The sequence below is a fragment of the Vulpes vulpes genome, chromosome 6, assembly GCF_048418805.1.
Source record: "Vulpes vulpes isolate BD-2025 chromosome 6, VulVul3, whole genome shotgun sequence".
NCBI classification, from domain to species: Eukaryota; Metazoa; Chordata; class Mammalia; order Carnivora; family Canidae; genus Vulpes; species Vulpes vulpes.
This window is the reverse complement of record NC_132785.1, coordinates 23,859,774-23,931,862: the sequence shown is the minus strand read 5'-3', so window position 1 is coordinate 23,931,862 and position 72,089 is coordinate 23,859,774.

The window sequence follows — 72,089 nt, the reverse complement described above, 5'->3', positions numbered from 1 at the left end:
CTGAACATTTTACCAGAGACAAGACAATGGCTTGTGTAGGGAGAAATCCAGTGCACACATAGGCTACTGTGGTGATGAGTCTTTTGAGGTTTACATCAAGTTATCAGGCTTCAGATTGCAGGGCTGGGATTTTTTAGAGGCAAGTAAACAGAGAAGTCATCTGAGAATCTTATGAGAGTCATGAGGAAAAATGAAGAGTATTTATCTTGGAATATGCAATGATAAAATAATCCTTGAGGGTGGCTATTTCTCTGAAACATGAAAGGGTAGTGAAGGGGAGAGTTTGGAAAACAAAAGTGTGGAGTGACTTAACCTACCACTGTTTTTTAGGACCCTAGAGCTCAGGCAGTAACTAAGACCCTACACTTACCTTCCCAGATATTAAGTAATTAAAATATATGCTTAAAAATACTTGAATACAAATATTTATAACTGCTTTATTTTTAGTAGCCATCAACATGTGAAAGAATTTACAAATTGTGGTATAATCATGGAATAGAATGAAGGGGACCTTAGAATCAATCTGCAACAAGATGGATTAATATCCAAACTTTAAACAGGGAAGATGAAAATAGAAAAATAATAGTGTATATTGTATGATTCCATTTATATGAATCCCTAGAACAAATCTAATCAATAGTGATGAATAGTGATAGCAGATTGGTGGTTGTCTGCTGAGAAGATTAAATGCAAAAATGCACAAGGGAATGTTCTGGGGTGATGGAATTTATTAGATTACCCTGTGTGTGTATTTTTTTCTATGTATATAGAGAGTAATATATAATTAAATGGTTACATATCACTCTATGTATATATGCCATAAAACTATAGACAAACTATGTGTATTTTTAATGAAAATTACATCTAACTAATATTGATTTTAAAAGCATATTTGAGAAAACTAGCATATTTTATTGTATTCTAAAATAATTAAAATGCCTGGGGAGAAAAAGTTTGATTTGAATTTAAATACTGACAAAAAAAATAATTCCCTTGGTTATTCTCCTATAACCATCTTTCCTTTCATACAACGTATTTTTCAATAAACATTGATACATATTATACTGGAATGTAAGGAGGCCATTTGCGAAGCAGTAAGGAGTAGAGCTTTAGAGTGAGATTGCCTTCATCCAAATCCTATTTCCACTACTAACTAGCTATAGGACTGAGGAAATCTCTCAAATTCTCTGTAAATGGCAATGATAATAGTAGAATCTATCATATATTACTAAGGTTAAATGTTTTAATATGTGAAGAGCACTTGCTTATATACTCAGAATATACTGTTATATTTGTGTTATCTATTTTTCTTGTCTCTTCTTTTTCTTCTTTTATAATTATTGAAAGTGGTAAAAAGAAAAAAAAACACACAACTCTATCACTGCATTAAATACGTGGGCTATATAAAGAAAAAAAATAGTACAAAGACTTTCTCCATAAGCATCTTAGAACAACTATTAGAAAAAAAAAACATAATGAGGTAGAACCTAAGCTAATAGAGGCAAAATACTCAATTAATTCAACAGAAGTCATTTGATCCAGCAAAATTACACTCCTAGGTATTTGCCCAAGAGAAATGAAAACATATGTCCACAAAAACATTGGAGGTAAGCCAAATGTCCATCAACAGATTTTGTATAAACAAATCTTGGCATATGTATATAATCCATTACTAACCAGCAATAAAACAGAAACATATTAATGATACTGACTTAACAAAATGATTAACCTCAAACATCTTTTGCTGGACGAATAAAGCCAGAAATTAAATATGCAAATTGTATTATTTCATTTATATGAAGTCCTCGAACAAGTTAAACAAAATCATGTTACAAATCAGATCATTGTAGACTGGAGATTGGAGTGAGGAAAGTTTGACTGCAAGTGGATATGAGGGAATATTTTTCTGTGGTGACTATATTTTATATTTTGTTTCAGGTATTGGTTATATAGGTGCATACATTTGTTAAAACTCACTGAACTATTCATATAATATGTTCATTTTCTTCTGTGTATCATATAGAGAATTTGTTAAAACATCAGGAGACACATCTTATAAAAATTAGATTGTTTCACTAGTGTATGTAAGAGATGATAAAGTCAGAGTCATGGATGATATGACTTACATTTTACTGTCTAATGAATAGATAATAATTATACTGAATTTGACTCCTATGGGACATTGAAGGTACAAGATTAAAGAGCAACCTGTGAACAAGATTCAATAGAAGCAATGGATATAATGGAAAACCAAGAAAATTGGTGTCAAAATGAAAAAAAAAGATAAAATTTTATTAAAAGTAGGTGTTGCATCTTTTACATATTGCAGAGATGTCTGCGTTTATAGTATTGCTCACTTAAATCATTGGTTGTTGTGACTAGGTTATTAATTTAATGTTGCATCAAGATTGCAGATTGTTTTGGCTTGAAGTATGAATTAAAGGCTTAAATGAGAAGATAGTGAAGACATATTTTTAATAACAAAAAATAGTTGTGTAACTAGAGAGCTTGTGCAACTAGAGAGTTATAGACAACTGAGTATATTTATATGCTCAGTGGAAGGACTCAATAAACGGTATTAAGCTAAGATACAGGAGAAAGGGGTGAATGGCTAAGCAATTGATCTACTATTTAGGGATAATATCTAGGTCAAAATAGGAAGAGTTAATATCAAATCACAGGTGTGACAATTTATTAGATGTGATATAAAGAAATAAAGTTGTCAAGGCAAAATCTTTTCATGTATCTTTATGTATATAAGACATATATGGAGAAATTTTCCATCTGTTCTCTTAAGTTTATTTTTACTTCAATAATTTCTGAAGTAAAAAGCTCAAATATACAGGGAACTATATTTTGTGTTCACTGAAGGTAATGATTTCTTTAGTATCTTACACTCTTCATGTTATTAACCAGAAAATGCATAATTTAATAAATTTCAATGTCCTTAATATTCATAAGAAAATTGGTAACACAGTTGTCGCCTGCACAAATACATACTGTTAATGCTAAATTGGGACTAGTGCCAATAAATAAGGGGAGGTTTGCCTCAGTGGAGGAACTGGAAGTTTACTCCTAAATAAGAATTAAAAAAGATTTTGTGGAAATAAATTATGTTGTTAAAGATACATAAGATGTGGAAAGGCAGAAGAAATGGGAGAGAGGAAGGGAGGGAAGGATCAGGAGAGAGAGAGAGAGAGAGAGAGAGAGAGATGAATGTGTTCCAAGGTCAACAATGTGGAGACAGAAAACACAGGCATATAAGAATAATAACAGAAAATCAGTGAGTGTTTTATTTAAGACAAAACCTGATATGAATCCTATCAGTATATGTCTTTGAACAAATTACCTACCTACCGCTTTTTTCTTCTAGATGAAGAAATTTTGTCTGGATGAAAATTCAAATTTCCTGCCAGATGAACAGAATAGAAAACCCAGAAATGGATCCACAATTAACATTATGGTTATTGTTATGGTGAGTGCTGAGTGTTCTATATAAGTGATGAATTACTAAATTCTACTTCTGAAACTAATATTACATTATATGTTAACTAATTAAATTTTAAATAAAAACATGAAACATTAAAAAATAAAATGCACACACAAAATCATAAACACATCCTCATAAAAATTAAATGTTAATTGTTATATGGTGAACTAATCTTCGACAAATCAGGAAAGAATATCCAATGGAAAAAAGTCTCTTTAACAAATGGTCTTGGGAAAATTGGACAGCAACATGCAGAAGAATGAAACTGGACCACTTTCTTACACTATCTATACACAAAGATAAATTCAAATTGGATGAAAGACCTAAATGTGAGGCAGGAAACCATCAAAACCCTAGAGGAAGACACAGGCAGCAACCTCTTTGACATAAGCCATAGCAGCTTCTTACTAGATACATCTCAGATACCTCTCCAGAGATAGGGGAAACAAAAGCAAAAGTGAACTATTAGGATATCATCAAGATAAAAGGCTTATTCACAGCAAAAGAAATAATCAACAAAACTAAAATCTAAACTTCAGAATGGAAGAAGATATTTGCAAATAATATATCTGATAAAGGGTTAGTATCTTAAATCTATAAAGATCTTATCAAACTCAACACCCAAAAAACAATCCAGTTAAGAAATGGATAGAAGACATGAATAGACATTTTTCCAAAGAAGACATACATGTGGCTAACAGACATAAGAAAAGATGATGCTCAACATGATTCATCTTCAGGGAAATACAAATAAAAACTACAGTGAGATGCCACTTCACACCTGTCAAAATGGCTAAAGTTAATTACCCAGGAAACAACAGATTGTTGATGAGGATGTGGAGAAAAGGGAACTCTCTTACACTGTTGATGGGAATGCAAACTGGTGTAGCTGCTCTGGAAAACCGTATGGAGACTCCTTAAAAGTTAAGTGTAGAACTACCCTATGACCCAGCAATTGCATAGCTAGATATTTACCCAAAGGATATACAAATACTGATTCAAAGGGTCAGATGCACTATGATAGTAGCATTGTCAACAATAGCTGAATAAAGAGCCCAAGTGTCCATCAACAGATGAATGAATAAAAGAAGAGATTATATATATATATGTATATATATATGTATATATATATACATATATATATATACTGAAATATTACTCATCTATTAGAAAGAATAAAATCTTGCCATTTGCAATGATGTAGATGGAAATATAGAGTATTATGCCAAGCAAAGTAAGTTAGAGAAAGAAAAATACCATATAATTTCACTCATATGTGGATTTTAAGAAACAAAACAGGTGAACATAGGAGAAAGGGAAAAAAAGAGAGGAAAGCAAACAATAAATGAGACTCTAATCTACAGAGAACAATTTTTTTGAAGATTTTATTTATTCATTCATGAGAGAGGCAGAGAGAGAAGCAGAGACATAGACAGAAGGAGAAGCAGTCCTCACAGGGAGCCTGATGTGGGACTTGATCCCAGGACCCCGGATCATGCCCTGAGCTGAAGGCAGACACTCAACCACTGAGCTACCCACGTGTCCCTATAGAGAACAAATTGAAGATTGCTGGAGGGCAGGTGGACTGCAGGATGGGATAAATGGATGATGGATATTAAGGAGGGCACTTGTTATGGTGAGTGCTGAGTGTTCTATGTAAGTGATGAATCACTAAATTCTACTTCTGAAGCTAATATTACATTATATGTTAACTAATTAAATTTTAAATAAAACCATGAAACATTAAAAAATAATAAAATGCACACACAAAATCATAAACACATCCTCATAAAAATTAATTAAATGTTAAGAAAGCAATCTGATTAAAAGAGAGACCAAACACCTTACAAATACCTTGCCAAAGAAGATAACTATCAGAAAAGATGGTCCATATCGTATGTCATCAGAGAAATGCAAATTAAAAACAATGAGATACCACTACACACCTATTAGAATGGCCAAAATCTGGAATACCAAAACTGCTGAGGATATGGAGTAACAGGAACCCTCATTCATTGCTGATGGGAAGCCACTTTGAAAGACAGTTTGGCAGTTTCTTACCAAACTAAACATACTCTTAACAAGTGACCCAGCAACTGTACTCCTTGGTATTTACCCAAAGGAGTTAGAAACCTGTCTACACAAAAAGCTGCACACAGATGTTTATGGGAGCTTTTCTTATCATTGCCAAACTTAGAAGCAATCAAGATATCCTTCAATAATGAAGAGACAATGGGACGCCTGGGTGGCTCAGTAGTGGAGCATCTGCCTTTGGCTTAGGGCCTGATCCTGGGGTTCTGGGATCAAGTTCTGCATCAGGCTCCCCCCTCCACAGGGTGCCTGCTTCTCCCTCTGCCCATGTCTCTGCCTCTCTGTGTCTCTCATGAATAAATAAATAAAAATATTTTTAAAGTAAAATAAAAAGAAATAAGCTAGCCATGAAAACACATGGCGGAAACTTAAATGCATATTCTTAGATGAAAAAAAAACAATCAGGCTACATACTATACGATTCCAACTATATTACATTTTAGAAAAGGTAAAACTATGAATACAGTAAAAGTATCAGTGGCTGCCAGGATTTGACAGGGCAAGAGGTGGGGAAGAAAGATTGATTAGATATAGCACAAAGGATTTTCTTTCACTTAAGAATATGGCAGATACATGTCATTATACATTTGTCAAAGCCTGTAGAATGTACAACATTAAGAGTGAACCCCAATGTAAACTATGAACTTTGGGTGATAATGACATATCAGTGTAAGTTCGTCAATCAAAAAAGGTACCATTCAGTTGGGGGAAGTATATAATGGGGAGACAATGCATTTGTGGGGCCAAGGGTTATATGAGAAATCTCTATACTTACACCTAAAACTCTTCTAAAAATATAAGTTATATTTTTAAAAAGTTTATACTTCAATAGTTAAGAAATATGTTTTAGAAAATATTTCAGAATACTAAAATCTGGCTTGCTTTTACTTAAGAAGTTTCTAAAAGCATTTCCCAGTGTTTCAATGGCATACATTTGCAAAAAAAAAAAAAAAAAAAACAAAAACGTTTTATTGATCCTAGACCCCCTCACAAAGTCATTTTTGTGGAGGTAAATAAGTTTATTTTTAAAAATAATAATAACAACTTTCATTTACATTTTTACTTGTGCTTAACAGGGAGGAAAATGATAGTTACTCCATGCAACTCTCTTCCTTAATGTAAAGTTATGTAGCATACTTATTCTCCAGGATAATTGTAACTATATCAATCAGCCTATTCCTAACAGCTGGAATGAATTGCTGCAAGTTGATTTAAACACCTCCTTTAAAAATAATAATAATAAAAAAATAAACACCTCCTTTTAAGTCTTTAGTAAGTTTTTGTGCAAATAATATGGAATGAGAATATTGTATTAAAATAACAAGAATAAATTAAATGTTACATTCAAATATCCCAAAATCTTTTAAGAACTATTAATCTTCACTGTATTGAACATAATAATGATTGAATGACTTTTGAATCCCAAAGCTATATGTCAAAATGAGAGGAAAACCTCTTGATTTTATTTGTTTTATCATGGAATTCTTTTGATATATGTTAATATTCTGTATTACATATATTAATATTTGCCTTCTTAACTGCTTCATAATAAGTATTTCCAATAATACTCAGAATCTTTGAGACTCTACTTGTAGTTTTAGCTGGCATGCAGTAATATGATTAATATAAAGAAAATTTAGTAAAAATCTAATTAGCATTTATGACCAGAAACAGTATTCAATCATCCAAACATATGATGGAAATTGATTATATTATATTTGGGGGAAGTAGTTGGAAGAATTTAATCACCGTATAACAGTTACCTCAAAGAGATTAACACCATTTTTGAGCTGGAGTAATAAACATGTCTGCCCTACATTTATTTTGATTGTTAGCATATCCAGCTAATGAAAATATGAATTCTGTAGAAATGTTTTCACTAGTGCCTTAACATTTTGAACAATTTATATAATAAATAAATTTAGTTATTGGGCTTACCCTGAGTGATAGTATAGGAATTTTTTTTTTAAGGAATTCTTAGACTCCACTTTTTGATACCAAAAGCTTCAGTTTGATATCCCCAGTGAAAAATATTCACCGTATAAGTAACTGAGGCTTTTAGCCTGTCAGAAATAACACTGCATTTTCTTATGACTTTTATGGGCTTGTAGTTTATCACTTCATAGTTTGCCTGCTTTATATATATATATATATATATATATATATATATATATATATATATATACTACCTTAAGAGATTAAGAGGATGAAAAATGATGTACTTTTGTTGTTGCCATGTAAGGGAGTCATTATGTGTCTTACTTTAATATGCGTTAGGATGTTTTATATACTTCTTTTACTTTAATACCTCTACAAATGCAGAGGATACATCTGATAACAAACTTCATCTTTGTCAGAGATAGAAGGAATATAAAAGATTTTCCTTTTATAGAAAAAGGTGCTTACAGTTAAGGCACTTGAATATTACATTTAATATCCTGGAAATGTAAAAAAAATACTTTAATATAAATGTTAATATTCAATGCAAGAAGAATCTACATTACACAAGAAAGAACAATAGAGATAGATGTGCACTCCATCAGATTCTCTCCTGTTTCACCACACATCTCTCTTAAGTTCCCTTACAGTCATCATTGTTGAAATTATGTTTATTACTGATACTGTTCTTACATTGCAGACATCTGAAATTTAGCTTTTCAAAACTTATATTCCTCTTGACCAAGACTCAATGCCAAGTACCTTCCTTATAACATTGGATTAAGCAGGCCAACTTCTCCTGCATTCTAGACCCTGTCTGACTCATGACCAGAATCTAAGAGCATACTCTTAATAAATACTTTATGGACTGATTTGCCCAGCTGCTTAATAGTAAAAACATTGGTTCTTTATCAGACTTTGTCATTCACCGTTTTGGGGTAAATAACAAGAAGAAAAAAGGTGCAAACTTATATGTGCACACATATACACATTTGTGTGTGAGTAAGGAACTATAAGTACATTTGGAGATTTTGTACTTATATGTAATTACATACAAACATATAAGTATATATTTATAATTTATATACATATGGATTCTATATTTATCTTATGGAAATACACAGAATCTGTGTGACTTCTTTGGTTTGGGTCTTGGTATTACTAATAAAGGAACATGCTAATTTACTTTAATGTTATGTTAATTATTAACATTATTAATGTTGGTTATTTATTAATTGGTTACTTAAACACCTACTACCTTTTACTACTTAAGGATGGGGAAAAAGTAATATATAAACTATTTAGGAAGAAATAGCATTCATTAAAATAATATTTTATAAAGTACATTTATGGTTTTATTTTTATTAGGGCCTAGAATTTTACCTTAACTGCTGTGTAGTTCTCAAAATCTACCCTGTTATCTTCCTATAACAAAATCTAAAGGATTTTTTAATAGTACTTTTATTAGAATAAAACACCGTTTTTGCTGAGACTGAATAAATTTGTTCATTTAAAATGAGTGCTAATGTAAGTATATTTTTCTAATATGTTTAAAACGGATTCAGAGATAAAAAGGAGGATTGCATTAAAAATTACCAGTTCCTCCTCATGCTGAGAAATAAACAGCATTCCTTAGCTATTGAGAATTTGAGACTAGACTCTGTTCTGTTCAAGTCAGGATTCCACTATAAAATTCTAAATTTGGTTTGTCCAAATGTAGTTGACTTCTTTCGCCTGCCCTGTGGTATTTTCCAACCTTGCCATCTGTGCTGGGATTATTTACATTAAATTAGAACACTTAGGTTTATTCCCTGCCTGTAATCTGGCTCAAACTTCACTTTGTATGTTGTCACCATCAATAGATTTCTACTGAGATTTTCTTCCTTCAGTATCACCTGTAAAAAAGTTAGTGTATTCTTTCCTCCATCATTGGGATTTTCCCCCCTTTTCTTGTCCCTTCAGCTCCACTTATAGTTTGAGTGTTTTGTATTTTGTGTTTGTTTTTCCCCATAATGCCCCTTTAGTGTACGGATAGTTCTTGTCTGTTAATACTAACAACACTCTTGAGGCTGCATTTGTTCCTATACAACAGTTTCTATCATTAGATCTCTATTCACACAAGTAAAAAATACAGGCTTTTAGAAATAGAAGAACAATTCACCCCACACTTTTAGCCCAGAAAAAAAAATAAGTTTTTTTAAATTTTTGCTCATTTCACAGAATATTCGGAAAAGGGGGAAAAAAGGAGGAAGCTGGAACAAAGGGAAAACTGACAGCAGCAAGAAATATGAGCTGACAAAAAGTGATATTAAAGGGTGGCAGATATTTCCAAAGTCATATAAATATAAAATATTTCCAAGTCATATAAAAATGTGGCCACTTGGTATAGCCCATGTGATATTCAGAAGGTTCAAAGAACACCATTGAGTTAATGCACAGCAGTTGATGTTCTTAGTATACATATCGAACTGTCATATTTTTTTAAAGTAGGTTCCATGCCCAACATGGCCTGAAACCTACAACCCTGAGATCAAGACTTGAGAGCCAAGATGAAGAGTCAAATGATCAACCGACTGAGCCACCCAAGTCTCTAAACTGACATAATTTTTTAAGATTTCCATTCGTTCTTTGAGAATGCAGAATAGGATAAAACATATCAGACAGAGTTAAAATTCTTTTTAAAATTTTATGTTCAGGGAAATTTAACCTTGAGCTTGAAGGAAGTCTTTTTACCAAAACTGACACATTCTCTAAGACACAGGTAATCTTTTTACTGGATATAGTTGGTAGTGTATTATCATTAACATGTTTACATTCTCTGGTTTTTGGCTATAATTTCTCTACATACTATTCTCCATTCTTCAAAATCAAGGTTGTATTTTATTTATTTTTGCACTTTCTTATGTGAGCTTCCCTCATAAATACTTTGAAATGGTACATGTTACCATACAAAATTTCTAGTTATTTTCTAAAACTAAAGCAATAAAGCAGAAAAGGATAGTATATACATTTGGACAGTAGTTGAAAAGAGATAAAATTGGAAGATCATTAAATAACTTTCTTTTTACAAGTATTATCTTCAAATAATTGGAAGCCAAAAGAATAAAATGTCTAAAATAGTTTGCATCATGCACTCATTTGTGACTTAAAGTAGTGTAATGATAGGATCATTTGGTTATCCTTGTATTAATATTTTTGTCTGTGATGATTCATTTTTTTCCTCACTATCCAAGAAAAATATGGATGCCTTATATTAGTGATTTTCAGTGCTGCATACATCAGCCCACATAAAAATATATATTTATCAAGCACTTACATTAGCAGCTTTTAATAGTCTACATCTAGATTAACACTATGGAGAATTAGTCACTGAAAACTGAAAATATACAACTTATTTCTGGCTTCATGACATTCATTATATTTCTTACATTTGATTTATCAGAGTATATGCTTAAACTGTGCTGACCCAAGGCAAATTAAAGTAAGTATAATACCATTAAAAATATAATCTCTAGGAAATAATTTCACATAAATGATGTTTACTGATATTTTGTCTCACTTAGAAAACAAAAATATCTCTATTTTTAAAGTTTGTATTTTTAGGACATTGAAAACACTAAAGCAATTCTTTTACAGGACAGGATATAGGCCACTTCAGGTCATTTTGACATCTTAAAACTTTTTTCTCTTTACTGATAATACTATTTCAATGTCAGAATCTTTCAGTAGTATCAAAGTAACTGGTAAGAGTAAAATCGTCATTTTTTAAATATTGCTTATTTAGGGAAAGTCTGCCCCAAATAAAAATGGACAAGCAACAGTGGAAAGAAAATGAAAACATTTGTCGCTTCACTCTCTGAGGAATTGCTGATAGAAAAAATGATTATCCCTTACTTTACTAAATACACGTGGCAAAAGATAGATTTATTTTTTCTCTCTCAAAAAACAGGCAATACCTGGTGGCTCAGCGGTTCAGTGCCTGCCTTTCGCCCAAGATGTGATCCTGGAGTCCCAGGATCTAGTCCCCCCAGGATGAAGTCCCACATCAGGCTCCCTGCATGGAGTCTGCTTCTCCCTCTGCCTATATCTCTGCCTCTCTCTCTGTGTCTCTCATGAATAAATAAATAAAGTCTTTAAAAAAACAGGCAATATAGAAATTTACTTATGATATGGAATTATTCCTCCTTCTCCTCCTGCCCCTCCTCTTTCTCTCCCTCCTCCTCCTCTTTGCAATTACCTTCTTGTTCTTCTTTGCTTCCAAACATGGGTATACTCTTTAGTCATTAATTCAATTGAAGAATTTCTAATGTGTTCCTTCTATATGCCAAACATTATCCCAGCATCAGAAATCAGCAGTCAAGGAAATATGGTCACCAAATATAATTCTTAATCAAGAGAATTCCCACTGAAATATTTTAAAACTGGTAAATGGTTTGACTTATGAAACTATAGAATGGGAACTATAAGTAAATTAAAATAAATTTATGAATCTAATATTTTATTCAAGCATGTAAAACAACTAGCAGGATACTTTGAAAATGGCTTGAGTTTGGATATTATAAATTAAAACAAATCATTAACTTGTGTATTAGAGCTTCACCTAAACCATAAATGAATTTGTTAATTCCTCTTTTCTACTGCCTTTTGAGATATATAGTGAAGGCCATTAGGACTGCTTATCTACTCTTCTAAGTGAATGCCCTAATGTATTAAGGTGGTAGCCAACTATGATAGTGGTTTTGGTCACTGAAGTGTCTTGGAAATACAGTCTGCCAGCAGCTAAGCTTTTATTCACAACAAAACCTGCCAAGAGAAATGACCTTGCTGCATATTTATAATTTTCAAAGGAAATTTCAGAGAACTACTTCCATTTTTATCCAACGAAATTGGACTAGCCAAACAAGATGAATGAAGTCTTGACTGAATGATTTTGGCAGTGAATAAATCAAAGTTTAGAAGTTGCTGTTAAGTGATTTTAGCTGCTAAAATGCCTCTAAGGTTTTATACAAGAAGGGCAAGCTGCTATTCAGTCATCCTGCAGTACAACAAGCTATTAAATGTGAACATGCCTCTAGGGTTTGGTAGAAACAAAATCAATGAAACAATGAAATGATCAGAGTCTCATTGTATGCAAGTATCTTATGACATACCCAACTTGCTGCATAGTGTCTCTATATAATTAAATTTACATATATGTAACAATATCAATGAAATTAAAGGGTTTGGAAAATTTTACACTAAGTGTAACAGTAAATTCAGATGGTAGGCTTAAATGAATTCAGTAAAATATTAAGAAGGAAATATCTTTTTATTAAAATTCTTCCTTTTAGGGTGCCTGGCTGGCTCAGTGAGTAAAGTGTGTGACTTGATCTCTGCATTATGAGTTCAAGCCCCACATTGGATGTAGAGATGACTTAAATATAAAATTCTTAAAAAATAAAAATAAAGAAAAAAGTCTTCCTTTTTCCAATTTCCTAATATTTTTGAGATTAAAAATAAAACACAAACAGCAATACCAGCAAAATCTGTAAAGAGTACTCAGAATTCTAGATAATTTTGGGGGGTCTGCTTTTTCTTTGTAATGAAATAGTCCAATATTAATATAATTAAATGACTCTTCAGTCATATAAACTGTTGAATTTTCCTGTTGAAAGCAATCCAGAAACTGACATTTTTTCCTGTTTTCTACAGAACTCTTAGATTTCCTCAGTAGACAGTCCACATTCACTCATACTGGGAACTTCTCAGTAAGCAAACCACTGGCTACCATTCTTCCAATACTTAATTTTTGAGTAACTTTTTAATATTTATTCTGCTTGAATTACTCCCTCAGTTAATTATGTTTTCAGAGAATTCCTTTTGATCTCATCCTTCAGTGCTTTCAAAAATAAGAATCAATTTCTCATGAAAGGTTGCACCATGAGAAGAGCGGTAGCTATGGTTAAATACGGATTGGTACCAATTATCTTCTAATCTTACATTAAAAAATTAAGTATTTTGCTCTTTATTAATTTGGGGATTTATACCTAACCATCTGAAGGACAGTAGCAGAGTCCAGTGTGTGGAATTAACACTTGTGATTGGTATTGGATTATCGTCTGTAAATGAGAATCATACTTACCATGTTCATCATAATAACAACCATGTTTTCTTTCAGTGTTGTAAGGATCAATGGAGCTATAACAGACAGGGAACCATAATATATAAATTCAAACACAATTTACCTTGGTTAAAAGAGAGGTTTGCAAAGACTGCTGCTGGTTACCTTTCTTTGCTTATTGTGTGAATCAAATACCTGATTTTAATAATAACTATAATTATCCATCTCCTAGCCTGGCTAGACATCTACATAGAACTCTCTTTGGAGAATTTATTTGACTCGAGAAATTACAAATAACAAAGTATAAACTTTTTGAAAATAAATGGATGTATAAACTATGCTAAGAATTGTAAGAAATCACTCACTGTACCTTCTTAGAGTGATCAAAAATGATATATACTAGGTTTGGATATAAGTCTCTACTTTTCCTTACTAAGTAAGCAGTGAGAAATCTGAACCAGTTAGACTAAGAGAGTATTTGTCAAAAATTCTTCACATTTTATGTGAGAAACAAAATAGTTTCAAGGCTATATACTGCATGTGGCATTCTTGGTATAACATACATTGTAAATTGTTGTACTTTCCATAGCCTCCAAAATGCAGATGTGAATGTTGAACCCTAAGGAGTTATGGCATGTGATGTATCCCTGGGACCTAGCCATTCTTAAGGGGAAGACATCAATAATTCACTCTGAAATGTGAAATTAGATGTACATATAATAGTAGGTTTACTTATACTTACATATGTATTTGGTAAAAGGCCAATATCATATTAAGGAAAATCTTTCTAATTTTAGTTTGGTGAGAATGTTTTGTTTGTTTCTTTTATTCATATAAGAGTATTGAATTATGTTCAGTGATTTATTTTACATCTACTTAGAATTATATTATTTTTATTATTTATTTCTGTGAAAAACAGGTTACTCATAGAAAAATCTCTTAACAAAATTCAATATCCATACATGGTTTCCTTTGTATTTATCTATCTTGTGGTTTGCTGGCCTCTTAAAGTTGTAAACTAATGTTTTTTCCCAAAAAAAACTTGTGAAATGTTTGGCATTTTCTTTATTTTTCTGCTTTAGATCTCCCTCTGCTTTCCTTCAAAGAGTTCAGTTTTAACAAGGTTTGATACTGTCCCACAGGTCACTGCAGCTCCATTCATTTTTCAATTTTTTTCCAGTGTTCTTTTTTTTGCATAATTTCTATTAATCAGTTTTTACATTCATTAAGAATTTCTTTTTTTTTAATTTTTATTTATTTATGATAGGAACACAGTGAGGGAGAGAGGCAGAGACATAGGCAGAGGGAGAAGCAGGCTCCATGCACCAGGAGCCCGACGTGGGATTCGATCCCGGATCTCCAGGATCGCGCCCTGGGCCAAAGGCAGGCGCCAAACCGCTGCGCCACCCAGGGATCCCTCATTAAGAATTTCTTCTGTCATCCCCAGTTTCCTCTTCAGATCATACAGGAATTCTTCATTTAAATTATTGAACTTTTCTATTGAACTTGGCCTATTTTATTGTTTTTACTTCTCTGCTGGATTCTTTTTCTCTTCATTCATTATTTTCTGCTTTAAATAAAATAAACATTCTATTTTCTGCTTTAAGCATATTTAAAGGAACTTCTTTAGTATCTTTGTCTGCTAAGTCCAACATAGGTGCTTGCTCATCACCGACATGCTTTAGGGATTGGCTACCCATCCCTGCAACAACCAAGCATTTTTATAGGATAATTCTGCTTACTCCTCAGGTGCCTGATTGCTCACAGAAATTGTGAAATAAAAATTGACCACCACAACAGAGCACCCATGATAGCCACCCCAGGAAAAGTCTGAGGCACCATGATCTATACTCATTCCATACTAATGCTGCATTTTGCTTGGGTCTGCTGACACATCTGTCTTTATTTGTACCTGATAAAAAATGACTATTAAGGCTTTGGTGATTCCTTTTCTATGCCTTCAGATTGTAATAGTCTCTACCTAGAATCATGGAAATGTATTACTCTAAAGTCCCCTCTTTAGCCAGGGATCTTAGCGGATTCATGGGGCTAGGAGGGGTTACTTCAATTTTGTTTATTTCATTAAACATTAACTGTGAGTCTTAAATACCTAAGAAAAGCATTACTCATTTGAGAAATACAAAATGTGCTATAAGTTTCATCTTTGGAGTAGGAAATTAGTCATACACATTTTACCACCCCTTGATAGCTGATGACTCTCTATGGTTCATTAACCTGACTACTTCGACATTTGGAAAAGTGTTTATACACCCAAGTTGTTAGAAATAGAGTCTTCTTGAAACTACAAATATTATAATTTATAAAATACTATCACCAAATAATTCTAAATAGCAATATTTATGGTCCCTACTGCTGAATTATATTTTACCTTTAATGAGTAGGTCCATAAAATCTTTATAAGCCATTAAAAAATAATGAATGCAAATACATATTTCTATCACCATATTTTCTTACTGTACTATTTATAGCTTAGGAAAAGAGGATTGTTCATAGTAGCCTTATGATTCTTCGTATTTCTGCAATGTCAGTTGTAATGTCTCCCCTTTCATTTCTGATTTCATTTATTTCAATCTTCTGTGTTTCTTAGTCTAGCTAAAAGGTTTGCTGATTTTGTTTAAACAGAGCTCTTAATTTTGTGATTTGCTATCACCTTTTAGTCTCTATTTCTGCTGGTTTTTGTTATTTCCTCTCCTGCTAGCTTTGGCCTTAATTTATTCTTCTATTTCTAGTTTCTTGAGGGGTAAAGTGAGGTTGTTTGAGGGTTTTGTTTCTTAATGTAGGCATTTGTAACTATAAATTTCCCTCTTAGAACTGCTTTTTCAAGATCAAATAAGTTTCAGTATGATGTGTTTCCATTTTTGTTTATTTCAAATAGGTATTTTTTTTATATCCCCTTTGACCCACTGGTTGTTCAGGAGCGTGCTAATTTCCAAATTTTATGAATTCTCCATTTTTACTTTCGTTACTGATGTCTAGTTTAATTTCCTTAAATGAGAAGAGATATTGGATATGACTTAAGTCTTCTTAAATTTGTTAAGACATGTTTTGTTATCTAACATACAGTCTATCCTAGAGAGTGTTCCTTGTACTAAACAGAAAATAGTTTTTATTTATTTATTTTTTTAGGCAGCTAACAATGTATATGTTTCTTCTAAGAATGAAAATATTTTATACACTGTAAAAACACATTGCACAATCAGTAGTCGCCTCCTATCTATGGGGGTATGTTCCAAGACTCCCAGTGGATGCCTGAAACCAGAGATAGTATTGAATCCTACATACTATGTTTTTTTTTATATATATATACATACCTATGATAAAGTTTAATTTATAAATTTGGTATAGTAGTTAACAATGATAACTAATGGTAAAATAGAACAATTATAATAATATACTGTAATATAATTTTGTGAATATGGTCTGTCTTCCCCTTTCAGAATATCTTTTTGTGTTTTAGTCACCCTTGTAATGATGTGAAATGATAAAATGCCTATGTGATGGGATGAAGTGCAGTGAATGACATAGGCATTTTGATGTAGCACTGGGATACTATTGACCTTCTGACTATATGCCAGAAGGAAAATCATCTGCTTCCACACCATGGTTAACTGTGGGTAATCAGAACCTTAGAAAATGAAACCAAAGATAAGGGGGGACTGCTGACTGCTGTATGTGTACAAACACAAATATTTTATGATTGCATTTTAAGATACTATGATGACTTGGTGGGCAGAAGGTAATTTAGATTAGGTAGTTAGTGAAACCTTATCAAAAGAAGTTATATTTGAAATTAAATTTTAAAAATGTAAAAAAGTAATCATTGAGTCTAGAGATTTTTTATAAGGGTATACATTCCAAAGTTACTGAGACTAGAAATGGTGTGTTGTGTTATAAGTTATTATGACTGAGGCACAAAATGGTGATGTTTCCAGATGAGAATATAAGTAAACTGCAGCTGAAAGCGATATATGTACTATACCATTATTTTGAGAATTGTATGTTTGGGTGAAAATAATTAGAATTTCTTGGTTGCAGGAAATCTAGTCCTAATGTTTTGGTAAGTTTAAATATATATAAAACTAGATTTTTATATATTTTTTAAAATCTAAAATAACTTATATGTTATGTTTTATGGTATTTATGGAAAGATATCTAAATTAATGAAAATAATTGTTCCCCAAAGTCAACATGTCTTTTAATTTTAGTAGATGTTTTAATCACTTAAAAGGGTAACATAATACTGTTTTGTCATGGCCTCCAAATGCTTTTTCCTCACTTTCTTTTAACAATTTTGCTTTTGTCAAAAATTAAAAGTATCTGATAACCATTGAAGTATTTGTATTTTTACTTTATATAGTGTTCAGTGGTTATTCTCAAATCACAGTATTGTTTCATGATTTTGAAAAACAAATCAACATACCAAAATATCATTCCTGAAAAACAACATGATTATCAAAATATATGTCAATATAAGGAGATATTTCATTTTTTTTAATTAATTTTTATTGGTGTTCATTTACCAACATACAGAAAAACACCCAGTGCTCATCCCGTCAAGTGTCCACCTCAGTGCCCATCACCCATTCCCCTCCAACACCCGCCCTCCTCCCCTTCTACCACCCCTAGTTCGTTTCCCCGAGTTAGGAGTCTTTATGTTCTGTCTCCCTTCCTGATATTTCCCAACATTTCTTTTCCCTTCCTTTATATTCCCTTTCACTATTATTCATATTCCCCAAATGAATGAGAACATACACTGTTTGTCCTTCTCTGATTGACTTATTTCACTCAGCATAATACCCTCCAGTTCCATCCACGTTGAAGCAAATGGTGGGTATTTGTCATTTCTAATTGCTGAGTAATATTCCATTGTATACATAAACCACATCTTCTTTATCCATTCATCTTTCGATGGACACCGAGGCTCCTTCCACAGTTTGGCTATTGTGGCCATTGCTGATAGAAACATCGGGGTGCAGGTGTCCCGACGTTTCATTGCATCTGAATCTTTGGGGTAAATCCCCAACAGTGCAATTGCTGGGTCGTAGGGCAGGTCTATTTTTAACTCTTTGAGGAACCTCCACACAGTTTTCCAGAGTGGCTGCACCAGTTCACATTCCCACCAACAGTGTAAGAGGGTTCCATAAGGAGATATTTCAAACTTATGTTTTATCTACTTACTTCTCTTGATCTGCTGAGCAAAAATTATGTAAATATATTTCCTATAAAGACAACATAGAGAGCACTCATTCAATAAAAAATATATAACTTTTAAAACTAGCATGCATTGCCAAAAAATCTCGCTTTTTATTATTTAGTTAAATTAAAATGAACATGGAAATTTAGCAATAGATTTAACCAAAATTCTAGATAATGATAATATCAGAGATGTGGTCATGGATGAATAAGATGGAAATAGAAAAAGTCATGGTCCTGAGAAGACAGCTTGCTGACCACCTAATTTATAAGACAATTACCATCTCTCAGGATGATGTCAGGTCTTAGAGTGAATATAATGATTTAACCTCCAGATGCTAAAATCTTCAGTTAATCATGGATAGTTATCAGGATTGGAAAGGATGTATAGAAAATTATACAAACATGATGAACTCTAAAAGTCTGATAAAACTTTCCACTCAAACTTTCCATCCAGAACTATTAGGTAAACAATGAAATCAAAGCTATATCTTATTAAACAGAATTCTGGCTAAAACTTCCATTACTTCTGTTGTTTTTTTTTTTTTTTTTTTAATTTTTTTTTTTTTATTTATTTATGATAGTCACAGAGAGAGAGAGAGAGGCAGAGACACAGGCGGAAGGAGAAGCAGGCTCCATGCACCGGGAGCCTGATGTGGGATTCGATCCCGGGTCTCCAGGATCGCGCCCTGGGCCAAAGGCAGGCGCCAAACCGCTGCGCCACCCAGGGATCCCTACTTCTGTTGTTAAAATAACTTAAATATCTTAGATTGTAAATATAGCTTGAAGAAGTCTGAGACTGGTAGTATACCAAAGTGCCAAGCAGATTAATACTAGAATAATCTGAGGGAAAGCACCTAAATTTTGGACCATATTACTCAGCCATTACAAACAACAAATACCCACCATTTGCTTCGACGTGGATGGAACTGGAGGGTATTATGCTGAGTGAAGTAAGTCAATCAGAAAAGGAAAAACATTATATGGTCTCGTTCATTTGGGGAATATAAAAAATAGTGAAAGGGAATAAAGGGGAAAGGAGAAAAAATTAGTGGGAAATGTCAGAAAGGGAGACAGAACATGAGAGACTCCTAACTCTGGGAAAAGAACAAAGGGTGGTGGAAAGGGAGGTGGGCAGGGGGTGGGGGTGACTGGGTGATGGGCACTGAGGGGGGCACTTGATGGGATGAGCACTGAGTATGCTATATGTTGGCAAATTGAACTCCAATAAAAAAAAAATAAAAAAATTTTGGACCATAAATTATTTCTGCAAATAATTTTCAAATGAAAGTAATCGACTCAGTTTAAAAATAAAACAAAATAATCAAATATAGACAGAAATAATGTATCATAGACAAGAAGTAATACAAGATGGATATCAGAAATAGACTAGCAAAGACTTTAAGTTCAGAAATATCACACACTGATTACAAAACACATGCTCTTTTTCTACTTTGTTCATAAAAAGGAATAACAAATTAGAAAATGTTTGAATGAAAAGATATAAAACTCAAGCATATTTAACAATCAAATAGAGTTTACTGATTGCAAAATACAATAATTGATAAAATGTGGAGGATGAATCAAAGGTGGATTAGAAAAGGCGAAAGAGATCAACTATAAATTAGAAGACTGGTAGAAATAAGTAATCTGTAGAACATCTGAGAAGAGTGAGGCAAAAGTAAAGAGAAGTTGGAATGAGGAAAAGAAGCAGTCTCAAAATTATATTTATATAATCAGATTGGAAAATGAAAGGCAAAATAAAATTGGTTAAAAACTATAATATTTTTTTTTTAATTTTTATTTATTTATGATAGGAACACAGTGAGAGAGAGAGGCAGAGACACAGGCAGAGGGAGAAGCAGGCTCCATGCACCGGGAGCCTGACGTGGGATTCGATCCCGGATCTCCAGGATCGCGCCCTGGGCCAAAGGCAGGCGCCAAACCGCTGCGCCACCCAGGGATCCCTAAAAACTATAATATGTTTTAAGAAATAATACCTGATAACATTTTCTAGTTATTTATAATCAGCAATCCACATGTTGAAAATGCTCAAGGAAAGTCAAGTGAGATAAATAAAAAGATACAACTAAGAGAAATAAGTCAGAGAAAGACAAAAACTATATGATTTCAATTATATGTGGAATCTAAAAAACAAAACAAAAACAGAATTACACTCAAAAACAGAGAACTAGTGGTTTCCAGAAAGGGGGAGAAGGAGAAAAAGAAAGTGAAATAGGTGAAGAAGATTAAGAAGAAACTTCGAGTTATAAAATAAACAAGCCATGGAGATGAAACGTGAACCATAGAGAATATATTCAATAATGTTGTAAGAATATTGTATCGTGACAGATGGTAACTACATTTATCATGGTGGGCATTATCGTTATTATTATTTTTTTTTTTTTTTTAGAGAGAGAGAGAGCACTAGCAGAGCGGGGAGAGCAGAAGGGGAGCAAGAGAGAGAATCCCAAGAATCCACTGGATGTGGAGCCAATCAGGGGCTCAATCCTGTGACCCCAAAATCACAACCTGAGGTGAAATCAAGAGTCAGACACTGAACTGAGTCACCCATGTGCCCCTGAGCATTAAGTAATTTATAGAATTGTAAAATCACTATGTTGTACAACTGAAACTAAAGTAATATTGTGTATCAACTATTTTTCAAAAATAAAAATATACGTATATATACATAAAAGATATAGTATGTAGTTCAGATATACCAAAGGATAAATGCTGAAATCAATGAAAAGAAAAGATCTTAAACACAACATGAGAAAGAAAAAAAAGGCAAATAATATCAAAATAGTTTTAGGTTAAGGGGCAATCCCTGGGTGGCTCAGCAGCTTAGCACCTGCCTTCGGCCCAGGGCGTGATCCTGGAGTCCCAGGATGGAGTCCCACATCAGGCTCCCTGCATGAGGCCTGCTTCTCCCTCTGCCTCTGTCTCTGCTTCTCTCTCTCTCTCTCTCTCTGTATCTCTTGTGAATAAATAAAATCTTTAAAAAAAATAGTTTTAGGTAGGTTGAATGATCACAATGAAACAACAAGGTAAGCAACAAGAATAAGATGAGCAACAATAAAGTAAGTGATATATTGAAAGAAATTAATTGGCACCCTAAAATTCTAAAGTAAACAAAAGGTCTTTCCAAAATGAAAATACAATAAAAGCATTTTAAGACAAACCACAATAGACTTTATATTAGCAAATTCACAACAAAAGTAATTTAAAGAGAGATATTTCAGGAAGCAGAAAAATGTTCCTTTATAGAAGGCTGAGATCCAAGAGTGATTTTTGCCATGAAAGAGGTAGCATATGAAGGGAGGGAGCAAATGAAGTTCTAAATTTCAAGAATTGTCTAGAATGTGAATATGGTACAGTGTAAAACTAATGATATACTTAATATGTTGTAATATTTATATTATTTATTTTATTATTTTTTAAAAGATTTTATTTATTCATGAGAGACACAGAGAGAGAGAGACAGAGACATAGGCAGAGAGAGAAGCAGGGAGCCTGATGTAGGACTCAAACCTGGGACTCTAGGACCATGCCCTGGGCCAAAGGCAGGCACTAAACCACTGAGCCACCCAGGCATCCTGTATTTATACTATTTAAAGAGAAGATTGAGAACTCATAGCTTCCAAAGACAAGAGGAAATAAATGAATTTTAAATAAAAAATTAAAAAAGAATTGAATATAGAAAAATTCAAAATTTCAAAATAAAAAGGCAGATGAAATACATATATAAGCATAAATACACATACTACACTATATATTAAATTCATTTACATTTGTATATAAACATTATGTACAGACACACACAGAATACATTTGAAAGTGCCCTAGATGAAAACTTTTCAAGACCATTAAACCCAAAGTAATATAAATTAAAATAAATTCACAACTAGGCAAAACTTAGAATATCTTCCCAGAAAAAAAAAAAAGAAATTAATGTTATGCAGAAAAAAATATATTTCCATCGATGAGTAGAAGTTAATCTGAACCTGACTTTTAAATATAAATAAATGAATTAGAAAAGAGTGTAATACCGTCTTTGTGGGAAATAAATTTCCATTTGAATTCCAAATCCAACAAAAGTATTTAACAAAAGTGATAGTACAACAATAATTTTAGAACCAAAACTAAGAGAATTCATCAATGGAAGGCAGTCTTATTTTGTTCTAAAAAATATTTGATACTCTCTAAATTATTAATTACCCCTATAAGCTTCTACTATGTGGGCTATAATATTTGTTTCATAAATCAAAACTGAAAACAAAATATTTCTTTAATTTGTGAAAAAATAAATCTATTTCATGTTAATATGAACACTATACTTTTATGAAAAATAACAATGTCAAAACAAAAGCAATTATTGAGAAGACTTGAATTGTTACGTATTTTGGTAAGTATGGCTAATGCCTAACCTCATGGATAACAGTTGGAATCTCGTATTTCCTTCTTTATTCAATCTATTATATGTTTCATTTGATGCAGATGAAAATTCTTATTCACATAGTTAATACTGATTATTATTTTATAATCATAAGGCCAAATATAGTGGCTTCCTAGAAAAGGTTAATTTCTAATTGATTATTTTAGATGAATATGACTTTATTACATATTAAAAGTCAAATGGTGACTTCAAAGTAAAAGAGGTTTCTTTGTGGGAGTTGTTTTGTTTTGTTTGTCTGTTTTTTAATTTTTTACCAGTAATGTGTACAGCAAATATTTTCTTCTGGTATTTTATATGCATTGCTGTATTTCCCCTTACCATTCATCAATAGCATGACAGCTATTAAAATCTGATTAATCTTTGATCACTTCTCCATAAAATATGAACAGGTGTGAGTCTATGAATTGAAACTATTGGTGAATCACTTATGCTTTGTAAAACGAGTAACCTATTCAAGAAATATTGTCTATAATTATGGTTTGATGGCATTTAAATTCAGCAGTCTGAAATGTCCAAAGAAAAGTGAATGCTTTTTGTTCCCTTATAATCAATATATAAATAAAGCAAGATTGAAATAGAATAGCAATTTTTTTTGGAAATAATTTTTTATAATAGTGTTTTGAAATACTAAATGCCTACTAATTAAAGTTATTGTAATATTATATAAAACAGAAATATATTTGTGAGAAATTGATCTTGCCATGGTTTTCACCATTTCATTCTACTAATACACATGTTTTCTCATTTAATCTCATGCTGTTCTTTGAATTATGAAAATAATGGAAAGAAACATTCATAACATAATCTCTCCCTATTTAGATGTAGCATTAATGAGTTTAAAAGACTAAATATAAATGGGCAATATAGATGAAATAGTTTGAAATTTATTGAATTACAACAAATCCAGGGGAAAAAAGTCACCATTCATAAATTATTACTTTTCTTTTCCCCTTTAGAGTGATTCTCTCTATGGAAACAATAATTCCACATTTCTATAATCCTAATTTGATATTTTCATAAAGTGAGTGAGACACTTGGGGAAATTTGAAAATGAATTGCAAATATTACATAGTATTGATGTGTCAATTTTGGATTTTTCAGATGCAATTGTAGTTTTGTGTTTACGTAGGGAAAAATTCTTTTTTAAAAAATATTTTATTTATCTATTCATGTGAGACAGAGAGAAAGGCAGAGACATAGGCAGAGGGAGAAGCAGACTCCCTGCAGGGAGCCCGATGTGGGACTCAATCCCCAGACAGGAGAGCCAAAGGCAGATGCTCAGTGGCTGAGCCACCCAAGTGTCCCAGGAAAAATTTTTTTCGGGGGAAAGAGCATTGACATATTCAAGGATGAATTATCTTAGTAACTTGATGCCTGAAATTTGGTTTTCTATTTGGCAAAAAAAAAAAAAAAAGTATATCTATGTATTCTGTGTGTCCATGCTTGTGCATGTGTGCATGTGTGTGAAAGAAGAGAATATGAGAGAAAAAAGAGAAGGAAAGAACAAGCAAATGCTAACTGTGAACAAACATAAAATATTAAAAATTAGCAAATTAGGCAGATGAATATATAATGTTAATTATATTACACTTCTTTTTGTTAGAATTACAAAATTGAAAATAAATAGTAAAAAATAAGTAAAGTGAAGTTTGAAAACACATAACTGTAAATGTTTTAAGAAGTATATAGGCTGCATTTCTTTAAGGCATGTCATATTTTAGATGGTCTAAGATATTATCAACTCCACAATTAGTTTTTAATACAGGCATTTATTTGGAAATTTTTCTTATAATGTCATTATAATCTAATATTTTCACCTACTAATAGATTAACTGTCTTAAATCAAACATTCTCTAAAACATTTCAGAGATCCCTGTGAAATCACCATCCCTGTGAAATTGTTAGAAATGTCAGGAACCAACCCCAAACCTACTGAAACGGCCCACTAATCTGTGTTTTAATAGGCCATTTTAAAATGACTCTGATGTACATTAAAGTTTGCATACTGTTGTCTTGCATTATTGACTTAGTTTTAGATATTTTTATATTTATTCAGTCATCCATTCATTCACAATTTTTTTTTCACTTTGCAAATATTGATAGAGACTTCGCTATTTTCAAAGTAAATGTTGAACAGGGATGGATAAGACAAAATCCCTTAGTTTAATGATTTCTCAGACAGAGGAGAATTCACCTAAATTATCCCAACAATTGCATATGCTAAGTGCCAAAAAGTTATATGTGGTCACAGGAGATTCGTTGTAGGATATTAAGGGTCATGTTCTCGAAGTCCATGATTATTGAGTGGATTCATGAAAAATGTATCATAGATATGCACTATGGATTTCTCCAGCCATTGTGAGCTTTGTAAGCACAGGCACATGTTAGGAGGAAATTTAGATTTAATAATGTAAAAATTTTAGGGCAACTACTATGATTAGTCAAGAGACCAGCAAAGGTTTTAAAAGTAGGCATAATGACAAATTTAAGCTAGATAAAAAGGAGGAAAGTAAGATGATATGAGGGAAGGGGTGAGTGGGAAGCAAAACAGAGTACCAGTTGAATCAATTGATTGAAGGTTCCAGAGAGTTACATGATTCCTGCAAATGGAGTACTGTTGGTGGTAAGCAGCCAAACTAGGTAAATATGGCCAAAATGTGGAACTTCTTAACTTGAGATATTGCAGTTGCTTCAAGTCTAGGTGATGAAATACCTAGGACATAGCCATGGAAGTGAGTAATGGAAGTAGGGTAGACATCAGTATCAAGAGGAGAACAGTTCTAGTAACTGAGAAACCAGTATGCTAGTTACATAGAACATTGAAAGGATTAAATTCTGGATAATGACTGTCTCAGAATTTGTATATGATCTCTGTGCCAAAAACTAAAAAGGCTGATGAAAGAAACCAAAGAATATTAAACAAACAGAAAGATATACATTTTGTTATATACCTAAGTAGTATATGTACACACACACACTAAGTTTTTCATTTTGTTGCCATTGCAAATGATCTTCTTTCTTACATTTGATACCATACTGTTCATTGCTAGTACACACACAAAACATTTTTGTACGTTTGACTTTGCATTCTGCAACCTTGCTGAACTATTTTTGTAGCTTCATGTAGATTATATGGAATATCCTTTATAGATAGTAATGGCGTGTGAATGCAGGCAGTTTTATTTATTTTCTTCTAATATGTATTTTAGCTGTCCATTAACTCACTCATATATATATATATATATATATATATATATATATATATATATATATATATATATATTTTCCTTTTGTCATTGCATAGGCTCTCTAGTACAGTGTTGTATATTACTGGTGATTGTGGGTATTCTTGAGGATCAGTTGTTCTGCTATTTACTGAGGTTTTTGTTTCTTAATTTAATCAGGAATGGATCTTGAAGTTTGGCAAATAGCTTTTCAACATCCATTGAGATAATCTTATAGTTCCTCTTTTAAACCATTTTTATGGAATTGTATTTATTGATTTTCAAATGTTGACTCCACCTTGCATTCATATGATAAACCCTACTTATCCATGATTTTCTATCCTGTTTTATTTAAACTTCTTAAAATTTTACACCTATTTTTTGTGAATAATGTTAATCTGCGGTTCTTATATTTTTCTGGTTTTAGCATTATCAAGCCCTGGCCTCAAAAAAGATCAGTTATAAAGTGTTTTCTCTTCTATTTCTGGGACGTTTGCATAGAAATGGTATTTGTTGCTCAAATGTTAGGTATAATTAAAAGATGTGATCTTTAATTTCCAAATATTTGTAGATTTTCTAGGTTTGGTTCTATACTAATATCTTCAGTTTCATTAAGGTGAGAGAATATGTTTTATATTACTTTAATTCTTAAAATATGTTGTTAATTTTTATGATATACGTAGGATATGATTTTTTGGGTAAAAATTCCATGTACATTGAGAAGTTGTTTGGGAAGTATTTTGCAATTATCAATGAGATCCACTGGTTGATGGTATTGTGCAAGTCTACTTTATCCTGGCTGATTTTCTGTATACTTTTTTTTATGAATACTCACTCAGAAGTGTTGGAGCCATAAGTACAACTGTAGATTTGTCTCTTTATCTTTTCCTGTTAGTTTTTGCTCTGTATATTTTGAAGCTCTATATAAGGTACATGTGCATTTACTGTTGTGTCTTTGGAATTGATCTGTTTTTCTTATTGTCCATCTTTATTTCTAATGATGTTCCTTTGTATATTATTAAGTCTATTTTGTATTATATTACTATAGCCACTGCAGTTTTATATGAGGAAATTTTTCATGGAATATATATTTTATTCTTTTACTTTTACCTATTATTTTATTTATCTTAAAAGTGAATTTTAATAGTGCATTGTTGGGTCTTCATTTTTTATCTGATTTGACAATGTCTGTTTTTATTTTGTTTTTAATCTAATGTTGACATTTAGATTTATGTGTTCCATTTTTTAAATCTTTCCATGTATTTCCTTTGAGTTTTTCCTTTATTCACTTACCCTGCTTTCTTTTGTAATGTTCTATTTTTTAACCTTTATAATATTCTATTTTTATAATTATTGACTTTTCCCCATATCTATATTTATTTATATATGTATTTATCTATTATAAATTCATAGATGAATCACTTATTCTATCTACCTTTTAGGTATATCAACATACATACTTAACCTTGTACAGCTTAGTTGGTGTTAATGTTTATAACTTCAAGTGAAATGCAGAAGACTTTCAAACGTATATATCCTTTTGCTTAATATGTTCTATCATATCAACAATGTTTACAATTAACATTACAATTTTTACTTTAAATGATCTTATAGATTTTAAATAATTTAAAAGTTATAAAAATAGTCTTTTGTATTTACTCAGGTATTTACTATTTATTTGCTTTTCCTATTCTTTTATCCCTTTTAGTAGTGATTCAAATGTCAGTATTACTCTCCTTGAATTTGTAACACATGTATTAGTTTGAGAGTTGAGCAGTATTTTATATCATAATATTATCATCAAGGGTTTTGCTATGTTGTTTTGGGTTCAACCTGTGGATGTGCAATAAGTTGAGATAGAGACTTGTACAACATCACAGAGTAACTCATCCCCCTACTGAGTTTTCAAGTTTTGACTCCTCCTCACAATTCACTCTTTTTTGAGTATTTTCAAAATCCCCAGATATAGTTGCTTGTTGCATTTTGCCCAGTGTTTTTAGTTTGTTTTCAGCAAGAGAGACAGGTTGAAGTGAGATACCTCTATGGGGGGGGGGGGGGGGATTAAAAAAATGACTTAGTTTTTAAAGCTATGCTTTAAATAAAAAGTTATTTTTGCTAATCCCTCTGAATTATACTTGGCAATCTTGCTTTCTACTGGTGTTCAATTACAAAATTAGAGTATCCTCAATATTCATTCAATTTTCCTTAAAACTATATACATCATGGATATTATCATAATCTTCCTTGCATTTATTTTGCTTTGCAAGTTACCAGTGATTTTGTATTTTGGAAATTTTTAATTATTTTTAGAGCTTCCTAAATTCTCGGGAACATTTGTCATCATGGACAGTCCTGTTATGTTTCCTTTTTTAAATTCTTAATTGCCTGAATTTTACTTATTTTTATTTTTTATTCCCAAATTTAATTTGCCAACATATGGTATAATGCCCAGTGGGTCCCGTTCTTTAAACATTTTCCCACTTATCCCAAAAACTTTTCTCTCATCATTCTACTCCTTGCCTATGTAAATTTCCATGCATCATCCAAGACTAGATTTAAACCTCTAAAATCAGAAAAAAAATAGATGAGATTTTGTGTCCTCTTTTGAATGTATAGTTTATTGCCTGCCACATATGAACAACAACATGGCAACAATGCATCATTATTTTATCTTTTTCTGTGTTAAATAGCCATATTGGCCCTGGCAATTCTCTGTATTCTATACTTCTAGTTTTTTTTTTTTTTTTTTTTTTTTTTTAAGATTTAGTTATTTATTTGAGAAAGAGACAGAGCAAGGGCAGGGACAGAGGGAGAGAGAGAGACAAGCAGACCTCTCGTTGAATGTAGAGCCCAATGTGGGACTCAGTCTCAGGACCCTGAGCCAAAATCAAGAGTTGGACACTCAATGGACTGAGCCACCCAGCCATGCAATAGATATTTTAATCCTTTGTTAGATATCCAATAGTTGGTCAGTGTTTCCCTTAAGGGTAGCAGTGAGTAGTAAGAACAATATATTATCACCACTGAGCAATGATTTTATATCTTCTTTTTTTATTGAATATATTTTAATGGGACATGTATTTAAAATGCCAAATGTGTGCCACATATTGATCTTGTAGTTAATTAAGCCTTCTTTGTCATACTTTGTCATAAAAACCCTCATCCCCTATTCTGCACTGATTAGATTGAGTTTCTAAGCTGAATATGGTACTCAATATAAATAATCCTTTTCCAATTTCCTTTTATAAAGATGGGCTTATCTTCCCACAACATTTTATTTTCTGCATTTATGGTCTTTATAAATGTAATCTTCTATCTTACTATCCTTTTTTGATGATTATGTCATATTTGATATGCATGCCTTTTAGAATGTTTTCATGAGCATAAGTCAAAACTACTTATAATGTTGTCTAAGATATAAACTCACTTCTTAGGTTACACTAGCCATTAATCAACACTTTGTGGGTTCAGTTATGTTCAGTTAATGATAATATCCTAAATATATTTTAGTAGGTTGTAGTATAAAAAGGATATAAATACAATTTTACTTTCAGTTTCTTTGCCATCTATTTAAAGATTTCTTGTAGGGTCTGTCTTTATTCACACAGACAGTCTGGTAAAATTGCCTTTTTTGAAAATAAGAAACCTTTCTGTAGGCCAGATGCATAAACTACTTGACAGATGTTGTATTCCTGCTTTAGTTTCCTAATCACTCTCATAGATGGATTTACTGCTTTTTTGTGCAAGAAGTGCTGGGTTTCAGTAAAGATGCCAATAATTTCATATGCAGTGACCTTGGCATGAAGTAACTATTCCAAAATTGTGAAACAGAAGCTGTGTAAAACTTATTATTTATCTTCTTTACACAAAATGTGTTTACATTTTTTTGTTTTTACCTTTTTTTCCTCATAAATACAATCCAGCAATTTGGTTACCTTGAAGTTGTACATAAAGGAAAATATGTAAGAGCTCATCATACTGAAGGATATTTAACTCATCAGGATTCTAACTGCAAGCATTTGCTTTGGAAAAATGTTTAAGCATTCACTGTATAATGGGCAGAATAATCATAAAAGGCCCATTATAGTATATTCCTTGCATCCTTTTATATTGCCTCAGGGAATAGACAGCAGGTCATTAAAAACATTGTTTTATTTAAGGCTCTAACAACTTTTGTACAAGGAAAATCACAAGCATTAGTGCATGCTTTTACAAAATATTCACATAATCATTGCTGAAAATCATCTCCTTAAAAAAGTTATCTGTGATATCTTTATAAGTACTTAGAAATGAAGGAGTAAGAAAAAATCATCATATTTTCTTCTTGGTTAATGACATATTTCCTTAATGTAGAATAGGATTCTATTTGTTATTATTTTACTTGAATTTTTGTATTATTATTTACAGATATTTCTACAGTTTCTATACTATCTTTAACAGGTTTAAATATAAATAGTGGGTGTCATGAACATGCTTTGAAAGTTTTCCTTCTTTTTCCATTTCCTGGGACGATTTAATAGAACTTCCCTATAAAGTCATCAGGATTAGTAATGTAGTCTTATCATAATTTTCTCTCTTTCTTCTAAGAAAATGTGGTTGTTTTCTTTTTTACTAAAAATTTTGTTTTCCAAGGTGATTTTGCATTTTATTTGTTTTAAAATTTAATTACATGGAGTTTTGCAAAGTTGTCTATATTTTTTTTCTCTAACTTACTGGCATTTTCTTCCTGTCACATTTTATTTTGTCTGATTTTGCTTTATCAACTTTTTATGCAATGGTTACCTAGCAGTTTTACATTTAATTGAATTTTTTGAATAATGAGCATTTTAATTTACTTATTAGCTGTTTTAACCTTGCTAAATTCTAATTTCATCTTTATTATTTTCTTCCATTATTTATTGGATAAATTTATATCTTTTTTTCTAGATATTGCAGTCAGAGGTTTAATTGACCTATTTTCATCTTTTATCTTATTGTTCCATATTAGGGCATTAGGAACCAGAGTAAATGGCCTGCTATTTACTCCTTTTCTCAATAGCTTCTCCAATTCCACACACACCCCTCCCCCCCAAGGAAAGGGAAGTCAGGAGATGTAATTTAATCTCCTTGTGAAATAGACTTCCAGTTAAAAGGACTATTGATATTTATTATAAAGAATACTACACAATCATTCTTATCTGAATTAACCTGATTTATATTCTGTATATGAAAATCCTATTATATGAAATTGAGGGGGAGGGTCTTTTCCTGCTGTTTGTTTCTACTGACTCTTCTTCTTCTATTCTTCTATTTGATTTGTGTTTTCTACTAAGCTATCCGTCTCTGTCTTTATCTCTGTCTCTATTTCTTTTTTTTCTTTCTTGGTTTTTGGTACTGAGTCCACAGTTTGCAAATTTTATCAGAAATTTAATTTTAGGGCAGCCCGGGTGGCTCAGCGGTTTAGCGCCTGCCTTCAGCCCAGGGCCTGATCCTGGAGACCCAGGATCGAGTCCCACATCGGGCTCCCTGCATGGAGCCTGCTTCTCCCTCTGCCTGTGTCTCTGCCTCTCTCTCTCTCTCTCTCTCTCTCTCTCTCTCACGCACTCTGTGTCTCTCATGAATAAATAAAAAAATAAAAAAATAAAAAATAAAAATAAATAAATAAATAAATAAATAAATCTATCTTAAAAAAAAGAAATTTAATTTTAACTTAAAGTGCAACTGTTCCATAAGTATATGGGTTTGCTTCTATCAGGCATCCTCTGCTCCTTACCTATTCAGGTCTCATTTAATGTAATTTTCAAGATTTGAGTTTCCTAGTCAACAGAAGTAGCATATGGAGACATCTTTATCTAATGCCATCACTCAATTCTTCAATCAGGATTTCTACATGACAAGGATTCTTAGAAGTTTATTTTTTATTAGATATTTTTTTAGCATTTTATAATGACATTTTCAAATACACAGAAAAATGAAAAGGAATTTTCCTAGAGTATCCACATTCCACTATTCTACCACCAAGATTTGACATCTTTTACTGTATTTATTTGATCATCTCTCTACATATATCCATCCATCCATCTTTTATTTTGATTAATTCCAAAATAAGTTGCAGACATCATCATACTTCACCCACAGACATTTTAGCATGCTAGAGTTAGTTAGAATTCTATATTTGTAATGATCATTTTGAGTAAAACTTCCATAATGAAATCTTAGTGTATAGTTTGGAGAAATACGTACACTTGTAATACAAAGTACTGAAGTACTGTCAAAATGGAGGTAACTTTCATCACCTCAAAAATTTTATTTATATCTCTTCTCAACTTTTGCCCTCACTCTTTAAGAAACAATGGCTGTTGTGACATTTTCTATCACCAGTGATTAATTTTGCTTGTTCTGGACTTCATAGGCTTGGAATTGTATATTATGCATTCATTAGACATTTTATTTAGCTTAATATTTTTGATGTTTATATGTGTGGTTGCATGATTCTACATTGTTTTAAGGAGAAAAAGAAAACATAAAATATTGGACATGTTAATGCAAGACCTCCAAGAGATTTCTTTTTCTCTTTCTTTCTTTCTTTCTTTCTTTCTTTCTTTCTGATAGTCACACACACAGAGAGAGAGAGAGAGAGAGAGAGGCAGAGACACAGGCAGAGGGAGAAGCAGGCTCCATGCACCGGGAGCCTGACGTGGGATTCGATCCCAGGTCTGCAGGATCGCGCCCTGGGCCAAAGGCAGGCGCTAAACCGCTGCGCCACCCAGGGATCCCTCTTTTTTTTTTTTTTTTTTTTTTTTTAAGAGATTTCTGAATAGCACAACTAAAACAGAGTAAAGTGCTTATATGGAAGAATAAATTATCATATTTGGGTGAGACTCTTTTAAACAGTTTGACCAGTTTAGCAAGCAATTCACATGACTGTTAAGCAGTTTGTTTATAGTTACTTAGTGACACCTACATACTATATATATATATTATATTTATATATATATATATCATCTTTGTTGATGTTTGAAATGTTTTTCCAAACATCACCATTTGATTTTGAGGTTCTACAAATTGCATTTGAAATGTAAATTTAGATTTTTTTCCCACATGCTATTTATAATTTTGCAAGGAGTTTTGAAACTGCAAATGTAGGGATGCCTGGGTAACCCAATGGTTGAATGTCTGACTTGGGCTCAGATTGTGATCCTGGGGTTTTGGTATGAAGTCCCACATTAGACTCCTTGCAGGGAGCCAGCGTTTCCCTCTGCCTATCTCTCTGCCTCTCACTGTGTGTCTCTCATGAATATACAAAATCTTTTTAAAAATGCACATGTAGTTTTTCCTGTAAGTACTGGCTGAAACACATTGTAGTGACATATACACCTCACAGGAGAATTAGATATTAAAAACTAAGAGATATTCTTCCAAAGAAAATACTAATTGATTAGATGTTCTTTTTTTTTTTTTTTTTTTTTTTTTTTGATTAGATGTTCTACAGAATATGCCTGTATTAGGGAACTCAAGCTTGCTTTATTTTCAAACAAATCTTAGCTTAGGTAGTTTTCCTTTTCTTATCATTCTGCCAATGAATGTGTTTCTTCCATAAACTTCACTGAGAGTTTAGCCTGAGTCCCAATACCCTGTATGAATCTAAGATTCTGAGCCCCCTAGTACAGCCATCTAAACCCAAACTTCTTATTTACTTATATAAAGCAGCTATAGCTTTAGCAATAAGTTACTTATTACTCTGGTTTTTACTGTCTCTTACATTTTTGTTATTCTTGTCTATGGCATAGTTCCTGTAGTTTTTTCATGTGAACTAAGCTATGTATATTATGGGATTTTTTTTAAACATATTTTATCCATTACTTGTAACTGTGTTAAATCAAAGTTCTTTTTAAGATATTTAGTAAGTCATACTACAAGAAGTAGAAGTTGATCTTGAAAAGCATATTTTTTAAAAATTCTTTGTGAAGACCATATTTTAAAGATTATAGCAGGAGAATTTAACCTCTTTTGTTAAGTTGGTAGTATCCTGTTTTACTTGGTTTAGTTTATTAGGCATTACGTGAAAGAGGGTATATATTAGAGTTGCGTTCTGCTATATTTACTCTCAATTCTACTCATTATCTTTTTTGGGTTTGGGGTTTTTTTTTTACAATGATTATTATGTGACTTACTGTTTTATTATTTATTCACTTTTATTTTTTTAACATTTTAAGAAGGGACTCGATCCCAGGTCTCCAGGATCATACCCTGGGCTGAAGGCAGAGCCAAACCGCTGGGCCATCAGGGCTGCCCAAGAAGGTATTATTTAATTATTATTTAGTTATTACAAATTATTTTCTGAATTCTTGTAGGGCATTGCTAATTTCTGATTGGGTCATTTCATAATTCGATTGTCCCAAGTATTGGTAAATAATAAAATACAAATAATTCTTCAAACTTGCTCTATCCTACATGAATCACATATTTTTATAAATAAATAAAGTACTTGTTCTCATGCAGCAATGAAATTTTAGCTAGATCAGGACTTACATGTTTTAGTCTACAAAAAGTCAAGGAGCTAGCAAGCTCACAAATATTAGGCCAAATGTACTGAACCTTAGGAGAGAGTTCCATATACTCATCTGCTCATATTCTAGTGTCCGTGTTGTGTAGCACAGTGCCTGGTACATAATAAATGCCTGGCACATTAAATATTTGGTCAATGGACTATTGCACTAGCATGATTTTGTGGCTTTCTCATGTAACATTCAGTAATTCGTAGAAAGTAGTCAGTGTGGTTGCCCACAATTGAAGGTTGACCGTCCAAGGAAATCAAGTAAGGATTATATTTTATTATTGAAATGGCTGAAAACATTATTTACCATAATACTTCCTGAACTAACAGATGGGAATTGACAGCAAAATTAGCAAAAGAGTAGACAAGATATAATGACAGACATGTTCAAAAAGGACTATTTAGTGAAGAGTAAAACTATGATTGCTTTATGGTATTTTCTTCTTCCATGATACGCAATTCATTTGTATGTAAAGATGTCAAAGACTTCTTTAGACTTCACTTAGGTAAGTAAGTATCATGTATAACATCTTAGAAAAATTAGGTTCGGCATGCCTGGGTGGCTCAGCAGTTAAGCATCTGTCTTTGGCTCAGGGTGTGATCCCAAAGTGCCAGGATCAAGTCCCACATTGGGCTCTCTCCATGGAGCCTACTTCTCTCTCTGCCTGTGTCTCTACCTTCCCTCTCTCTCTGTGTCTCATGAATAAATAAATAAAATCTTAAAAAAAGAAAAATTAGGTTCAATTGTTCTTTTTTTTTAGGTTCAATTTTTCAATATTTTTCCTCAAAATATTCTTTTCTGTAGGATTGTGGAATACCATAATCTTTTATTTTTCTTCTTTTGGTATATTTTAATATTGACCCTTCCTTTTCCCTGTCATGTGTTTCACTACCAGTTCTTGGCCTTTTTCTTAGCCAGTTACCTTCCCCATGAGGACTTCATCCATACTTCATTTTCAATTTCTACTTAGAAATACAGTTCAAAACTGTAATTGATATACCAGTTCCATTTCTCTATCTGCTTGATATTTCCAGAAGTATGTCCCATACAAGATTAAAATTCAATGTGTCAAGAAACTGAACTCATATGTGGTTCCTTCTTGTTTACTAGTCCTAACACTCCTGGCATTAAAAATTGTACCCTTCCCCTTCCCCTTATAATTAAATTAAGAAGCAAGTATTCTACCATTTGTGCAAACTAGAATCCTAGATATCATCCCAGGCTTGCCTTTTCTCTTATTCCTATGTTCCTGTCAAATCCTGACCTTCAGCATTTAAATACATTTCAAATTCTTCCTCTTGATGTCATATTCAGTCACTAATTCCTGACAAGTACAAAGTCTGCTTACACTGACCATTTTGCCATTTTTCAATTTGGGATGCTTTTGAACATGAAAAGGCTGATGTAAATAATTACATGAGGCTAAGTGACATTAACAAGAACTGACAAACCAAGAGTTATTGTTTTCTCTACTTGAAGATCTTACCTTATCAACCTTTGTTCCTACTCTCAACCATTCTCCTCACTCCAGTAAGTTAACTTTTAAAATGCAAACTTGTCAATAGCACTTTTATGTTGCTCTTAAGATAAACACTGCAATTCTTAGCATGGCATGTAAGGAAGGCCTTGCATGATCTGGATTTTTGTCTACATCTTTAAATATATCCTTGCTTCTCTCCATCCTGCTCACTGCGCTCCAGCTATTGGACTTCTTATCTCATTTTCTCAAATGATTGCATCCTTTAAATTCAGGATTTTGCATGAGTTGTGGCCTCTGAATGATACAATCCCCTCCTCACTTGTTGTCTAGATAATCTCTACTGATTCAAATCTTAGCTGAAAAACAATTTTCTTAGGTAACTCTTCCACTGCAACTCTGCTCAAGCCGTTTCTAAGAAATTCCCACAGTAGCTTTGACATCTCCTATTTAACCCTTCCCATATATACTACCTATTCATATAATTTTTTAACTCAAATGCCCTACTGTAATGTCAGCCCATGCATAAAAACAAGAGTTCTAAATGCATCATTCCTCAATTTATCCTTAGTAATTTAAAAAGTCCGTTCTTGAAAAAAAAAGTCTTTTTATAAAAAGCAGGCTCATAAAAGACTGAAAATAGCTACTGTCCTTTTAATATTTTTTCCTTACTTAACTTCAGTGTTTGATTTAGAGGAATGAGTAAGTATTTATCCTGATAAAGATCAGAAAAATAGGTCAATTACATTTTTGTGTATATGTCAGCAGTTTTAGTATCAAATTTCCATTACCTGGCATTTTAACAAAATTGTTGTCTCATAATGGACTCTTAACTGGCAAATCTAATAGATTCTCTTGAATCTTTTTCTTCGTCTTCTACAATACTGGCAACTATCTCTTTTCTATTTTTTTTCAAAATGCTTCTGTGCCCTGTTTTTTTTTTTAATTTTTATTTATTTATGATAGTCACACAGAGAGAGAGAGAGGGGGGCAGAGACACAGGCAGAGGGAGAAGCAGGCTCCATGCACTGAGAGCCCGACGTGGGATTTGATCCCGGGTCTCCAGGATCGCGCCCTGGGCCGAAGGCAAGCTCCAAACTGCTGCGCCACCCAGGGATCCCTGTGCCCTGTTTTATCTTCTATTCCTCTGATAACTCTTCTGTAATTTTTCTTCTTCCTTTTCTACATTTGAACTTCATGGAGATTCATTCACTCAATAAATACTTTTATGTCCACGTTTGCCTGTCATTGTTCTGGTTTGTTATTCATTTATCCATTCAAATTATATTGATCAAATGTTTCCCATGCCAAACACTTATCTATGAGCAGAATCCAACACTGAATAAAGCAAATACCATCCCTGCTGTTCTGGGATGCCTGGATGGTTCAGTAGTTGAGTGTCTGCCTTCTGCTCAAGGGTGTGGTCCCAGAGTCCCAGAGTCCCTGGATCAAGTCCCACATCAAGCTTCCAGGGAGGAGCCTGCTTCTCCCTCTGCCTGCATCTCTGCCTCTTTCTGTGTCTCTCATGAATAAATAAATAAATAAAATCTATTAAAAAAATCTTTGCTTTTCTGACTTTTCAGGGGTGTAATAATGAATAAGTAACACAAGTTCCCTGCTATTATAGGGCTTGCATTTTAGTGAGGAGGAGTGAGTAGGGGAAGAAGATATATTAATAATAAAACAAACAACAACAACATTTTTGTAAGAGATGTTTAGTTTTGTTAAGAAGACATATTATATGTTATCTTAAATAATGTAGTCAGGGAAAGTCTCTCTTAAAAGATGTAATTGAGGCTGAGACTTAACTGATGAAAATGTTGATCATGAAATCATCATAGGACAAATGAACATATCAGGTAGATGGAAATAGCAGGTACAGAGGCACTTAGGAGGTACCAGAGTTGGGCTTGCTCAAGTACCAACAATACCAGTGGTGATGGAAATTAGTGAGGGATAAATATTAATGGGAAAATCACTATTTTACTTTGTTTCTGCTCTTACTCCTTCATAGATCACAGTCAATACTTGGACTTGGTGGTTGCAAATTGCATCTCATTCCTAGATAACAATAAGCAAATACTTTTGGATTTCTTGTGTTGTCATGTCATTATTATTCAGGGAGTGGAATGTTATCCTAGGCAATTTTATTTGTTGCCTGCAAGGTTCTTTTTTTTTAAAATTTTATTTATTTATGAGAGAGAGAGAGAGAGAGAGAGAGAGAGAGAGAGAGAGAGAGAGAGAGAGAAACAAACTCCGTAGGGAGCCAAACGTGGGACTCGATCCTGTGTCTCCAGGATCAGGCCCTGGGCCAAAGGCAGCACTAAACCACTGAGCCACCTGCAAGGTTCTTCTCATTAATGGCCCTAATGTTAATATTCTCCCTAAATGTGTAAATTCCACAAGATACCTCCAGTTTCAATAGTATGTAGAAAAATAGGTTCACTTCCTATTTGGCTTCTGGATTATACCATTTAGCTCAATATTTTTCCCTCCAACTAACATGTTTTCCCCTGCTTTTGGCATAGGTCTCTATTGCCTAGATTTCATTTTGTTTAATTTTACTTATTTTAAGATACAGTTAAACATTCATTTCATTCGTATTTTTTTTCTGTACATTACCCAAAAAAACTGTACATTTAAAAAATGCTAGTTAATGCATCAAACAATTCTAAATGTCTGCTCCTTCTCAGCTTCTCACAGACCTACTAATAATTTGAATCTCTGTTGATATAACAGCAATGCCTCCAGTCCAAGTATAAGTAGAAAATGCAGGTTTGGAATTTAGGTTGGATTAGAAACCTGGGAGTCATCTCATGGAGCTAATGACTGACACAAAGGAAGTGGATAATATTGCTAAGGAGGAGAGTGGCATGTGCATTATTAAGGACCAGGAATAAATTTCTGTCTTCAGCTACAACCTTTGAAAACTTCATCCTTTGTAAACCCTTACACAGAGTTCATGCCTATCATTTCACCACTGTCATGGTTGTCAGTGGAAATAATCAGTTGACTCACCCACTCTGTCATCCAGGCTTCATGGATGGATTCTTAGACTTGGAAAATAAAACAAAGCATCTCTTGAATTACAATTGTAATGATCGTGGCACGCTGCTACCTCAACTATTCTTCATGACTCTTATCACAGTCAGAAAACATTGAGATTGCTGTAATAAAAGTTAGAGGGGTAGATGTCAACCACCTATCTCAGATTTTGTTCCACATTGCTTCCTCTAACTTCATTGAACCAAGATTTTAACCATTGCCTCCATAATCTTCTACTAGAAACTAAAGCTAAGTATATTTTTGAAGTGAGTTTAACCTCTTTTTTTAAAATTAATATGTTACTCCTAAATTTTCAGTTCCATGTTTGTACTATAATTGCATTAAGCAACTATACTAAAAATTTCTCATCTCTCACCTACCTCCTATTTTTAACCAGCTGCACAGCCTTAAAATATCTAACCTGCACTTCATTTTATTTTTATTTTTTAAGATTTTATTTAAATTCAGTACTTAACATTACTGTAATTTTAGTTTCAGTAATAAAGCCTTGTGCTTCACCACTTACATTTAACACTCAGCACTCATCACAACATAACCTGTACTGCATTTTAAATCTGTCCACTCCTTCTCATTCTCACTTCATTATCTTGTTATTCAACAAGACCTGCTAGCCATTCTTGCCTATTGCCTCATCTCTATCTTCATTTATCACATTGTGAGATACATTACCTTAAAACAACTGTGTTTCTTTGATCTACAATACATATAATGGAAAACTGCTACCAGGTACTTGCTTTAGTTAACATTTTAAATCTTAGAACAGTGAATTTCTACAATATGGTCTCCTGCTACATTTTGCTCCCCTCTTTCACTACTTATATACACATGCAACTCTAAACAATTATTTTCAACACACTTGATACTTATGCATCATATTTTGGGTACATTTCTAAAAGGCATTTCTTTGAAAAGATTTGCCTATATAAATTATCTTCTTACTTAAGTGCCTGTCTAAACTATCACCTCCCCAAGGAACTTCCCTTATTTTTCAGGAAAGTGTTTTTATTTTTTTTACTTTGATGTATAAGCAGCTATGGTATATTTTACTTATAAATTTTCATAATCAAGACACTATATTCTAGTATAATATATGCTTATTTATGGATCTGTCTTATAATTCTACTAGATTTTTAAATTCTCCAACATTAAAATATTGTTGGTTGTTGGTTTTTTTTTTTATCTGCAGTAGTTAGCATATTTGTATGCACCATGTTTTTGCTAAATAAATGCTAATATGATTTAAATATGTGAATCAAGGTCTTTTGCAACATATTCTTTCATGAAAAATGGTGGACTGTGCTGTCCATTAAGAATATTTTTATTGCCATGTAAATTCCTTAATTAATCTTGAACTTCAATCTGTCTTCTGTAATGGTTATTTTTACAGCGCATGTGGGTAAGCAAACAATTCAAATAGGAGTACATGCCTATAACGAAATGCTTTATGAATCCACTTCTTTGTTACATTGTATGTCTTATCTTTATTAGCTTCTTGTCATATTTATAGCCAATAAAAACTCTATAGCTACTGTAAAATGAGATGTATGTCTTCATCAATGGTTTAAAAGTTTTTCTAGTTTTTAAAATAAATTTTACAGAAATGAAACCATTTAACATTTGAATGTTTTTTATGTTTCAGATAATCTTTTTATTGTTTTTATCCATTTAATGACTAATAAAGGAACAATTGATCCTTTAAACAATTAATTCATGAAGAATAAGTTCTTATTTGGTAATATGTACCTAATTTGTAAAATTTTATGCGAGTTAGACTATGATAATTATTTAGCAGTTTCTCATCACATAATTACTTGTTATAATCACTGTTTAAATGATTTGATCTATTTATTAAACTACTGAAAAAAGTAATTTAAAAGACTTAATTGCTTTATATTTGAACGAATTATTATAGAATGTTTATATAACTAAAACATCTGCAAAGATTTTTAAATAATTGAGTTACAAAGGACTATATTGCCTAATTATCTTCTAGTTAAAAAAAAAAAAAAAAAAAAAAAAAGCAGTTACAACCTGGAAATCTCTAAGGAAGTAGTGGAGAGAGGACATCAATATATTAAAAAGCCCAGGTGGCTTAGCAGTTTAGTGCCACCTTTGGCCCAGGGCGTGATCCTGGAGACCCGGGATTGAGTCCCACGTCAGGCTCCTGCATGGAGCCTGCTTCTCTGTGTCTGTCTGTCTGTCTGTCTGTCTCTCTCTCATGAATGGATAAATAAAATCTTAAAAAAAAATAAAAATATATAATGAAATAAAATCCTTGATGAAAGTTTCCTTTCCCATGAAAATATATATTAGAACAATTTGTATAACTTCAAATTAAATGATGTGACTGAAGTTATGGATGTAAAAATTCTCATGTGTAATATAATCTATTGTCAATCTAATATCACAGATATTATAACGTACTTAAAGGAGTTTTGGAAGGGACAGTTTTTTTATATCTGAGGCCATTCTGTTGCCTGCATATTAGATGCCAAAGAAGTCAAAGATCTTCGAAATATTTTCACCCTGTTATGTTATTTTGTTCCTGCATAAGTAAAACGTGCAAAATAAAATAACTATAAAATATTGGAGCTACATTAAATGTACTTAAGGCTAAAGAAAATGTGGTGTCTAATTATTTTATGCCTCTGTTTATCCTATAATTTAAAAACAATGAGATTTTATAAATAGTATACTTTTAGTTTTATAATAACCTAATAGATTAGGAAACTAGAAATTTTCATATTCCATTTTATAGAGGAAAACTGTTTTTCAATAAAATTGAACATAGGCCTCAAACTCAATCATCCTCTACTTCTATTATTTTCCTGTAGATACAGAGAAAAATGGGAGAAGACATGTTGCTTAATCAAGATATACATCTTTTTAAGAATGTACATCCTTAATAAAATATAGATTTTTAAAAAATATATATCTTGATAAAATTTTCTGAGTAATTTCCTTTGTGCCATCTTCTAAGTACTTCACTGTACCTAATCTTTAAAATATTCTAGTCAGTTGGATTTAGGTATTAACTACAGTTTATAGAAAATGAGAAACAGAGTAGATTACTGTGTTAAGATTTTGACATTACTAAATTGCATAATTGGGATTCAGATCTGGCAGTCTGCCACTAAACAGATTTAATCACATCCTCACACTGCCTATTGTAGACAAAATGGACTTTTTTTTCTTTTTCTTGGACAAACAGGAAGAATTCTCTGATGAGAAGGAGCTATCTATGGAAAACAAAAACAAACAAACCTGCTACAAACTTTCTTAGCAGATGGAATAACACATGCAAAGTATCTAGGGCAAAAATGATCAAGGTATTTTCTAGAAGCAGCAAAAATAAAAATGTTGTCCGAGGCTGGAACAGAGAGCTAGTGGTATGAATTCAACAAAGTTTGATCAGTGTTTTGTATTATATCCTATGTGCAATTCACCCTTAAAAGGAAGGATATAAAATTCTCCTTAAGACCTGTCCCCACCAACTTACGTAGATAACTTTCAAAACATCCTGAACACCTGTGAATTTGACTTGAGATTTAAAGAGAGAACAGCTGGAATGCTACAGAGAGGAACGTTTTCACTTCTAACAAGGTAGCAAGGCAGAAAAAATAAAAATAAAAAAGAATAAAGTAGGGGAGGGGAACTGCGAGTAGCTGGGCTAAAGTAGAGCAGCAAAAGCCTCTGGGGTAGGAAAGTCCAGCCCTGGAGAAGCAGGAACTTTAAAAATCCACACCGGAGTTTTCCTTGAACGGAAAAGTGCTTAGCCAGGAAATCAGGAAGAATCACAGGAGGGGCAGTAAAGCCTCCAGATTCCTGGAGTCACTGTAAGAGGAGGGGCGCTGGGGGAAAGCTCACCGCAAACTGCAGTCCAGAATCAGTAAAGGGCTGGAGCGCCGCAGCCCTGGGGCGTTTGGGAGACGCCAGTGGGTTAGGTGGGCCAGCTCCGGCCGGAGGTGGCTGTGTCGCATTCCCTTTGGGTGAGGCGGCCCGGGGAATGTAGGGCTAGTGGCACAGGGCCCTGGATCCCAGGGTGCCCAAAATGAAAAAGCGGGGATCCTGCGTTCCCGAGAGACAGGTGGAACCGAGGAAGGCACAGGACATTGAGAATGCCCCTGACACTGTGCGCCCCGCAAGCTGTGCAGATCAGTGCACCCTCGCCAGTCCCCAGGAGTATCTAGGCCAGTGCGGACTGGGAGTCTGTGGTTAGGTACGTGTGGGGAGCTCGACTGCAGACCTGGAAATCTGGTCGCTGCCATTGTTGTTTTTCTTCTTCATTTCACCTTGTGCCCTCGAAAGATGGGGGTCTCTAGGGAACAAAGGCCTCCAAGGATAAACAGCTCGCACTGAGCCTGGCACCTGGCAGGGGGCGGGGCATCTCCGCCCAGGCACAGACACCTGAGAATCAGCACAGCAGGTCCCTCCCCCAGAAGAACTGATGGAAGAACAAGGGAAGAACAAGTTTATTGACCAAGCAGTGCTGGAAAGCTCCAGGACTGAGGGAAAATAGTATATAGAACTAGAAGGTCCTTTTTTTTTCCTTTTTCTATTATGATTCATTTTTTATATCAGACTAAAAATTTCCAATATTTTTTTCTCTTTTCTCACCTTAACTGCAATATTTTATCAGCTCTTCATTTTTAAGTTTTCTTTTCCTTCTTGACTTTCATATTTCTACAATTACATGTCTTAGATATATTTTTCACTTCTGGATCCCCTTCAATGTATTCAATTTAATTTTGGTAGATATATGAGATATGGGTTTTGGTTTTTGGTTTTTGGTTTTTCTGTGCCTCATTTTGTTTTACAATGGTGGAAGTTAGTACCTTCTAAACACGACCAACATACACCCAGAACCAACTGGAACACTGTTGGTTCATTCTGTGAGATTATATTGTCTCTTCCTTCCCATTCTGCCCTCCTCTTTTATCTTGTTTATGTTTTTGTGGTTAATGTCGGGGCTTTATATAAGTATTGCTGGTTTATATAAATTTGGGACTGAGCATCTTCTAACATACAGAACAAAATACACTCAGAACCAAGAGGATCACCCTCTAGGAGACCTCAGATAGACTACATTGTCTCTCCACTACCACTTCCTTACCACCATCATCCCCCCTCCCTTTTTCTTTTTCCTCTTTACCTTTTTTCTTTTTCTTTTTTCTTCTTTGTTTTTTGAATTTTTTATTTTTACTACTTTGTTATTCACTTTATTGGTCCTTTTGTTTTATTTTGTTCTGTTCTTCTTTTTCTTTTATTTTCTGGTCTCTGACCTCTTCAGAATCATCTAGGGTGTATTTTACATATGTCGTGGTTGATAGTTTTGACTCAGCCCACTCATACAGCCACTCTGCACTGGACAAAATGACTAGAAGGAAGAATTCACCACAAAAGAAAGAACCAGAAACAGTACTCTCTGCCACAGAATTATAAAATTTGGATTTCAATACGATGTCAAAATCAATTCAGAAGTACAATTATAAAGCTACTGATGGCTCTGGAAAAAAAGCATAAAGGACTCGAGACTTTGTTACTGCAGAATTTAGATCTAATCAGGCTGAAATTAAAAATATATTAAATGAGATGCAATCTAAACGATGTTCTAACTGCTAGGGTTAATGAGGTGGAAAAGAGGGTGAGAAACATAGAAGACAAGTTGATGGAAAGGAAGGAAGCTGAGGAAAAAGCAAAAGAAACAAGAGCCCATGCATGAGAAAAGGCTCAGGGAAATAAATGGTAGCTTGAGAAGGAGGAATTACATCTAATTGGGATTCCAGAAGAGGCTGAGAGAGAGTGAGGACCACAAAGAATATTTGAACAAATCATAACTGAAAACTTCCCAAATCTGGAAAAGGAAACAGGCATTCGGATCCAAGAGATAGAGAGGACCCTCCCCCCAAAAATCAATAAAAACTGTTCAACATCTCGACATTTAATAGTGAAACTTGCAAATTTCAGAGATAAAGAGAAAATTCTTAAAGCAGTGTAAGACAAGAGATTCTTAACTTATATGGGGAGAAATATCAGGTTAACAGCAGACCTCTCCACAGAGACTTGGCAGGCCAGAAAGGGCTGGCATGATATATGCAATACAGGGTATGAAATGAGAAGAACATGCAGCCAAGAATACTTTATCCAGCAAGGCTCTCATTCAGAATAGGAGAGATAAAGAGCTTTCAGGATAGACAGAAACTGAAAGCATATGTGACCACCAAACCAGCTCTGCAAGAAATATTAGGGGGTCCCTGTAAAAGAAAGAAGGAGCCCAAAGAAACAATCCACTGAAACAGGGACTGAATAGGTAATATGATGACACAAAATTCCTATCTTTCAATATAGTTACTCTGAATGTGAACAGACTAAATGATGCCATCAAAAGACGCAGGGTATTGGACTGGATAAAAAGGCAAGACCCATCTATAGCCTGTCTACAAGAGACTCACTTTAGCCCTAAGGACACCTCCAGCCTGAAAATGAAGGGGTGGAGAACAATTTACCATTCAAATGGTCCTCAAAAGAAAGCTGGGATAGCAATCTTCATATCAGATAGATTAAAGTTGATACCAAAGACTGTAGTAAGAGATGAAGAGGGACACTATATCATATTTACAGCGTCTATCCAACAAGAAGACATAACAATCATGAATACTTATGCCCCTAATGTGGGAGTTGCCAAGTATATCAATCAATTAATAACCAAAGTAAAGAGATATTTGTATTAATAATATACCAATAATAGGAGACTTCAACTTGGCACTTTGAGCAAATGACAGATCTTCTAAGCAGATCATCACCAAAGAAACAAAGGCCTTAAATGATACACTGGACCAAATAGATTTCAAAGATATATACAGAACTTTCCATCCGAATGCAACTGAATACACATTCTTCTCAAGTGCACATGGAACTTTCTCCAGAATAGACCACATACTCGGTCACAAATCAGGTCTCAACCAATACCAAAAAACTGGAATTGTCCCATGCATATTTTTAGACCATAATGCTTTGAAACTAGAACTCAATCACAAGAAGAAATTTAGAAGATATTCAAACACATGGAGGTTAAACAGCATCCTACTAAAAGATGAATGGGTCAACCAGGAAATTAGAGAAGAATTAAAAAGACTCATGGAAACTAATGAAAATGAAGATACAACCATTCAAAATCTTTGGAATACAGCAAAAGTGGTCTTAATAGGGAGATACATCACAATACAAGCCTCCCTCAGAAAATTGGAAAAAGCTCAAATACACAAGTCAACTTTGCATCTAAAGGAATTGGAGAAAGAACAGCAAGTAAAACCTACACCAAGCAGAAGAAGAGAGATAATAAATTTGAGCAGAACTCAATGAAATAAGGACTAGAGGAATTGCAGAATAGATCAACAGAACAAGGATCTGGTTCTCTGAAACAATTAATAAGATAGATAAACCTCTACTTAGCCTTATTAAAAAGAAAAGAGAAAAGACTCAAAATCACGAATGAAAAAGGAGAGATCACAACCAATACCAAGGAAATACAAACGATTTTAAAAACGTATTATGAGCAGCTATATGCCAACAAATTAGGCAGTCTAGAAGAAATGGACGCATTTCTGGAAAACCACAAATTACCAGAACTGGAACAGGAAGAAATAGAAAACCCAAACAGGGCAATAACCAGGGAATAAACTGAAGCAGTCATCAAAAACTTCCCAAGATACAAAAGTCCAGGGCCACATGGCTTCCCTGAGGAACTCTATCAAACGTTTAAAGAAGAAATAATACCTATTCTACTAAAGCTGTTCCGAAGGATAGAAAGAGACAGAATACTTTCAAACTCGTTTTATAAGGCCAGCAGCACCTTGATTCCAAAACCAGATGAAGACCCCACCAAAAAAGAGAATTATAGACCAATATCCCTGATGAACTCGGATGCAAAAATTCTCAACAAGATACTATCCAATGGGATCCAACAGTACATTAAGAAGATTATTCACCATGACCAAGTGGGATTTATCCCCAGATGCAAGGCTGGTTCAACACTCATAGAACAATCAACATGATAGATAACATCAACAAGAGAAAAAGCAAAAACCATATGATCTTCTCAGTAGATGCAGAGAAAGCATTTGACAAAATACAGCATCCATTCCTGATGAAAACTCTTCAGAGTGTAGGGATAGAGGAAACATTCCTCATCATCTTAAAAGCCATGTACAAAAGCAGCGATTCTGTGGAAAGTGCGGAGAAGGAGATTGGCTTCCAGCCTAAAGAGCTGGTGGATTACAAGAGCTGTGCTCAGAGTTGGATTTATGAGTGACGAGTGATGAGGGAGCAGACCTCAGTGCTTTGCCTGTTCCATTCCCTCTCCCTCCCATGAGCAAGGGGCCAGGCTCTTGCAAATCCAGTTATTTTTGAGAACTTCCTTATAACCTGGAGGTAACCTCTTGGAGCTGGGACCTCTTGGAGCTTCCTGTATGGTATTATGGGCCACCATCAGATTAAAATGTTTCATCCAAAAAATAAAAAGAATAAATATTGTGAAAATGTCTATGCTACACAGAGCACTGTACACATTCAGTGAAACCCCTAACAAAATACCATGGACTTTCCTTACAGAGTTGGAACAAATAATCTTAAGATTTGTGTGGAATCAGAAAAGACCCTGAATAGCCAGTAGAATATTGAAAAAGAAAACCAGAGCTGGAAGCATCACAAAGCCGGATTTAAAGTTGTACTACAATGGTGTGATCATCAAGACAGTGTGGTACTGGCACAAAAACAGACACGTAGATCAGTGAAACAGAATAGAGAACCCAGAAATGGTCACTCAACTCGATGGTCAAGTAATATTCGAGAAAGCAGGAAAGAATATCCACTGGAAAAAGGACTGTCTCTTCAATAAATGGTATTGAAAAAGTTAGACAACCATGTGCAGAAGAATGAAAGCAGACCATTCTCTTACACCATATACAAAGATAAACTCAAAATGTTTGAAAGATCTAAATGTGAGACAAGAATCAATCAAAATCCTAGAGAACACAGGCAACAACCGTTTTGAACTTAGCCATAGTAACTTCTTGTAAGATACATCTATGAGGCAAGGGAAACAAAAACAAAAATGAACTATTAGGACATAATCAGAATAAAAAGCTTCTGCACAGCAAAAGAAACAGTCAACAAAACTCAAAGACAACCTAAAGAATGGGAGAAGATATTTGAAAATGACATATCAGATAAAGGGATAGTATCCCAGATCTATAAAGAACTTATTAAACTCAACACTCAAGAAACAAACAATCCAATCATGAAATGGGCAGAAGACATGAACAGAAATTTCACCAAAGAAGACATAGATATGGCCAACAAGCACATGAGAAAATACTCCGCATCACTTGCCACCAGGGAAATACAAATCAAAACCACAATGAGATACCACCTCACAGCAGTGGGAATGGTGAAAATTAACAAAACAGGAAACAACAAATGTTGGAGAGGATATGGAGAAGGGGGAACCCTCTTGCATTGTTGGTGGGAATGCAAACTGGTGCAGCCACTCTGGAAACTGTGTGGAGGTTCCTCAAAGAGTTAAAAATAGAGCTACCCTATGACCCAACAATTATACTACTGGGTATTTACCCCAAAGATACAGATGCAGTGAAATGCTGGGGCACCTGCACCCCAATATTCAAAACAGCAATGTCCACAATAGCCAAACTGTGGAAGGAACCATTATGTCCCTCAAAAGATAAATGGACAGAGAAGCTGTGGTGTATATATACAATGGAATATTACTCAGCCATCAGAAAGGACAAATACCCACCATTTGCTTTGACATAGATGGAACTGGAGAGTATAATGCTGAGTGAAGTAAGTCAATTGGAGAAGGACAATCATCATAAGGTTTCACTCATATGGGGAATATAAGAAACAGTGAAAGGGATTATAAGTGAAAGGAGGGTAACTGAGTGGGAAAAATTAGAGAGGGAGACAAATCATGAGAGACTCCTAACTCTGGAAAACGAACAAATGGTTGCAGAAGGGGATCAAGCAGGAGGTTTGGGTAATGGGCCCTGAGGAGGGCACTTGATGGGTCCTCCTATAGTATCACTGGGTGTGATACTATATGTTGGCAAATTGAACTTAAAAAAAACAAATGAAAAGAAGAAGGAAAGAAAGAAAAAGAAAGAAAGAAAGAAAGAAAGAAAGAAAGAAAGAAAGAAAGAAAGAAAGAAAGAAAGAAAGAAAGATGAAAAGAAAGAAAAGAAAGAAAGAAGGAAAGAAAGTTAAAAAAAATTCTCCTTAAAATACTTGCTTGTTCTGTATTTCACTTAGATCTGCAACATAAGGATATAGTAGTAACGCTTTCATAAGTTTTCTATCAAAGAAAGTTGAATTTATCCTGCAACAGACTGTGACACATTTGAATACGCAATAAATTTTAGCAACTGTTCTTACTTTCTAGTCTGGATAAGCCTCTGAGTAAATATTATTCCACTTTTAATTAGAAAAATAGGTGGGTGTTTAGGGGCACCTAACTGGCTCACTCTTGATCTCAGGGGTGTGATTTCAAGTGAGTTTAAGGCCCATGTTAGACATGGAGCTAACTTTTAAAAAGAAAAGAAATAAAAGAAACAAAAGAAAAAAAATAGAAGAAAGGAGAATAGGTGTTTATTTCTATAAAATGAAAAGGAAAATAAATGCTAGCAAAATGAAAAGTAGTATATTCTCCAAATCAATGGCATTTGAAAAGATTTAAAAATGCATTAATTTAGCAAATTTTAGAAAAACTAGAGAAAAATGAAATAAAAGCAAATGTTTAATGTGATTCCATAAAATTGTCTAAATACAATAAAAAAGAGTAAAGATAAAGTTAAATAAAAAGAAGAAATCAAACATGAACACAAATCATATGTGATGTGATTGAATGAGTATTAAGTTCAATTATAATTGCAACCTGAAATACTAATTGAGTTGTCAAAAATGTATCATTCTGCAAGAAGTGTACAACGTTTAAAAATAAAGCAAACCGAGAGTAAATAAACATAAATATTGAAAATAATATTAATTTGAATTTTTAAAAATTAATTGATTGTATCATATTAAATAAAAACCTCTTCTTTAAGATTTATTTATTTATTTATTGAGACACACAGAGAGGCAGAGACACAGACAGAGGGAGGAGCAGGCTCCACGCTGGGAGCCCGACGTGGGACTCCATCCCAGATCTCCAGGACCACACCCCTTGCTGTAGGCGGCGCTAAACAGCTGCGCCACAGGGGCTGCCCAAATGAAAACCTCTTTAATGCAAAAATTACAGAAAGCAAAGTTAACGGTCATATTGAACATTTAGAAAGATATTTGCATTTCATATTATAGACAAGAGTGGGACAAATATACTTGTCTATGAAGTACTGAGTATGTAGTTTGATAGTTTCGTATTATAGATGAATTTTTTAGTCCAGATTATGTGCTTATTTCTACTCCAGGTTTTTTTATTTTGGTATGAAAGCTTTTATATTAATATTATTTTTTCATAGAAACAAAATTCTTCAAATATTTACAGACTACAGGGCATCTTCTACCAGTTTACTCTTTATATTTGAGCCGTTGTGTTTAAAAGAAGACATGTATAAAACACTCTTTTAAAAAAATAAAAATGCAAAATCAAGAACCTATTAAATGGGAATTCTCTTACTAAATCCCAGTTGCAATTGTCTTTTAAACTAAAATTTTGTAACAACAGACTATACAGAGTAAATATTTCATTCAGTTGCATTCTTTTTGGGTGAATGGGAGGAGTAGAGGGAAAGGGGGAGAGACATTCCCAAATAGGTTCCTTGCCCAGCATGAAAACTAATGGGTCCAACTTCGCAATCCTGAGACCATGATCTGAGCCAGAATCAGGATTTGGATGCTTAACTGACTGAACCACGAGGTGCCCCTAAGTTGTGTTTATATATGCATAGTTAATGTTTCCACGTATGTTTTACCACAAGTTTTACTTAGTATTGTATACAATTTACAAAAAAATAAAAAACAAAAAACAAAATTTTAAGCATTTTCTATTGGACTGCTAAAACTGCTGTGTTTATTTACAAGGTGGTATATATGAATGTGATAATATGAACTAGTATCAGAGTATTTTTGAATTAGAATGAGGGCTATTATGAGTATTGAAGAAATTGCAAATTATTTTATGTAAGGCCATCAAATTAAGCAAAATAAAAATTTACTTGTTTAAAGATGAACAATGATCAAAATAGTGGATTATTAAAGCTTAACACTAGCTTTCAGTAGAGGTATTGTTCTAATAAAACTTATCCTGAGAGTTTCTTTTTTTAATATGAGAAATTTGTAACATTCATCCCTAAAATTTGAGAAATATTCTTTTGAGTTCAAAGACATTATGAAAAGTATAATGAACAATGAACATATTTTACTACATATTATATGCAAAAGTATTACTTGCTTTGCTTTGTATATGAATAGTACTTGAAACCACTTGGAAATAATTAAGAAAATTAGTAACTAAATAATGAATTAGTTACAGATTAACAGTTATATTTTGACCTGTGCCAGTTCTTTTGTACAAAAATAATTTTTGCTTTTATTTAAAAATAAATAAGAATCCTAGGAAAAAGTCCAACTAGAGAAGTACAGGTTTTTTTGTAGAGTGAATTTCTATGTCTTGAATATGCATCATTATTAAATTATTAAATTCACAATGTACTACTTAGCTGGAAGTACTGTTGTTTCTAAAAAAAAAAAAAAACTCTCAGTATCATTTCCACCCTGAATGCATGACACTTAGTGGGTAAACAATATAAGTTTGTTGGATCAATCTTAGCAGTTTGTTGCAAAGAAAGGTTCCAATGGAAAGTGCCATTTAAAGCATATGTGTGTATGTGTGTGTGTGTTTACATGCCATGTATAAGGCAACAGGAGGGAGAATTGGGGGGGGGTTCAAAGGTCAAAATAAGGAATTTTAGAAAATTAGATAAAAATGTCAATTTAAAATGATAAAGAATACAAAAATGGCAAGATCACATCTAGGATGATTTGTTTAGAACCTGGTTGAATACTATAGTAGATGGTAAGATTCCAATTCTTGGATGTTGTCTGGCTATTGGAAATACAAATTGGTACATGGGATGCCTGGGTGGCTGTGGTTGAGCATCTGCCTTTGGCTTAGGGTGTGATCACAGGATCTGGAATCGAGTCCTGAATCGGGCTCCTTGCATGGGGCCTGCTTTTCCCTCTGCCTAGGTCTCTGCCTCTCTCTCTTCCCACCACCCCCTGTGTTTCCCATACATAAATAAATAAATAAATAAATAAATAAATAAATAAATAAATAAATAAAATATTTTAAAAATCTCCAAATCTTTGTACACACCAGTGAATTGCTGGTACATATAATAATTTTCCAGGATTGCTAACTCTTTTGTCTTCATCTTCTGAATATATTCCTGGTTCTTTATCTTGAAACTCCATATTATCAATTAAGATCAACTTCTTTGGCTTAATAACTTGGCTTCCTGCTATGTTCTTGGCTATATATTTTCCAAGAATTTAACATTCCCTACAGTTATAATTTTCTGGCTGTGATATTAAGCATTTTAGTGACAATACTTATGCCTGCATCCTTGCTAATAATAAAATTGTCCCTTCCTTACACCCTTCCTTCTTTTCTTTGCCCCTTCTTTCCTTCCTTCCTTTCTTCTTAACCTCCATAAAAAAATTACTTAATATATACCATGACAGGAAATATTATAAAATACAGCAATAAAGACAGTGGACAAAGTCCATGCATTCAGAGTGCCAGATATAGATGGAGAATACAGACAATAAGAGTAAATATTAATAACATGTCAATTTGTAATAAATTCTAAAAATAAACAAATAACATGACATGAATAGAGTCATTTAAAACAGACTATTTGGATCATTTGTAGTTGGACCATATCATCACTAAGTAACCTAAATAAGCCTCTTTGTAATGTTTTTTAAAGTTGATATAACCTTAAAAAATCAACATTCCACTTTTCTTAAGTACAAAATTATCAGTTCAGAAACAATTACATTAAACAAACATATTCCTGAATATTTAATTAAAGAAATGAAATTAATTTTAAATTGCCTTTCATTTAGTTAAATAATGCTGATTAAGATGATGGTTTTTAATCTTCAATCATATTTTTCTAACTCTCAAATTCATAGTTGTAATTCATTAGTAATACTTTTTTTATATCCTAAGAAAATTGTCTATTTTTATATTTGAAGATAAATGGATTTGTGATTAGACCAATTATAACTTGAAAGGTTTGTTTTCTACATAGTTTGTGCTGATTTCAACTGTGATGAAAATAAATAGAAACGTGTAAAATGATAAAAAATTATACATTTAATTCTTTTTCAAGTGCAACAACACAAAACTCGGTGATTCAATAACAAATATTCTTAAATGGAAAATTAAAATCAGTGTTTGATGTCTTTCATTTCATTTTTGAAATCCTTAATCAGAGTGAAAATTTTTTCCTTTATCTATCACAGGTAGACACATAGTAGACGTTTAAAAAGTAGCATTTTATTAATCAAATGGTTAAAGAATGAAAATAAATTGTCTAAAATAGGAAAAGAGAACTGAGAAAAGGATAAGAATTGTTGGCAGTAGTTAATTCATATTTTAAAAGCTTTTTAGAAATGAAATCTTATTGCTATAACATGTGATCCATTTCAGAATAGTTTATTTTCTCCAAAAGTCAAATATATGTAGTTAATACATTTCTAGTCCACATAGAAGGTAGAAGATTCCAACTTGGAGGAAAGTGCATATAAAAATCAAGTATGCATAGATTCTAAGGTATTTTCCATTCCATAGCACAAAAGCATTTTTAAAATCTAAAATTGGCTTTTTTAGAGATTAAATAAGATTCAAGAAATACAATCAGTAAGTCATTGGAACCCATTGTGGAGGATGGGCTAGAGTTTTTCTCATTTCTATCTGGGAAATAGATAGATTAGTGCTCAAAAACCAACAAATGATTTTGGGGGAACTGAAATGACAGAATTAAGAGCTGTGTAACAGATATATAATGTCTATAACTAAGAAACATAATTACGTATCTGTAATTATGGCAAAGGATATTTTACTCCAGCTGCATCAAGTCTCATTCAATTTTATGTTATAGTATTTATCAGTTGATATTTCAAATACATATTTGTATGTTTCACAGTGAACATGGTCATTATCTATAAGCATGCAAAATCTGGCACTTATATTTTTGGCATATATGTGTATTTATATGTATAACACAGAATACCATTCAGCCATAAAAAAGAAAATCCTTCATTTGTAACAACATGGATATACTGGAGGGTATTATGCTAAGTGAAATAAGCCAGATAGAGAAAGACAAATATTGTATGATTTCACCTAAATGCAGAATCTAAAAAGCAAAATGAATGAGCAAACAACAACAACAAAAAAATCAAAACCAGTCTCATAGATACAGAGAACAAACTGATAGTTGCCAGAGGAGAGGGGACTTATCGGGGATGAAATGGGTGAAGGAGATCAAGGAGTACAAACTTAGAATTATAAAATAAGTTAGAATTATAAAATAAGTAAGTCATGAGAATGTAATATACAGTGTTAGGAATAAAGACAATAATATTGTATTAACTTTGTACAATGACAGATGATAACTAGAGTTATGGTGATCATTTTCAATGTATATAAATGTCAAATCGCAATGTTGTACACATGAAACTAATATAATATTGTATGTCAATTATACTTCAATAAAAAACTAATGGGAATAAAATACCAATCAGGTAGATAGCATATGTGACAGTAATTATGGTTTTAGGGCATGTTCTACATAAGTATTAGAGTGTAGTTATTTCTTTACAGCTGTTAGAGAATAATTGGTGTCAATTTGGAATAATATAAGAAAATTATCCTAAAATAGAACTCTTTTGTAGTCCAATCTAGTGTTCAGAATGTCTATGTTAGTAATTTTTATTTAAAAGTTTTAACACTTACTAAGGAGTCAGTATTGGGAAGGTTATATGTTAAATTAATACAAACATTTATTATGTTTAATGAGTAGCCACCTTTGTTGTACTTATCATTTATCTAGCATCTTGAGAATAGCTATTTACCTTTTATAACTAGAGTATGGGTAAGTATGCCTATTTGAATTGCAATGAAAATAAAACTTACAAAATAAATTAGAATCTCTCCTTTCAGACATAATGTAGTTTCTATTGTCCATGACACAAAAAGTCTGATAATAAAAAGAAAAAAAAACAAAATCCATGTTTGTAAAGACTTTGGAAACCTGTGACATAAAAATAACTAGAATAATTAAAATTCCATAGTAGCAAGACTCCTTCTATGATAGATTGTTTTATCAATGACCTCTAATTTGGTCACTCCTACCTTTATCCAAAAGTTAAATTACCTCTAAAGGAGTTCAGCAAGATAGATATTCATGAGTTCTCAGCAGTAATAATGGAAACTGCAAAACAATTAAATGTAATTTTAAAGTGCTGTTATTAATAATTTCCAGCTTAGAAATCTATACTTAGAAATTCTTTAAAACACAAATTAAAATAAACATATTTTCATATGAATAGAATTTGATTAATTGTTACATCTGCACTAAAACAATTGTATTTTTTTAAAAACTCTTCAAGTGCAAGTTAAATATTTGTAGGTGGAGATACAGAAAGTCTAAAGGAAATAAGCCATGATCAGGTCAAAGAAGTAATGTGTATGATTTAAATGAATGTTGACCTAATACTATCATTGTAGTATTACCACGCTATTACACTATTATTAATAATGATGATAATGATAATGTCTTCTGAAACTTAAAATTTATGCAGGATTTAAATATATAACAATGTTATTTTTAAAAGATTTTTATTTATTTATTTAACAGAAAGCAAAAGAGCACAAACAAGGGGAGCAGCAGAGGGAAAGGGAGAAGCAGGCAGGGAGCCCATTCGGGGCTCAGTCCCAGGACCCTGGGATCATGATCTGAGCCAAAGACAGACACTTAACTGATTAAGCTACCCAGGCACCCTAACAATATGATTTTTAAAAATAGGGAAGAAGAAAATGAAACTAAAGTATGTATGATGTTTCAATGTTTGAAGATCAGAAAATAAGTAATGTATTAAGAAATGACAGTTGAATTTCAGTCACCTCGACAGTCTTCTCAAAATCCTAGGAAAGAGATGGAAATTATATTTAAAAATGTTCATCAAGTGAAAAAGGACATACGTTAAAGAAAACTTTATGAGCCCAAGTATTGGATTTTTAAGAAAATTTAAAATGACAGACACAAAATGATCAATGAAAAACCACGTTACTGATATCATAAATGAAATGAGTCATCACCATAGATCTTACAGACATTAAAGAGATAATAGAGACATATTATGCATTTTTAATAAGTTTAAAAATTTAAATGAAATGGAAAAACTTCTTGGAAATCATGATTCTTTACAAACAACACAAAAGAGATATAAAATATTTGCATAGCCCTATAGTTTTTAAAGTAATTGAATCCATAATTAAGGACTTTTTCACTAAGATATTTCCAAACAGATGGCTTATTCTGTTATCAATTTTTAATTTATATTGTAGTTAATTAACATATAGTGCAATATTGGTTTCAAGAGTAGAATTTAGTGGTTTATCACTTACATATAACACCCAGTGGTCATCACAAGTGCTCTCCTTAATAATACCCATCACCACTTAGCCCATCCCCCACCCACCTCCTATTCAGCAGTGTGCTTGTTTTCTATAGTTAAGGATCTCTTAATAATCTCTTAAGTCTCTTTTTCTCCCATCTCCTAAATTCGTTTTGTTTCTTAAATTTTACATATGCATGAAATCATATGGTATTTGTCTTTCTCTGACTGACTTATTTTGTTTAGCATAATATACTCTGGCTCCATTCACATTGTTAAAAATTGCAAGATTTCATTCTTTTTGATGGCTGTAAATTTGTTAATTCTAAAATTTAAGGAAGAGATATGACAATATCATACCAAGTTTTTCAGAATAGAGTAAATGAAAGAGCACTTCTCAACTCACTTTATGAGCCTGTAATAACTTCAAAATGAAAAAGTATTTTGAACATTTTATTTATTTATTTGAAAGAGAGAAAGCATGTGAGAAAGAGAGAGCACGAGCAGGAGGAGGGGCAGAGGGTGCCTACCGAGCAGGGTGCCTGCTGCTGGGCTTTATCCTAGGACCCTGGGATCATGATCACAGCCAAAGGCCCAGGCTTAATCAACTGAGCCACTCAGATGCCCCAAAATGAAAATTTTCTGAGAAAATTACAAGCAAGGTTAAATAATTGAATTGATATTTGAAGATATCAAATATCAAAAAAGGGGGAAAAATAAAATAAAAATTTATATTCATCTCATTTGATAGAAAAAATATAAAATTTATATTCACTGATGTTGAAAATTCTAACTAATTAAATGTAATAGAATTTCCTTAATCTTATAATTAGTATTTCAAAAACAGTAAAGGAAAGCAATATTTGTAAACACCATACTTAGTGACAAAAAAATTGAATGTTTTTCCTCTAATTTTGAGAACAAAATTTAAAAAAAAATGTTTCTATGGCCACTCCTGTCAAACTTTGTACTACATGCCTTTACCAATGGAAAAAATGTATGCATTATAGAGAAATAAATTCTATAAAGACTGGTGGAGGACATACAAAAGTAGCATCAAAGATAACATGGTTTTGTAAGATGGAAATTCAAAAAGATACAGAATTAGAATTAATAAATATAGCAAGATCACTGGTATAAATAAATACACATTGTCTCTCTATATATGACCAACTATCAATTTAAAAACATTTATTTACAATAATAGTGTAAAACATCAAAATTATACCAGTAAGTCTCACTGTAGATAGGAAACACACATTGAATTTCAAACCATTACAGAGATTAATTAATCTAATCTAAACAGAGGTTATATCATATTTATGAATGAAAGACAATATTGTTTAAATATCAATCTCCAATCTTGTTTAGAAATTTAGTGCAGTCTCAGTTAAAATGTGAGTATCATAGGATCTTCCCTTCTTTCTCTTTCATCTTTCCCTCCCTCCCTCCTTCCTTTCTTCCTTCCTTCCTTCCTTTCTCCCACCCTCCCTCTCTCTCTCCCCCTTCCCTCTTTCTCTTTCTTTCTTCTTTCTTTCTTTCTTTCTTTCTTTCTTTCTTTCTTTCTTTCTTTCTTCTTTCTTTCTTTCTTTCTTTCTTTTCTTCTTTCTTCTTTCTTTCTCTTTCTTTCTTTCTTTCTTTCTTCTTTCTTCTTTTTCTTTCTTTCTTCTTTCTTTCTTCTTTCTTTCTTTCTTTCTCTTTTTCTTTCTTCTTTCTTTTCTTTCTTTTTCTTTCTTTCTTTCTTGGTGGAGACTGATAACATGATTCTAAAATGTATACAGAGGACACCTGGGTGATTTAATTGGTTAAGCATCTGCCTTTGGCTCAGGTCATGATCTCAGGGTCCTGGGATTGAGCCCCACACCAGGTTCCCTGCTCAGCAGGAGCCTGCTTCTCCCTCTGCCTGCAGCTCCTCTTGCTTATACTCTATCTCTCTGTCAAATAAATAAACTCTAAAAAATTAAAAATAAAAATAAATAAGTTGTATACAGAATTGCAAAGGACACTGAAGAATCAAAATAATACTCAAAAAATCATAGCTGAAATATTTATATTATCAATATAAGGCCTTACTGTGAATTCACAATAATAAAAGGAATATGAAATTGGCATAAAGATGGACATGTAGGTTAATGGAAATAATAGCAAATGTGGTCACCAAAGTTACAACAGCAAATGTGCTACAGCAAAATAGAGACAAAAAGATTTTCTTTTGAATAACTGGTACTTTGTTGATTAGGTAATTATCTGGTAAAAATGAATGTTGGCCCTTACCTCATAGCTCACACAAAATTTAGGTTGAGAGGAAACATTGAGCTAACCCAAAGAGCTGGATTTTCAAATTAGACTAATACGAAATAGTGATCTAACCCAGTACAGATTTACTGATAATTTCCAAAAAAAAAAGAGATTATCAAGAAACACACAGGAAGTATGCACACCTCTGGATATTGAGGGCAACCCCCAAGATCCTTTTTTCTTTTTCTTTTTTTTAAGACTTCATTTATTTATTCATGAAAAACACAGAGAGAGAGGCAGAAACATAGACAGAGAGAGAAACAGGCGGCTTGCAGGGAGCCCCATGTGGGGCTCGATCTCTGGACCTGGGGAGCAAAACCTGTGTGGAAGCCAGACCCTCAACTGCTGAGCCTCCCCGCCACCCCCCCGCCAGGTGTCCTATCAAGGTTCTTTTTTTTTTTTTAAGATAAAACATATATTCTCTTTGATTCAGAGAAAATGGCATATCAAATGTGGTCCTTAAATTATTTTCTTTTAATGGGGAGCATCCAGTTCATAAAATATCCCTTTTTATACTCCAGAAATACATGGCATTTTTAAAACCCTGGCTAATAGGTCCATATATTTTGTATTAATTTACTAAAACTAGCCTAGAGCCAGAAATGCCTAATGACATTCCAAATAAAGGGACTTTCCTCAACCAAATATCATATCATAATTTCATTTGTGTGAGGGATGGGGTTATGTACTGAATGTTTGTGTTTCCCTGAAATCCATGTGAAACCTAATACTAAATGTGATAATATGTGGTGGTGAGGCCTTTGGGAAGTTATTAGGTCATGAAAGTAGAGCCCTCATGAAGGAGATTAGTGTGCTGATAAAAGAGACTCCAGAAAGCTTCCTACCCCCTTCAATCCTGTGAGGACATAGTGAGAGGATGCTTTTTAATGAACAAGGGAACAGGCTTCTCACTAGACACTGAATCTATTAGCACCTTAATCTGGGATTTGCCAGCCTCCAGAACTGTGAGAAGTAAATGTTTGCTGTTCAAGCTACCCAGTCTAGGGTACTTTTATTCTAGCCACCCAAAGACAATTAGTTAGCCTATTCAGTGTGAGTAGACCCGATCACCTTGTTTCTTATACTTCTGGGATATTCACTTGGTAACTCTAAGAAAAAATAGATCATGGTCCAATTGCTTTAACTTCTTTCTCCCTCCAGTTTATTTTTAAGCTCAATGTGAAAGATAAAACAAGGCTTACATAGAATATTTTCCTAAATTTCCTGTAAGCAGATTCTTAAGCAGGACATAAAAATTGCTAAGGACATTAAAAAGAACATAAAAACATGAATTAAAAGTTTATTATATTGGAGTTCATTAACATTAAGAACTTTGCTTCTTCAAAGGATAAGAAAGTGAACAGGCAAGACACTGTCTAAAAAGGGTATCTGCAATATATTTACACTTCAATTTATCTAGGTTTTTTAAATTAATAATAAAGCATAACAAAAATTATATATTGTCATATATATAATGTTATAAAGATATCAACAGGAACTTTCTGCATCAATTATTATGCAGATTTAGTGGTAAATATTGAAAGCTTTCTCCTAAGATAGAAAGAAAACAACTGTGCCCACCATCACCACTAGAATAAGTTGTTATCCTGTGCAAAAGGTGTGAGAAAGGAATCAAGAGAAAAAGATAAAAATAAAGAGAGAGGACAGGGAGCAAAGTAAGAATGGAGGGAAGAGAGGAGGGAAAGATGTAGAGAGGGAGAGAGGAAAAAAGAGAGGTAGAAAGGAAGGAAGGAAAGGAGGAAGGAAAGAAGGAAGAATTAGAGGGAAGGATTTGGGGGTAAGAAGAAAGAAGAATTAGAAAGAAAGAATTGGAAAGAGACAAACCTCACTGTCATAGGGGTCATGAATGTGTATGTTGGAAATCCAAAAGGCTCTACAGAAACAAAATTTGTATTTATGAATGAATATAGGAAGATGACAAAATATAGTTACTATTTATATTTCTAAATATTAGCAACAAAGGTAGAAGACAAATTTGATAAACAATATTATTTAAATGATGTAAAATATGATACTCTTAAGAATAAGCCTACCAACTGATCAACACAACTGCTAAACAGAAAACTGCAAAATTTTACTGAGAGAAATTTAAGTCCATATATTTTGGGAGAATATATATATATATATATATTAAAATTCAATAGTGTAGAAGAGAATCCATTCCATCATGTATTAAAGTAGGATATGTTTTATTACAATAATTTATTGTTTTTTTACAATAATTTATATTTTATAATAATTATAATAATTTATAAGGTCATTGGTTAGACAGAAGTGGATTCCAGGTTGAATTTCAAGCCATATCTTATGGTCCAGACACTAATAGATATGCTGTGTCTTCAACAATCAGGAAGACGCTAGCTCCAAAACCAAACACTACACTGAGCAAAAAAGTTGCTATTAAAATACTTTTGGGATCAGATATCTGTAATGATCAGAAAACTTTCATTTCTGCTTAATTCTAAACTTCTGCTATATATATGAACAATGGAATATTATTCAGTCTTAAATATGGAAGGCAATCTTGCCGTTTAGAACTACATTAAATGGGAGCACCTGGGTGGCTTAGTTGAATAAGTGTCTGACTTCCACTTAGGTCATGATCTCAGGGTCCTGGGATTGAGCCCTATATCTGGCTCCCCACTTAGTGGGGAACCTGCTTGTTCCTCTTCCTCTGCCCTTCCCCCTGCTCATTCCCTTTTTCTGTCTCTCTCAAATAAATAAACTAAAAGGGGCATCTGGGAGGCTCAATCTGGTAAGCGACTGCCAACTGCTCAGGTCCTGATCCTGGAGTCCTGGGATCTACCTCTGCACCTCTGCCTTGAGCTCTCTGCTCAGCAGGGAGTCTGCTACAGTCTCTACCCCCCCCCCCCCCCATTGTGCGCTCTCTCTCTCTCTCCTGTCAAAAAATAAATAAATAAATAAATAAATAAATAAATAAATAAATACCTAACATCTTACAAAAAAAAAAAAAAACTACATTGATCAGCAGGACATTAAGCTAAATGAAATAAGCTAGACACAGAAAGACAAATATTGTGTGATTTCACTTGTGTCAAGTCTGAAAAAAGAAACAACTGGTAACAGTGAGATGGATGGTAGTTACAATAGGCTGGAATGGGGGGAAAAGAGGAGGTTCGATCAAAGAGTATAAACTTTGAGTTATAGGATGAAGAAATTATGATGACCTAATGTACATCATAACAACAGTAATTAATAATAATGTGCTGTATCTTTGAAGTTTGCTAAGAGAGTAGATCTCAAGTGCTCTCACCACACACATGGAAATAACTATGTGAGGTGATAGATGTGTTAAACAGGTTGCATGTGGTAATCATTTCACAATGTATATGTATATCAAATCATCGTGTCCCATACCCTACATATATGTAATTTTTATTTGTCAGGTATACCCCAATGAAGCTGGAAAAAAGCCCAAAATAATTTTAGTTTTATACAAATCAGTACCATTTTAGTACCTGGAAATCCTGCTTTAATGCTTTAAAGCATTAGCTCTCAAGTCAAAATCAGGGCAAGAATATATCATTACTATTACTTAATATTTTTTACATTGTTATGAGCTAATACACTTAGAAAGAAATTTGGTAAAAATTACAAATATTATCATTACTTCTGTTAAGATTTTTTTTACCTAGAAACATGTTTATATATAATAAAATTAAAAAGATTTCTGGATACAGATTAACAAAAAATGTATATCAAAGAGGCAGAAAAAGAAAGTACCATTATAAGTTTCCTGACGTAAATGACCTAAGAAAAGGGTAGCCAGAAGCCCAGAATAAGAAGGAAGTGTTAAGTTTAGTCAAGCTGTGGGGAAAGTGCCTTCTTCATTACTAGCTTAGACAAGGAATAATCTTTTTTTCAGAGCGTTAAGTGGTCTAAAGCAATGTGGAACGGTTGAAGCAACTAGACCTTAGTTTGGACACAAAGAATGACTTAAACTGTCCTATAAGATGGTTCTAGAACCACTTTGCAACTGTCATCAGGAAAAAACCTCCATAATCTCAAAGCCCCTGCTAACTTCGAAAACACTCAGTACCTACCATGATCCACATGTACAATATGAATGCTTGCACTGAACCTGTTGAAATCTTTCAAAATGGTATTTGGACATTACATCTTCTGATAAAGTTGCTGTGGGAACAAAGTCTCTATGAGTGGGTTTGCCAGAAAAAAAAAAGTGAAATAGCAAAATTAACACTAATGACACCTCCACTTCACTAAACATTCCCAAACTTAAAGGTACCTGATTCCCTAAGCCAAATCACAATTTAATGACAGTAAAATATAGGAAATACAGATTTTAGCTTTCCTGAATCTTTTTTTTTTAAGATTTATTTATTCATGAGAGACAGAGAGAGAGAGAGAAAGAGAGAGAGGCAGAGACACCACAGGCAGAGGGAGAAGAAGGGTCCATGCAGGGAGCCTGATGTGAGACTCCATCCTGGGTCTCCAGGATCATGCCCTGGGATGAAGGCAGGTGCTGAACCACGGAGCCACCCAGGGATCCCGGCTTTCCTGAATCTATAATACTTAGGCACATTACAAATGTTGAATAGAATTTAAATGCAAATCAAATATACTCATTCCCTAAAAGCAAGTGGGCATTCCTTAAATTTGATAGATGAGCAGAAATTTCACTTACAATGCACTAGTTTCGTTCAACATATTTATAGGACATCTGCTGACAGAGAAAGGAGTTAACTAAAAATGGAGAATACAAGCTATGTTATGTTCAAGTACATATAAAATTTTAGGCCTGTTATGATAATATCAGAATTAGAAAGGATCAGAATTAGTACACAAATCAGAAACAGTAAAGTGATTCACATTAAGTTACATTGGGTTTACTTTCAGTATGATACATATGCAGAATACAGGTGAGAAAACATATTTGATCTGTAAACTACTAATATGCAAACTCTTGTCAAGAGACAGAAGTACTTTCCTAAAATACAACATTCTGGTCTGAGTCCTTAAGCTGCTACTATCAGGTTGTACCATTCAGGCCCACTACAACACTGACTTCATCTGTAAAATTAAGAGATTTGAGCAGGAAATCTCATATGTTGCATGTGAGAAGGTAAATGGAAGATATTTAATTTCATATACACATCCATAAAAGGCAATCATGAAGAGATGTTAGTCCTAAAAGAAGGTATTTGTATATAACAGAGAAAAGAATAGAATTCTTGGTTATTTTTAGCCATTTTGCACTTCTTAAGGCTAATTTAGTTTGGCATTGAAGGAAATTAGTGTCAAACTCTAAGTCAAGCTTTAAAAGTTTAAATCCAACCTGACATCTGGACAGAATGTTAGTTTTAGCTGAAGGGTATATCTTGTCTTATTTTCATTTTGAATATTCATTTGTAATACATTGCATTCAAAAGATATTTGGGAGGAAAAAAGGATACTTGGTATATTAATGTTATAAATAGGTGCCAAATGAGAAATTTGGGAAAATAATTTTTATAAATGGAATCACAAAAATTATCTTTATTTTTTAAATGCGTATTTATGTATCTCCTATTGACCACAAATTCAAACACAACATAAAGTGATTAGACTAAGCCACCTCTTCATTCAAGTACACCAAAAATCATTAAGGTTTGCTAAATTTAAAAAAATCCAAAGAATTTATTATTTAAATATGTTAGTTTACATCTCCAGGTGTTTGTGTAATGACCTAGAATTATGTTAAATACTGCTCTCCAAAGTATTCATTTCAAATTTTTCATTAACTTGTTCTGACTGCAATGGAAATTCAGTGAATTGGTTTCAGAATAATTTATTTTGCCCCCTACATGTGAATATTGTTCCAAGTCTGGTAGACAGATTGCCAGGCAGGCGGATTCTGATCAGGTATAGATACAAGTCTTTATTTGGGGGACTTCCAAGAGTTTGGCTTTGAATTTCAAATTATAAAAGCAGTGGCATTTACATGGATGAGTGAGCAGCTTGCCTGTATGATTTATTTAGGTCATTGGATCCTTAATTCCAGGTACTTTAGTTAGTTTTATATTGACTGTCACAAATCTTCTCCCTGTTTATTCTGTTTAGAATAGCATCCAGGGTCACAATAAGAACCATTATGGGTTGAACTTTTGTGCAATTCTATGGCCTCCTGATGATTTCTCTCAGACTCTAAATTTGGTTTCAGTTTGTTGATTAGATAACCATTGATCATAGTGATGTATTTCAGAGCTGCTGAGTGTAGGTTCAAACCCAATGCTATAGCTGACTACATTAGTGAATGAAGAGAAATAGGGTCTTTACAGTATCTTCTTGAACTTGAGAGGAGGGGAAAAAAATCAATGAAAGTGTGGCAAACAGTGGCTAAGCAGAAAGTGTAAACAGCCTGTGTGGAAAATACTCTTTTTCTAGGAATCATGTTTCCTCAGAACTAGAGGAAAACGGAAATGAGAAGTAAAACATTTTCACATTCTATTATGTTAACAAGAGATAGGGCTTGGGAATTCCAAAATGAAACATCAGAAATTTGAGAAAGAATGCCATTGGGCCTAAAGAAATATTTGTGTCTTAGAAAATTCAATTTTTTTCTTAAAGAGAGAAACGTTTAAATTGAGTAAATATTATTGTTTCTTAATGTGGTAGAGATGGAATAAATTAGTATTTTTTGAAAGAATTTTTTTTAAGATTTTTAATTTATTCATTTATGATAGATAGATAGAGAGAGAGGCAGAGACACAGGCAGAAGGAGAAGCAGGCCCCATGCCGGGAGCCCGACGCGGGACTTGATCCTGGGACTCCAGGATAGCGCCCTGGGCCAAAGGCTGGCACCAAACCGCTGAGCCACCCAGGGATCCCCAATAAGTTAGTATTTTAAAGATTAATGTTACATTTGACTGATATAAGAAGGAAAATACAGAAGAAGATGCAATATCACAGTAATTCCAGTAAAATTGTCCCACTTCATGGAAAGAGAGGTGAACTTTCATCATAACATAAGTAAAAGTTATTCACAACTTGAAAAAAGTCCAACTTGAGAACTAGAGGGATTTGAGAAAAAAGCAAATATTGGTGGATAGAGGGGAAAGAAACATTTTTTAAAACACCAATTTTAGTTCAACAGCCTCTTTGAGAATGTTTTCTAATTCTAAGAAATGAAGAAACATATGGGATCCATTCCTGAGATACAAGGTAGAAAGTGACAGAGTCTTTCTCATAGCATTGAGAATAATCATTCAATTCAGCATTGAAGTACCAGAAGCACAGGATTCAAAAGAAAGTAAAAAGGAAGAAAGGCCCATACAATTTTTCATGAATACAGAAGTTTCCAATACTACAGTGTGAAGGGGGTTCCATCTTCCCCAGGCAAGGAGAAGACAATACCCAGATTAATCACTTGATAGAAGAGTTCTATCAATTGAAATGTTCAGTCATGTATTTTTGATTCTAAATCGTGCCACAAAGAAACACCTTCTGAATGATTATGAACTCAAGAATACTTTTATTGTTTTTGCCTACATTTGTTTCTCTACTTCTTTCCCACAAACAATTAAATTTCTTCTATAGTCTGTTGGTGATAAGTGTAGGCAGTTCTCAGGTGGAGATGCACATCTAAGAATCATTGTGGAACTTTAACAAATATAAAACATCAAGTTGAAGTATTGACTCACAGCACAACCAAACCATGTGTCCATCTGCTCAGGTTGATATGATAAAATACATTAACTAAGTGGTTTATAAACATCAGAAACTTATTTTTCACAGTTCTGGAGGCTGAAAGTTATGATCAGAGTGCCAACATGATTGAGTAATGGTGAGAGCCCCTCTCACCATATTACAGACTATTTCCTTTTTTTGTTTCCTCACATTTAAAAAAGGGTGGGACATTTCTCCGGGATACCTTTTAAAAAGGCACTAATCCCATTTATGAAGACTCCTCGCATGACCTAATTACCTCCCAAAGGTCCCACTTCCCAATACCATGACATGACATTGGGGGTTAGGATTTCAGAATATGAATTGGCAATGTGGGAGGAACACAGACATTCAGTTCATAAAATATCACCTGAATGGAAAAAACTATGCTGGGCAAAGGTGTGTGCATGTGGGCAATTAAATAGTCAGAAGTGATTTGTATGTGAACTTCTGACTTTATACCGTAAAGCTATATTGTCTTGTATATTGATTTTGCACATTTCAATTTTGCATCAGAAATGCTATTTTCTAAGGTAATTTCTATCTCAATCATAAAAGGATATAGCTGTTTACATTTGTTTCTGGAGAACTGATTGTATTTTCTAAATATCTTAAAGTTGTACAAGTGCTAAAATGCCATTGTGTATCTTATTGGCCAGTTGGAACTTCAGAAAAGTAGGGACACGGGACTGACTAGAGTTAGACTGACAACTTTGCAGCTGCTAAGAAATGAACCTGATTGCTATAGAGAATGACTCGAGTGGCTACAGCTGGGAAAAGCAATCTGGTTCTTTTTAGGCACAGAAGTGGGGTATCATAGCCAGGACTAACTTGAATAAAGAAATTATAGTGGGAGAAAATATTTTTGGAAACAAGTTTATTTAAAAGGGAGAAGAAATTTCATTTAGGAGACTTTAATTCCTCTTTGAGAATAAAAGATTTACTTAGAAATGGGTGTTGACATTTACTTTTGAAAGTTTTTTAATTGCTGACAAAACATTATAGTAGAAGCTTTCATAATTTACTTCCACATAATAGACATGACAGATAAACCAATGCTTTCTAATCCTTTTAAAAGTCATGGCACTTGGGCTATCCGTGTGCATGTGCATTTGTGTGCACTTACTAAGAATGAGTTGCATTAGTCCTGTGACTGCTTATGCTAATTTTGGCATGTGTTATTTTATTTATGAGATTTAATTAAATAATATGCAAAATGATGATTCATGAGTACAGGGAAAATAGATTTATTTTCTTCTATATGCACTAAGATTAATACTTTAGAGAAACTCCCTAAAGGCAAATCATTAAAAAGAAATTGCTGTCAAATTGGTTTTGACAAAGAATTTTAAAAGATCCAGGGATGGAGGGAGAGTAAAATATATGGAAGGATTTTTACATTCAGACTGATATTTCTATTCTTTAAATAAATTAGCTGAACATATATGTATTATGGAAGTGGTATATAAGGTCTTTAATTAGACACATTATTACTGATGAATTTTCTTTTGTCTAATCAAAATATTTAAATGGCATGTTCATTATCTTGATTTCTAAGTTAATGAATTTGTTCAAATACTTTACCAGTATACCCATCAAATTAGAGAAGATGGGTTCCTTTCTCTCTGGGTTTGCTCTGACTTGCCATTCGTAAAGCTATCTGATCATCTGAGCTGGACAATATATAGATGAGTATGATTTGATATGAAAAATGACATATGAAATACATTTTTGACAAAATAAATGTTATCCTCAGGATAATTAGTTTCATATCCTAAACCACTGATTTTCTGGAGGCATTGTTAAGCATTTGGAGAGGCCTTTGATCAATATGATGCAATGCCTATCCCATTCGCCCAGAATGATCAATAGAAGCTATGGCAAAGAGTATATAAGTAGCCTCACCACTGTGCTTGCAGAAATTCTCTGATCCTCTGCTAATCTCTCTCTCAAAATGGAAAGTGATGCCTCTAATTGAAAACAGGTTTGGCCAACACTATAAGAAATTGGAGAAAGGACTGAAATGAGGGTTGGCCTCTAGGATAAGGTATCTATGTGTAGATAGATCTTACTATCCAATCTTACTCTTTCCCCAAAGAGACGTGTGGATTTGACAGCTCATATTCCAAGACACTGATAGTATGCATCTTAAAGTATAGTATGTTTTAGGATGGCTCCTTCCATTCTCTCCTTCCAGTTCAGTGAGTGGATGGGTACTAAAGAACACTTGCATATTGGAGGCTTTAGACCAATTAAAATGTCTGTGTTCTAACTACGGTAGTCAGAACACTGAGATCACTTGGGGACTGTCTTGTGATGTAATTCAGGTTTACCCCTTGCTCTCTTCAGAGACCACCAATTGGAGTTAAATATTTTATTGTTTTATGTGCAATGTATATGGTGACTATGAAGAATATGGAAATACCATCATTAAAATTTTTGATCAAGAGATATGTATAGTCCTTTAATCACAGAATTTGGTATAAAGTCATACTTATGGAAGTAAGCTTGTTTCCTGTCAGCATTTTTGGAAAAAAAATATTGGAGGTTGACATTTAATATCTTCCCCAATACCTTTCTTTAATTAAAAAAATCTAATATAAAGTATAATAAATACAATTATTTTTTAAAAAATCGATCTTCACATGTATGCCTCCAAATCCTCTTCATAAGTGTCTCCCTTTTCTATATCATATTATAATTTTCTATGTCATGATGCTAAAAAGGTTAAGAAGTCCTGGCCTTAAGGGAACTTATATTCATATATATTATATATATTTCTAATACTTAGGGGAACTTCAAGAAACCATAAAGATTCCAGAATGGAGGATTAGAACTTTTCTTTGGAGTAGTAGAAGCTATGTGTTTCCTCTGATCACTCTATATTATTGTTTTCTAAATTTCATTCACTTTCTCCATTTGTTGGTATAGTCGATAGGGGCATGCAAGTATCTTTCAGTTGGGAAATGTACCAACTCATATAATTTTAAGACCAAATGAGGCCTAGAAAATCTAAAACATATATTTTCCACTCAGACAAACATTTTTGTTCATTCGAACCAAAGAGTAGTTTTGTTTCAGCAGTTGGTATGTTAAGGATATAAATCATTCAAAAACGCACAAAAACAAGTCACTCATCTTGATTTTTGTATCCAGTCAAGGCATTAAAAATCTAGACTCAGATTTAATTACATCATTGCTACATGGTAAAAGCATTTAGAATTTTTTGAGGAAAATCCCTATTTTGATCATTGTTTTGTTTTGTTGTTTTCTTGACTTGGAGACTCCCAAAGCATCTATCAAGGAATCAGGTGATGAGTACAGTCATTGAATTGCCTGAGAATGAGTCATGGCTCTGGCCTCACATTTTAGGCTCAAGTACAAGTTTATAAATACTCATTGTTTCAATTATGTCAATTGTGTTTATAGCCCTAACCTTAGGCCTTTTGGAGGCAATTTTCTTCTTTTCTCTGGTAACAATAAACTCATCAAGAGGGATCTTTAATTAACCATCTTGCCTTACTATTATCTTAGTAACTTCAAAAAATTGAATTTTGTTCTGGAGATCTGATCACTTTTAAAGAATAGCATAACCTTTACAAATTGCCTCATGGTTTTATTTTTCCTAATGTTTTTCTACGTCATTCAAGATTTACAATAAAGACAACTAAACTACATTTCTTTGGTACAAAACCATACACAGCATTTTGGATATTGAAGGTAATTTAAATCCCCCAGGGGTTTACTCACATGTGCTGATGATCAGTCACCTAGACTGTATGTCAACATCTGTCTTTTCCTGCTCTTCTGTTCTCACCAGGCATTAATTAATTAGTTAATATCATTAATTAGAGCCATTGAGTCCTGATTGCTATAGAGATTTCCTTCACTATTCCAAAGGAAATTGTGTGCCATGTATTTTAACTGATAATTATCACACTTAACTGGGACAAATATGTTTCTTCCCAAATTGTGGAGCAAATTTACCGAGCTGCTTAGTATTGGGCTCTTGGCTGTTTATGGAGACCTCAGTGATGATTTTCTTTTATTTATATGTGTATGCTTCTAGGATAGCACCACATTCTTGAAATATTTACGGGAATCTGCAAGGCCTAATATATGGTAATGCATAAAATGTGTCAGGCTGCAATCGCAAGCTCCCTTTATCTTCCATAGTTGACTGATCCTGCACCAAGCAAATGCTCAACTTTCATTCTCATCAGGAAGAGATTCTTATAAACAGATTTCTAAGTCCCACGCACACGCACACACACACACACACACACACACACACACATTGGGCCCTTAAGGGATTCACCAAGAGAATTCTCTAGGTGAGTCTGGATATATTTGGTTTACAAGATATACAAACCTGAGTCTCTGTGTATAGAACCCCCAAAGTATTCTCAATCCTCCTGCAAGACTGTTAGTTTTATATGCTAATTTATACTCTATTTCATCCTACTCAAGATATAGAGACCTCTTTAAGCTAATTACTTAAACAGTATATTTATTTTGGAATATATAGAGTTGTAAAAGAAATTTCAGTTGAAATAAATCATTATGGAAAGTAACCTTGTAAAACATTCAAAGGAATTTCTTGTCCTTTTGATACTAGGTTTAATTCCCATTAATTTTCATGGTGGTTATGTGTACATCTAAAGAGAGATTACCACATATTTTTTGAAGGTGACTGCTATTAGGCCCAAAGATCTCTAAGTTCTTAAATATAGAAAGTAAAGCACTGTTCTTAAAAAGCTGCACATCTCTTATGTACAAATTGTA